Below are 72,089 nucleotides of genomic sequence, written 5' to 3' on the forward strand. Positions count from 1 at the left end.
TTAGCCTTGGCCATATTGACTACCATCAGTGGTCCACCTTGGCCTCCAATCGGGAGACTTGGAGGCACACCATACATAATGCCGCTGACTCCTTTGAGAGTTCACGAAGAACTAGTCTCGAGGAGAAAAGACAACGCAGGAAGAATCGTGTCCCACCTGTTCCACCCAAGGAGACCTTCTGCTGTGCTTTTTGTAGCCGGATTTGCCTATCCCACATTGGCCTTCTTAGTCATCAGCGCGCTTGTAGTAAGCGTGGGTAAATGCCCTTCCCAAATCTTCGTTCGCGAAGTCAAGCCATGATGATATTTTCACATAGATTATAAATGAAAACTGTGGCCTACAGTTAATCCCAGTGTGTCAAGTGAAGAGAATCATGTTTAGAAGGATTCATTTAGGTTTTTTTTTCCCTTGAGCTTCACAGACTATTTGTATCCATTAAATAGTAAAGGCAAATGCAACAAGGATTCATTTGGGTTCAGATATGAGCTGAAATGCCTACATTGGCTACCTGTTTGGAAAGCAGTCTGACTTGTCAAGAGAATGAGAGGTTTTTTCCTCAAGTGTCCCAAGTCTAACTCGCTATGGTTTTGCATTTTATAGTTTAAGGTATTTTGTTGTATGGTTTTAATCTCAGAACATTAACTTCAAATTGGACTGCAGAAGCTCACAATCACCCAAAAGACTGTTCAAGATGACTAACAGAAGGTACCCCGACATGTTTCATGTGAACTCTTCTTCAAGCTTACTGATGCTTTCCCTACCATAACTCCCACATGTGTGAGTAACTGCTGTGTCCTTTTTCTATTTGACCTTTGTTCTTTTTTGTTACCAGATCCACTCCGCCAAGGCTTGTCCTCCTTTTTCCTCTCCCTGTCTGTCTGAATGGCTCATCTGCTGTATCCGTTCTGGCATTTAACTTCTGGGTTGTGTGGGCAGGGACTCGGTTGCTGTGATTTAGAATTATAGCATCTGGTCCTAAGATGAGGACCAGAGATCAGAGACTCTGATCTCCAGTGATGGTCTTTCAGGATTCCTATTTTCCCAGTGTTCCTATCTCACCTAACAGCTCAGGAAGTACCTGAAATTAAGCACATAACACAATGATTCATCCCAAGAGAATCTGATTTAAGACTGAATCTCTGGGTTTACTGTATACTTTCTTGTTGAACAGTTCAAGTTAAGGCCAACATGTCAGTCTAAATTTACCATATTTGGTTATCTCCTGTCATAGTCTTCTTGTTATTTTTATGCAGTTTACTTAGACATGCAACAAATAAAAGTAATCTTCTACTTAGTAGAATTTGTGTTGCTTTACTTTTTAGGTAACCTTACTGTTAGTCAAGAGACATATACATGGGCAGCTTTGGAGCCTGGAATTTTATTCCAGCCTTTATCATGCATGGTGTGCCATTGATAGTGCACAAGCAAACACAGAGGAACAAGGCAACTGCTCCTGATGATTTCTTCTAAGAGCTATAGCTGAGCTGAGGGGTAGGAACACATGCACTTCTATCTAAATACATGCTTGGCCATTAAGAGCTGAGAGAAATGGTGAGAAACAGCTGGTAAGGAAGGATGAGGCAGGGAGCATTGTATTGGTGATGGAAGTGCAGATGGGGAAAGTATTGGGATAGTGAGAGGCTTGTATACAGGTATGGAGTTCTGTTCTAAGGAAAGGGAGTGAGAGTGTACTAATATTTGAGTGGAGAATATGGAAGGTTGACTCCTCTTACATGTGTAAATTGTCCAGAAGAGAGCTCAGAATGGATCTACAGCCACAGTGGTACCCAGACAAGTCAGATGTGAGAAGCTCTTGCTTATGTGAAGTCTTCTTCCAGGCCATGCCACATGCTGACTGGAGAGATTAACATGGTTTATCCCCCAACCTGAGTGTGCTGGCTTTATGTCGGAACTTGTCTCTGCCATGCACAAGAGATGGTAACTGTTACACAAGGAATTAAGAGGCGGCTGCTAATCTACCCCTGTACCATGAAGGTGACATTATACTGATTTCAGAAAGGATAAACAAGGACAGGGGTAGCTGACACAGGGGAGCGGGAAGGCAACTGCATGAAAGCTGCATCTCACTCCTTCAGTTGTTCTGGGGAAATGCAGGAGACTTGGAATAAGTGTGCCAGAACATCTGAATATTTAACAGGAGACAGATTTTAAAATTAAAAATAAAGGTATATTTAAAGAAATGCCATGAAAGCACACTGAAAGACTGCTATTTTTAGCTATTCTTAGTGCTAAGTGAAACACAGGGAATTTCATCTAATGGGATTTTTCAGTATCAAAACCAACATGGAATGAAATAACGATACAGTATCAGAATGCTAAGAAAAAAGAGGCCATGTCCAAGAATGATCTCTTCCAGCTTAGGTTTTATTTTTCTTGGAAAGCCTTTTTTAAATAGTAGTTTTGAGATCAGATTCCTTCTCCCTCTAAGGCAGAGTCAGATCTGTAAGTTTCTGCTGCTGTTGTTTGCTTCGACCTCAGTGTATCCTGTAATGACTGTGTGTCCTGAGTTCAGCAGTAGCAGTCATTTTTTCTCCTTCTTAGTAGCTTGTGCAGTGCTGTGGTTTTGACTTTTGGCCTGGGAACAGCACTGATAACAGCGATGTTTTTAGTTGTTGCTAAGTCATGTTTAGTCTGACCAAGGACTTTGTGAGTCTCATGCTCTGCCAGGGAGTAGGGGAAGCCGGGAGGAAGCAGAGACAGAACACCTGACCAAAACTAACCAAAGAGGTATTCCATACCACAGCATGTCATGCACAGGATGTAACTGAGAGTTACCCGGAAGGGCTAGTTCACTGCTCAGTTGGGCTGGGTATCGGTGCGTGGTATTTTATTCCCTTGCCTTGTTATTTCCCATATTGTTATTGTTAATGGTGGTAGCAGCAGTGGTTTGTGTTATACCTTAGTTACTGGACTGTTCTTATCTCAGCCCATGGGAGTTACATTCTTTCGATTGTCCTGCTTGTCCCTATGGAACCGGGGGGGGGGAGGGAAGCAAGGTGGGGGGAGTGAGGAGCGAGGCTGTGTGGCTGACACAGTTTAAATCACAACACTGTGACATTGTGTAATATTTGAAGCACCTCGAAAGTAATGTGGAAGCCATAGGTTTGTCAGAGAAATCTGCACCAAGATTTTTCCTGTCACACAGGTCACCATCTGTATGCTTGGTGACAGTGACGGTGATTGCACCAGAAATGCATCACTTGCTATTTGGTGCTTGTATCATTGTGAGGGGAATTTCCTCTTTAGGGAGTAGCCAGAACAGTGGAATTTCTAGATAAGGATGAATCTTCACAAAGCGAAGTAAGCAGTTGTTTCCCATGTTATACTTGTATGAGTGAAAAACAGAAGTATATACTTGAAAAAATACTTGCACAATATGACTATAGTAAATACTACAAGATGTGGATCCTTTATAAAAAAGATCCTATGAATCCTTTAATGAAAAACCCAAACCAAAACCCAAACCCCCAAACAGAACAGATTTACTATAGAAGTAAAGAAAGACCCAATCTGTTTCAAAAGTTATTCTGGAGTCAGGTGACACAACCTACTGAACTGAAGCCTGGAAAAGCCAGTTTAGGATGAGAAGTAACACAATCTACACAGAGAAGTGTCACAATCAAATTTCTCTGCTCTGTATATAGACACATTCAGATTTGTTCAACAAGGCACAGTACAGGAGGCCCTGCAAAGCAAAACTTCTTTGCAATTTCCATGGCATTGAACCCAGTAGATGGGTGATTTAAACAATCTCTCTGGATTTCCAAGTAGATACATAATCAGAATGGGAAATGCACTGGAAATTTTTTTCTTCATGCTACACTGGATTTATCTCGTCAGAAAGACAATTTGCAATGTCCTTTTCTCAGGATCAGTGTTGAAATTTCATTCTAGCTAATGCTTTGCATAAAGAAGGGTGTATTCTATGAAACATGACATTGGCTCTCCTGCCAGTTAAAGGAATCGGCCCTGATGGAGGAGAAAATGATAAAGAATACAAAACTGTGTATTCTCTTCTTGGAAATGTCAGGAGTGGCTTTGGCGCTGTGGGTGTGAAAAGGTGTGGGAGAAGCTATTTGAAATGACCTCATGAAACAAAAGGGAAATGGACATGCTGGCAGCTGAGGCAGGGATATTGTAACAGGGGAAGTTCAGGCTAGACATAAGGAAGAAGTTCTTTACTGTGAGGGTGGTGAGGCACTAGAACAGGTTGCCCAAGGACATGGTAAATGCTCCATCACTGGCAGTGTTCAAGGCTAGGTTGGACAGAGCCTTGGGTGAGATGGTTTAGTGTGAGATGTCCGTGCCCATGGCAGGGGATTGGAACTGTGTGATCTTAAGGTCCTTTCGAACCCAACCCATTCTACAATTCTATATGGGCCTCGCTCACTAACCTCAGTCCATGCCATTACCACATTGAGAACAGTTGCCTGATAATAGCAAGAAGATGGTAAGCTATAATTGCTGCTAGTGATTAGAGAAAGATTGCAGCCACATTGCTAAAATAATGACAGCAATAATGCTACTGTTTTTTTGCCTTATTTTACCTTACCTGCCCGTTGGCAGTACTTGTAGCTGTTGTTTAAGTGAAGACACAGTATTGATCAACATAATGAAACTACTGCAAATTCCTACATGGACACTCCTGCATCAATTTGAATCAAACTTTCTTCACATTAAGGAACAGTATCTTATGAGATGCTAACGCTGCTGGTTTGCAGTACTGTAGGGAAGTTGTTGCAGGTACACATTAATACAGCAGAGTCAGCTTAAAGGTGTTGCAAGATCTGTACGTGGGCTTACATTTGACTAGTGTATGACTAGTACCTTTTGGCTAAAGGTTTCTGCCCTTCTAGCTGAGAAGTGTAATTCGTCCTGTGAGCGGTTTTGGATGAAGGAGTCTTGGTGGGGAATTCTTTCATATACAATTTGATACTTTGAAATTTAATTTTATTGCTTCTCAGAGGAAAAATAACAGTTGAAAATTATCTGTGAAAAGGCATTGGGCCCTAACTGGCGCTGGAGAGCAGGAGCTGTGGAAACCTGTGAGACCCTGAGTGCACAGTGGTCTGCACTAGTTAGCAGACAGGGAGTTTTGGCTCTTGAGGATCCACAAAGTGGCTCTGTGCTCTCATCTTGCCCTGTTTGGAGCTGTCACAAAACTGGGAGTCATCAGAAACTCTGGTAAGCTGTTGGATGATCAATGGACTGAAAGGTTTTAAATAGGCAAACTGGTAGGCTTAAACCCAATCATCTTCTCAAAATTGGACCATTTTGGCTAATCAGCAAATTCTGATAAGAAAGAAAATTCAGCCTTCTTTTGGTTACACTCTTTTGATCTGTACATCTACAGAAAGAAAGGAGTTGTTCTTTTGGCCAGACATTGCCAAATAAGTAATATTGAACACCATTATCACTCAGACTAGAGTCCTTGACGTTAATGGGATAAAGCATCCATTGGCTTTAATGGAAGTATATTCAAACTCATCTGTAGTTTTCCAATTTCTATTCACTGCTTGTATCACCCACAGGAATTGCTAAAATGTTGCTAAGAGGTTAGATTAGCAGAAGGGAAATGGAGACACAGGAGATGAGATTCCATATGGGTGAGCTTGACCCACCAGAATACATAATCAAGTGTTTATCTGCTTTTACTGGCTACAGAGCTATTCCTGTGTCTTTGAAGATGTTCACCTAGGTCCTGATTTATCAAGGTAATCAACCAAGATAAATCAATTAATCTATCGGGGTTTCAGCAATGGTGTTATTAATAGAAATGGGGCATTTAGGGTACAAATCTGGGTGATATAATCCTAGTTTGACCATGGATTTGTTTCAGACAACATCCTGCCACTGAGAAGGTGGAAGAAATCCACCACTTATTATGTGCCAACTCTGAAGAGAAAGTTTTTGTCCTTCCCCCTAGAGACAATTATGGCTCTTTATTGACCATGAAGTTTTATGGCCTTTGTACTATTATTACTTGCTTCTGCATACAGATGACAACCACGTCTCAAAGGCATGTTGCCAAATCAAACGCAGGCAGGCAGAATTTATTTTCCTTTAATGATAATAAGATAATATTTGCATATTCCATAACATAATGCAGGAGATCCAATCGCTCAGTTCTGCATACCTGATCTTGAAGAAAAAAAGGGTTGTCTGTGTAACTTAGTGGTATCTGTTACAGGCTTATGGACACTGTCTGCAGAAGGCTCCACCTCTGCTGTTAGCTATGCTTAACCTGATGATTCTTCACATTCTCCATGTACAAGATTAATGAGTTAACCCACGGAAAGTTCCTGTTTTCTTGAATTTGGTGATAGATCCATCTGCCAATGCAGATTTTTCCCTGAAATCCTCTGCATCTGTGAACTGTCCATTTTCAAATAACCTTTTTAACTGTGGATCATCCATCACCTTACATTTTACCTCAAATGCAGATTAAGACCTGGAATCTTCCCTGGTTTTTCCCCCTCTTTTTTCTCCCAGAAGTGTGGTTCGGGATAACCTTAAGATATTTTCAGTCATAGGCATGTTCCAAAATTTCTCAGCATCCCTAGAAATCCAAGTTACTCAGCCATAATAAAAGAATATGCATGTGTAACACTTCTGTAATTACTTATCACTACTATGTCATTATAACGGTATTGTTGGTACTTATCAAACTGGTTTAAATTGTTCATGTTGCTTTGGTCTCCAATTTGGCACAAGCAGAGGTGATCTTTGTCTGGAGAAAAGCTCTCTGGTAGACCTTGCTGTGTTGTCTTACCTCCCCGTGCGCAGGGCAGAGGCTGTGGGAGATTAGGGGCTGCTGCTGAGTCTCTCTCAGTGGTACCCAGCTCCATCTGCTCCAAGTTGTTGCTAAGGAACGTCTGCTGCAAATACCAGCAGTGCCTGTTCCCATGCTGGCTCCAAGGGCTTTGCTCCCTCTCCTTGACTCCACACACAGGGAAGCACCAGCTGCTGCTGCTGCAAGTGTATGGAAGCTTTTCCTTTCAATTTTCTCCATCCCAAATCGCTCCTTGTATCTTTCAGAATTTAAGCACCTGCTGCCACCCCAGAGGCAGCTTTTTAACATACTCCTCCCCATCATGTTAATGTCAATCCTTAGAGAGCTTTTTCCTTGAGCTTACTTCCTCGCCTACTTCTCCTTGATGTGGTGTACTACATCACGATTCAGGCCTTAAGACCCTAATAGCTTGTGCATGGATTTACAGTGAAAGGGTGAGAATTCATGTAGCAAGTTCCCTCCCTTCTCCCTACACAAATGCATGAACTAGTCACTTGCAAGGGCTGTGATTTGGATCCCATAATTCGTGTATGCTTGGAGGGAAATAAAAAAGCATGCGTCAGACTAGCCTCATACTTTAATGATTACTCTGTTTGAATTAATTATACCCTTCTTTCTATTTGCTGAAAGGTCTCCAGCTGATGGTGTGAGATTTGATTTTACAAGAGCAGAAAAGCCGACCACTCATGTGATTATGAAATGATCTACAGTTGAGCAAAGACTGAGAGCTAAGGAAAAGTTCATATGCAGAGCACCCTACTATGAATAATCTTATTTCTAATGCCACCCAGCCATGCAGACTTAAAGATAAGTACAGATGAACTAAGAGAGGCTGAACTTATTAAATGTAATGGAAATGGACTTTAAATTTGGTGAATCAAAATTTTGCATTAGCTCTTTTTTTCTTTAATACACTTAAATTGCCACCATAGCAGTTCCATTTTCCTCATCAAATCAGTTAAGTGGGAGATGAAGTGATGTAAGTTCTGATCTATCAAGGAGTCACACCCTTCAAGATGGAAATATGGAAATAGGCTGTTGCAAAGCCAAGCCTGGTGCCAGGGGGAAGCGGAGGCTTTTATTCTTCAGAAATCCTTCTGAAAGGAACTGAATAAACAGTTAATACAGTGTTATCCACCGTATCCTGACATTTCTTTCTGTGTCAGGTCCTCCAGGTTATTTTATTCCCTACTTTGGGCAGCACAGAAAGGGATTTGGGGCAGCTGGGAGAAGAGGCGGCTGGGGGAAAAATACGTCAAACCTGTTGCAGGAAACTTCCTATGATGGAGTCTAATGGAGCTCACTGTATGACAGGTGCTCGTGGCCTGGAGGGAGCAGGGAGGCTGGGAGCTCCTCTCAGATTTTCTATGAAAGCTATTGCACAGCATGGACTTTGTCTGCAAAGACCGTGGAGAAGGTGAGTCTACCTGGTCTCCACTTGCCCCCTGGCCAGGGCAGAGAAGGTTGCAGCCCTCTCCTGGAGTTGGTGGTCTTGTAGCCATGACCATGTCCAGAGACTCACAGCTCATGAGCAGCATGGAGTGAGGGGAAATGTGAGAGATCCATGGTTAGGATGGATAATTCACTCCTGATGTCACGGCCAGGTGGGACATACACATCTAGGAAAATCCTAATTTTTTTAATAAAGATTGCAGCAACAAACCGATCCACTCAAAACACAGTGTGATTCCAACCAGCCTTCCACTATTGGAACGGGGGGCTACAAGGATGCTTGAGAGGGGCTTCAACAGTGACTGTAGTGGTAGGACAAAGAGTGATGGGTTTAAACTTAAACAGGGGAAGTTAGATATAAGGAAGAAGTTCTTTACTGTGAGGTTGCTGAGGCACTGGAACAGGTTGCCCAAGGAAGTGGTGAATGCTCCATCCCTGGCAGTGTTCAAGCCCAGGCTGGACAGAGCCTTGGGTGACACGGTCTAGTGTGAGGCGTCACTGCCCATGGCAGGATGTTGGAACTGGATGAATTTAAAGTCTTTTCCAACCCAAACCATTCTATGATTCTATGATAATGTGCATATTACAACATGTAAAAATCAAATCTTCATAAGGGAGACCACCCTGAGGAAACACAAAGGTTGTGGTGGTGGTTTTGTGTTTGTTTTTTTCTTTCATTCCTATTTAATTTCCATTTCACTTTGAAAGGAAATGTTAAAAGTCCCAAGCCCTTTACTCCTTTGAGTAATACCTCTGTCGTAAACCTCCCCAGTTAGCAAGGCAATGAAAATATTCAGTGTTTTTAAAATCCACAAACTTATCCAAAATTTTTAGCCTTCCATAAGAATCCTTTTATATTTAAAATCAATTTGGATTTGTCTTTCGTTTCCATTGTCATGATTCCGTGAATAAGAAAGTGTGTGAACAGCTTGCCTCTGGTCACTGTCCTCATGAGTCAGGTGTCCTTATGTATTAGTAGGTTTGGGGGCTATAAGCACTGTGAGTCTTCTTTTAATTGAATCAGTGGGAGTTCTGCTTGTAATTTTGGAGGAAACTGGATTTTTTAATGAGGTGTTTCATATTTTCGAGGTATCTTCCTGCAGGAGGACTCTTCCATCTTGGTTGAGCCCAGTTTTAGACCAGACAGGTCTAGACTAAACTGAGTTACCTCCTGAAGTACCTACCTAACTCAAGAAAGCTGATAGTATATGAAGTATCTCTGTTCAGCCACTACAAAAAAGAAGGAACTCAGATTGTGTGAGATGTCCCTGCCCATGGCACGGGGTTGGACCTGGATGATCATAAGGTCCTTTCCAACCTAAACCATTCCATTATTCCATTAAACTGACACCCCACCTAGCCTCAGAGGGTTAAGATGTTGATCCAAGTCTCTGGACTGTACTGTGTAGAGATCTCCAGGCTGTTTTGTATGGGCTATTTATGCATCCAGAGTAAGACAATGGCATTTGTGGTGTTGAGCCAAAGAAATTCACTTCATTGGTCTCTGCTCCATGCCATGAAGGTGTAGTATGATCAGAGCTGCTTGTAAATCCAGGTCCTTTACCCTGTTGCACTGGGGAGACATGTACTTTCTTCAGCATGCTGGGGAGATGGTTTTTCTTTTTTACTGTTTTTCTTATTGCAGCTTCTGTTATTTGATGTTATCAGAGAATGGGGATATGGGGCATTTGGCTTATTTTTCAGTGTTCTTCCATAGCATATAAATTGCTATGACTTTCATGTAACATACATCATAGACATAGAGGTATTGGTATGGCAAAAGGACAGAGACTTGTGTGACAGGGTTTAGTGTGAGACATCCCTACCAACAGCAGGGGAGTTAGAACCAGATGATCTTAAGGTCCTTTCCAACCCAAACCATGTATGATTCTATAACTCATATGTTCATTAATTAAACTTCCAGGCATTAAACCCAGAGATATTTGTGTCCAAGAAAAAAGGGAGTTCCAACCACTAACAAAGGGAAATGAGAAATCTACAATTGAAATACCAGTATAGGTGGACAGTGAGGATTAGACTGCTCCAGCTCACACCCAACAGCAAACCAGGGCTGTGGATTTTGCCTCTGGTTGCTCTGATCCCTCTCCCACTGTTGCAAAGATACATAGCAAAATAATTGTGTATTAAGGCTGCCAAGTCCTTATTCCCTATCCTTAACTAAATTCCCCTAATATCCATGCTAAGGAACTGATTATAGGGTGTGCTGTTGGTTGGTGTTTTTCCCCCTCTTCTTTTACCATCTGTCTGCTGTGAATACATCTGAAATCCCTGGCTTCACCAACTAAAATGTACTCATCAACTCCTTTTTTTTCTCCCCTCTTCTAATTATCCTTTTAATTTGCTTCTGCTCAGCTCCCACACCTCCTCCCTCTTACCAGATTGTTTATATTTTTCCAAAGAGCTTCTGAGAATTGCTTATCCTGCTCTTTGCACCCTTTCCCTGCTCCTCATGCCAGAAATCGCTGCCTCTTGTCCCCTCCCATGCTGTGATCTCGCAGGAGTGAATGTGGATCACAACCTTCCCAACTGTTTGTGACAAATTGCCCCAAGGAGCAATAATCTATTATATTGTTTTCCTGTTACTCATCCCTCCCTGTTCTGCAATAGCAAGTGGGATAAATTCCAGTGGTTACATAGAGGCTTGGGATGAAGCAATAGAACTTTATTTCTGGAGATAGATACTCCATCCAGTGACATCAGGCAACTGCTAGCTGAGCTTTGACTCACGACATGTCTATTCAGTACTAGAGTGGCTGGGAAATGCAGCCTGAAAAGAAACCATGGGACCAAACCTGGAAATAGTGTATCAGTGAAAGATTAAGGAATAAAGGTACCCATCAGCTCCCCAGGCTGGGGGGGCTTGATCTGAGCATGGATGCAGACAAGATGCAGACAAGTAGTGCAAAGTCTTAAGTGAGGCTGATGTGTCTAGCTCCAAAATCACACTCCCACAACTCTTTTTCAGGCACCATTGAAGGCTTCTGACATTTGAACTCTGACTTTTCAGATCTCCTCAGGCCCAGAGCAGCCACCTCTGAGCCCCTACCACTTTTCTAAATGCAGTCAGGAAGCACGAGACTGATGTCTCCCAAGGAGCTCTGTACAGTGTTCCAGATCTTCGCTAACATATTGTGACAGAACTGGGTTCCTCAAGAAGCTGTTGCTGGTGGGTTTATGTAATAACCAACTTCATAAACACATTTATGGATAACTATAAAAAACACTTTCTGTAGTGTCTGCATATAAATTGCTATGAATTTCATGTAACACACACCATAGACATAGAACACGGTATCTGAGGCACTCATAACAAATTGCATATAATATACTGTGTATATTGTACATATATTGTATAGAAATAACAATGGTTATATAATATTTGGTTTACATAATATCGAGCTTAAACACCAAAACAAACATCAGTGACTGGGAGATCGATCAATGAAACACATCTTAGGCTGGTGGTCAGGTATCCGGTCTCTGTAGATATGATCTGTCCCTGTCTGTGTTGGAAGAGCAGAGAAGGGAATATGGTAGTGACAAACTCCAGTCCCCTGTCGAACCTGAGGAGCTCTACCCAGTTCAGGAGTAATTTTACCAGACAGGTACCATTAAAGTAGAGAACATCTTTGCTGTCAAAGGGAGGGGGAAAATCACTGGTGGGAAATTGAGAGGGGGAGGGATGTGATGTGGTTTGCAAACTGTTCATTTTCATGGTACATTTTTTCTGTATAAAATATGAAAGCATTCTTTGCTCTAGGTTCTTGCTCCCAGGCGGTTGTTCTTGATAACTAACCTCCCACAGTACTTTGAACCTCCTTCACCCCTAAATCTAATGCATCAAGTGATTTCTGTTCTTTCCTGAATATTGCTTCACTGTATGTGCAGGAATAACCATGAAATCAGCATATATGGACTAATGAGAACATAACATTGGTATACGGATAGCAGTGGTGGAGAACAGCAAAACTTGATGATAAAACAGACTGACTTAAAAGCAAGTTGGCTGAAGGTATGCAGAGAGTTTCAAGACTGCAGAGAAGACAGAATAAGGAAAACACTAGGATAAGGCATAATGGTGTTATAGAGTGATGTCTCTAATAGTTTGGGTATACATCAAGAATAAACCTGGAAATAATGTCCTTGATGCTATAAAGATGAAAGTAAAAAGCAAAATGAAACAAATGCAGAGACAGTCCAAAATGCATTGGATTGCTTTGGTAAATAGATCAAAAGAAGTCTAAAGAAGTCCTGAAGCTGATATAAACTGAGAGCAGTGGAAGGACATCAAGTTTTAGATCTTGTTGCTCAAGACATACAGCTTAAAGTTGTCATTTTTAAGATGCTGTGATGTCAAGTCTGAGTTGGAGATCTGTTGCTAAACAGAAATTCCAGTCCTTCAAGGAGAGCTATTTATATAGTGAATAGGGTAGGATAGGAATGGGATACAGTAATTACATTCTGAATAGATAACCTAACCATCCAGATCCCTGAGGAAAGCCAGTAGTCACTGGTTGACACTTGGACTTCACAGCAGGGATCATCACTGTTTTGGGCTGTGTCAGTACAGGATGCACTGAAAATTTGCATCCCTTACCTAGCCCATAGCATATCCATTTGGCTATAAGAACACTATGGGGAGACCATGTTAAATGCCTTGCTTAATTCAATAGAAAAAGGATGGAGGACAGAAGAAAGACCCCCACAACTGGATCTCTTACATGAACAGTGAAAGGCAGAGGGAGGGGGATAGATAGGCAGGGTGCCAGCTGTATTATAATACAACTACTGACCCTGAATCCTCCTGCCAGCCTAGGATGCTGTAATATCTGCTGTGGTATGGCCATGTAATCAAGTTTTCAGCAGAGGAAGGACCCTGACTGCACAGCTGATCAAATGGGCCATCAATCAAGTGACTCACATTGTGTACTTAAGCTTAAAGTCAGGTTATAATTCATACAGCTACCTTCCTCCCTAAGCAGATGCCTTAAACTTAAGAACTGCAAAAAGTAGTAAAGTAGCTGAAAATTTCCAGTTGCTAATAATAAACTTGAGAGCTGCTTCTCCTGACCTCCTCCAAACAGGCACCTCATAAAATCATAGAAATGATTTTGGTTTTCAGGTTGCTGGGGATTACACTTTTATACCCATGGAAGGAGGACCATTAAAAGATTATTGTAGTACAAAATTGCTGACCATGCAAAGAGAGGGCAGTGAATATGGCTTTAAAAGAGAGGGCTAGCCAAATGTGGAAGATGGTCATTGTTTCCTTGTATGACTCTGCACCAGCTGAACTCGACGAGGCTGGCTGGATTCAAGATAGATAGAGCTTGATACAGTTGCTTATGAACAGGCTTCTAGCGCCACCTGAGATGGCTTCAGGTGTCTGAAGGACATCTGAAATGAGACAGTACTTTCATGGGCTGACAGCCTTCAAGACCATCTGCAAAAAGACAGAGGGGGTATCCAGGATATCTCAAATGGCACTGTCATGATCAGACATAGCAGATATCTATAGTACAGATTGCTCAAGGTAGCTCAAGTGATTCCTACCTGTCTGAGCCTGCCATTCCACTTTCTCTGTTAGTCTGTGACTAGCAAAGAGGGAAAGACTTTAATGCAACACTACTCTTGTGCATAGGGGATCTGCTGCTACACTGGCTTAAGCAAATGTAGTTTAATGGAAGACGGAAGGAAATTACAGTAGTGCTGTAGTTTAGATTCTGGAGTGTAATTCATTATCTGTGGCACAGACTTTGCACGTAAGTCATTGCAGTATTTCTGTGTTCAACTTCTACATATAAAATGGGCATAATTGCATTTTCCTTATTTTATGAAAGCAATCTGAGGTAGGATGCATTAAACAAGAGGAGGAGCTCTGGTACCCAAACAGAAGGTATTGCCGTAGAGATGTGTTGATGTGCAGTAATAGCATGGTTATTGTCAAGTCTGCTGTGTAAGAGTCTTAAATGGAATCTAGTTATTATTAGTAACTGTAGAGCTAATATTCAGACAGCTCCCTAATGTTGCATTCAGTAGGAACAAGGTAATAATGGCTTGCTGGAAACAGCTTTTTACTTTCTTAAAAGACAATGTTTTCTCCAGAGGCCACTGTTTTCCAAGTTGCAAATCTTGTTTGCTGGAGCTGATGTGCTAGAGCACCTTAAAAAATATGAACAAAGTATTTTAAGACCTATGAAAAGGTGGCAAGAGCTATTTGTTAGTAGTCTTTTAGTACACCCTGATGTATATTGGTCTTGTGGAAGAAAGTGAAAGAATTTGCCCTGTACATCACTGAGTGTAAGGGGAGAATTAGGTCTCAGGGTGCTGTTTTTAGACGTTAACATTTTGAATCATATGTATGAAAGTTGTTTATCTGCTAGTATGGACAATGCAGAACTGTAGTGTCAGAGTGTCAGACATACTGCATCAAATAATCCTAACTGTTACCACTAGGAATGTTCATCAGCCCATAGTCTGACTGCAGAAAATGTGTTCCGTAGTACAAGATAGACACCGCACCTCAAGTATTATCTGCAGTGTGGGTGCTTCATGATAAGGACATCACACTATTAGAGGGTGTCCAGAGGAGGGTCACCAAGACAGTGAAAGGCCTTGAGGGCAGGACATAGGTGGATCAGTTGAGGTCACTTGGGCTGTTGAGCTTGGAGAAGAGAAGGCTGAGGGGTGACCCCATTGCAGTCTACACCTTCCTCAAGGGGGGCATGAGAGTGAGGTGTTAATCTCCTCTCTCTGGTGAGCAGGGATGGGACATGAGGAAACAGAATGAAGCTGTGATGGGGAAGTTCAGATGCGACATGTGGAAAAGGTTCTTCACTGAGAGAGTGGTGGGTTCCTGGAACAGGCTCACCAGGGAAGTGATCACAGCACTATACTGTTAAAGGATTTGTAAGAGGGATGTCTCAGGACTGCCCTGTCCTTGGAGATCCCATGTCTTACCTTTGTCCCTAAAGGATGTCTTGAAGGTCTTCGTTTTGGTTCTCTGTTCCATCACAGACTTTCTTTTTGACTTTGGGCAGATGCATCTCAAATACCATGTTTTCATTTATCAAATGAGGCTATGTAGGGGAGTAAGCAAACTTCCCATGGGTGAGTGCCAGAATGTGGTTTTCTGTCTGAAAAGGAACATCAAATGAGGCAATGGAAATTTGGCCAGTACTGGGTAATCTGGCCTCTCAGATAGGGTCTGCAGTGTTTTGCCATTTAGAGTTCCCAGATCTTGTGTGCCAGGAGGACCAGGCCATGAGGGCCAGGAGCTATAAGACACTGCAGTTCACGGATGATAGCTTCTACCATGTCTGCCCTGAGGTCCAGCTACTGTGGAAATCTTTCTTTGTCACCTCAGTGTCATGCTGGAATACCTGACCATGGCTAGGAGTTGGAACTAGCTGATCTTTAAGCTCCTTTCCAACCCAAGCTGTTCTATGATCTGTATTACTACAGTATCACTGGGGAAATACATAAGTAAATACATAGGAAAGAATGAAAAGGACAATTGCTTTCTTGAGGAAAAGTCCAAAAACAAAACAAAGGTTTCAGTAACCTCATCATGTTCGGCTCCTATACACAGAATGTATAATACATCAGGACTGCATATCTGTTTAAAATGATAGCAGCTATCAGTTCCAAAAGAAAGTTTACTTTAAAGTATTGGTGGTCATATCAAATCCTATCACTGTGTCAATGCTGGCTTGACAACTGTCATGAAATATTGAAAGCTGGTAAAAAAGAGAACCTGTCAAAATTGCCTGTCAGTAAAGTCAGTGGAGAAAAGAAAGTGCATGTCAGTAAAGACTTTGAGATAGATTAAGAGAAAGAAGAAGAGATTTTTTCCCCTTAGTCTTGTTGAAGTTCCTGTGGTAAATGCATATTTTAAGATGTGATCTGGATTTGTGGGCTTTTTAATAGCTTGTACAATAGATTCAGCCCAAACCAGCCATTCAGTATATCATCATAAAGACAGGTGGGAATCCAAAATTGCTTGAAGAACATAATTTTCTGAGATGGAGGAATATTATTAATGTGGTTCTGTGTTTATTGTGCTTTTATTGTCTGATGTTTTATTAAGAAAAAAGCATGGAGAGAAAGTGAAAAACAAAAAGGAAGTTCCCTCTCTAGTAAATGGGTTTTGCTGTTGATGTTTGATTCCCTAGGCCAGGATCTTCCCTTTTGCCTCTGTAAGTAGAACAGTGAAACTTGGTGAACAAGATCGGATGCAAAGTCAGCCACAAATGTGATCCAAGGACTCGGCAGGTGTGTGAGGAAGGTCTGAGAGGGCTGGGTTTGTTCAACATTGAAAAAAGAAGGCTCAGAAGAGACCTTATCCCCATGTTCCACTATCTAAATGGTGGCTACAAAGATGAAGACTCCCTTTTACAAGGAGTCACATGGAAAAGATGAGAGGTAATGGGCCCAAGTTACTCCTGGTGAGATGCTGATTGGAAATGCGGGAAATTTTCCACAGTGAGAACCATGAGCCATTGGAATAATCTCCACAGGGAAGTGGTGGATTCTCAAACGTCGGGCACTTCTAAGACGCAGCTGAATGGGGTGCTGGGAGGTCATGCTTTGCCTAGAAAGGTTGGGTGGGATGATCCTTGAGGTCCCTTCCAACCTGGGATTCTGTTATTCATATCTTTCTTGTACTATGTTATGTGCCAATCCTCCCTCCCACCACCTTTTCTTATGAAAGGCCCAGGAATTAAAATGAAAATCCACATGCTTATAATTATAAGCAATACTTATATTTTTAGTTTGCATACTGCCTTCCTTTCAAGATCTTCTTTCTGTGACATTTTATGACAGAACAGGTCTCATAGAAAGATGAAAGGTTTTATTCAGACATCCTTAAAGGATGTGAGAGCAAAATGTCTATGGAAAGTGCACTGGTCATTCGTGTCTTGTGCAATATAGATTTACAAGTCATTCTTGAAGATGGCTTTGTCTCCCAGATAAAAGTGATAAGAAGCCCTGTTTTCCTTCATGGGGAAAGCTTTTATGGCTGTCAAAATCAGGCAGTAGCATTCCTAGAATGGGGCATATTGGCAGCTGCTTTAAGGATACATTTCAAGCCAGGTGAAATATGGAAGGCTATATCTCTATTAGCAAGGTGGCTGTGGGGAAAGGTTGCACACTGCAGATGATGTATCTATCTGTAGCTAAATTCTCTTTTCCAAAAAACAAATCCACACCCAAACTGCCTCCAGAGAATTGCATTCCCTGAATTAGCCTGACCATTGTCTACAGAAGTGCAGGACACTATGCAGAGAAGTGAACGTATATGCTACAGGCAGCACTGGAGCCCAAGTCCTGTGCTGTTCCGGTCCTCTTTATTTCATTACTTGGGATGTAACCAAAGAGGTAGTTGGGACTTAGGAGCACAAATGTGGGTCAGATGATTGGAATTTCATCTGCCCTGCTAAAATGTCAAGAAACCCACTGAATGCTGGCCAGTGTATAAATGGACAGTGAAAAACTAAGAACTATTTTCAGCTAGTGGAGAGGTTTTACCTTAACTTCCAGGGAAAGGCCCTGCTGGAAGATGAAGGTCTAATGGGCAAAGAAGGGAAGTTCAGTGCTTGTGTGTAGTTGAAACCTCTCCATCATGATAAACACTGAAGTATGGAAGTAAAACAGGCAGTACCCAACTCAGAGCAACTGTAGAACCTCTATGTTCATCTACGTTATAGTCATCTAGACAGATCCCAGCCAGACCTGCTTTGCTGCTTGGAGCCAATACATGTCTGTTGCAGACACAGTGTAACAGAAAACTAGAGAGCATGATCAGAGTAAAGTAACTTACTCAGTGTCTAAACCCAAGTCACTAGCACAGTTAGAACTCTGATCTCCTACTTCCAGATGACCATGGTGATGACCATGGTGTTTGCTGGCTTTATGCGTAGCAAGAGCATGCTGTTAGAGGGAGATATATCTCAGTGTGAAAGCAAAGCTTCTGAAAGCATCATTTTTCCTTCATTGTTCAGGCAGGGGCCAAGCTGCTAAAAATTGGAAAGCAAAAGGCTTTAAAAAATCCCCAAATCCCATTCTCAGAAATTCCCATACTTCCACCTGTGCCACACAGAGATTACAGTCTTCTGGAGAAACTGAAATCTGGCTTACAATTACCTACTCAAGTCTATTTGTGTCTGCATTGTTTTAGTACCTATATTATGTTGGCTTACAACTAAATTCACTTAGCACTTATAAAGTCATAGAATCATAGAACAGTTAGGGTTGAAAAGGACCTTAAGATCATCTAGTTCTAACTCATGGACAGTCTAAGAAAAATGTGTCTCTTTCTTTTAGCCTGATCCTACCTGTCCTGATAACTCTGGTCTTCTTGTGTATGTGCTGTCTTGATTTTCAAAAAGCATTGTCTCTTATGCACTGATGGTAAAGCCATCATTGGAAGGTGAACACACAGGCAGCCCCAGGGGCGTACTCTTGAGTCCTCATGTGTATAAATCTAAAAAACCTTTTCAAATTCAATCTACTTTCCTGTCAGTTGCAGCATCCTACCCCCCAATTCCCAGCCTCAGTGTCCTCATTTTCTCCCTGACTGATTGCATGACTTGTTTCTTTCCTTCTGCTGCTATTGTTACTGTCGTTGTTACCCTTGTTATTTGGGGAAGTGTTCTGCAACTCAGTTAAGCATCCTGAAGCCAAAGAAGAACGTGTTTGGAAGTCACAACAATTGGGAAGGATTCAGTGGGGACATCTCCTGACAATCCTATTAGGTCAACAGCCCACGGCACTGACAGCCTGATAGTTCTAAAACTGAGAAAACTACAATCCTGGAAAGCTGACAACTGCTGCTGCCATGCATCTGAGCATCACTTGTCATAGCAGATGCATGCACAAGTAAAAAGCTGAGCCTGGAAGGTACTGAATACCTTCACCTGCTGCTGTGTGAAATGCCAGTGGAATGTTATCAGTCTGTGGATGAGATGGGCCTGGGTTTTTCGAGAGAGACCATGTCTGCAGTGCTGTGTCCTGTCCTGGGCTCCCCATTGCACACTGCAGGGACTACCAAGATGACTGGGGCAGAAACACTTGTCTGGAGAGCAGAGGCTGAGGGAGCTACACTGTTCAGCCTGGGAAGAGAAGGCTAAGAAGACATTAGACTCTTTTAAATCACTGAGTGGGAGGGTATAGAGAATATGGAGCCAGGTGATTGTTGGGGAGGGACTGTGAAAGGCCTGTAGATGACACATGTTATGACTGGTTTCAAGGAAAAACACTTTCACCATGAAGGTGTTCTAATATTGGAACAGAGGCCCAGGGTAGCTGTGAAATCTTACCTTGGGAAATGCAGAAAATCAGGTGGGTGAGGTGTTGAGTTCAGCTTCTTTGAGCAAGGCATTGGACCAGGTAGCCTCCAGAAGTCATTTCTGGCCTTGAGCATCCTATAACTGTTCACCAGGAAGAACTGATATTCCAGGCATCTAATAGAAACTCTGGCCACTGGTGTATTTTATGCTTTTGTACAACATTAAGAATGAAAAAAATGGCTTGAAAAGAGTTAATGGTTGAAGCTGATGATGAGTTAGTGAAAGCCATTAGCAAGCAAATCTTGTATGGACAACAAAAGGAAACAAAAATTTACCAAGCTTAAGCAAGAATACAAAGTTTTTAATTCTTTTGAATGAATAAAAGACTTTCAGGGGACTCAAAAGAGCCAGTGTTGATGAAGAAATAAATTAATTGAAACCTTTTCTTTCTAAAATCATCAAAGCAAGATTATTTACTTCTTTTCCTTTCAAACTGTGACTTAGAATTCAGTTTTTCAAGTCTTCAGAGAGCAACTTAATTCTGTTCCATTTTTCCATCTAGTTCTAATTCATAATGGCAGAAATCATCTGTTATTATTATACATAATATACTTCTACCCTATAATATGATTACTATAGGGTAGAAGAAAATTATCACACATTGGTTGGCCAGAGGGCGTTTGCAGGAACCTATGAAGCAGGCAGCACCACAAATTTTTAGGGTTAGACTTTGGTGAACCAGTAGAGCAAGAGAAGTGTGCACTTACCCAGAGGATCCATGCCCTTCCCTACTGCTTCTTTGTAAAGTTGCTTCTTTGTTCCACTGTGGACTGCAGCCATTTGTTCCCTTCTGAATCTCCAGCCTTAGAGTGAAATTTGTCAGGTTTACCAGAAGGTCACATTCAAAGCAAGTTCAGCTATTTTTCAGACAACATGCATATTAGGTAAAATCACTGCATCCCTTTTAACCATCCTCTCTTCCTTCTACCACCGTTTACCTTTATCCAAATTTTTTGATTTTATCTGCATATGTGAACAATTGAATAACTCCTAGGTTGAAGCTGGGCATCTTTTCTGTACGTTTTATTGTCCTTCCTCCATTAAGCTAAGGACAATCTGATTCTATTTATGCTGCCTCTGAGCTTTTCCTTTTCAGTTCTTGCTGAAACACAGTTCTGATCCCTGCATGGCAGTTGGGGTAGTTTAGATTTCAGAATGGACTGCTCCCAGCAGAGTCCTAAAAAACCTCAGGGCCCAACTATTTGTAATATATATCACTTGTTCATGAGGTGGCATATGCAGGGCCTCGGCTAATCCATGGGACAGATTACATTGAAAGAAGACTGCAAATGGGTCTGCCTTTATTAACAGACGCAAAGGGGATCACTTTTACAGTTTGCAATAAAATGTATGCTACAGAACGCCTCAGCACCTTTCTTTTCATATGGTTGGCATGACCATGTCCCCTTCCTGTGCAGGGCTGTGAGGGTCTCTTTATGGCTGCCACTGGAAGTACAGTAAAACCCCATACCAGCTGTATGCTAAGTAGCATGTCAGGACTGTAGAGGGCATATCAGACTTGAGAAACAGTCATTAAACTGGGCATACTTCACAAGAATCTCCTGTCTTTGTAGTCTTCAGGGGCTTTGGAGTTGGTCCACATGCTCGCCTTCACAGCCAGGCAAGTCCCAACAGTGACTTGCTATCAGTACTTCAGAAAGACAGCAGAGGGAAAATGCCTTCCCACATGGAACCCAGCCAGGCACAGAGAGGAAGAAAGACCTCAGATGAAGATCTGACTAGAAGCTATATGAAGGCTTCTATGAACCTGTGAAGCGTGGACTAGGGTTGCAGGAGCTGTCTTGCTGTTTTGTGTTACTTTGGATGACCAAAACATGCCCAGTTGCAAGTCCAGCTCTGTAAGCATAGCTCACCTGTATGTTTGGGCATCTGGGAGGTGTGTGTGTATGTGTACACCTAATTCCAGAAAGGCAGAAGAAGAATTTCTGTTGGAATAGCTGAAATGCTGGTATAAATCAGAAAGGTGGTGTGTATAAGGGGCATTAGCTACACTGTCAGTTGGATCTAAAGCAGTCTCAGACCAAAAGGTCAGCACTGTTCCTGAAGATTCTTATTTCCTATCTTTGCTGAAAAGGAAAATGATGCAATAAAGAGCAATTCTTTATGAAGAAGAAGAACTCTGGTGCAGAAAATAGGGCCATGCTTCCATTCAGATTGCCTAATGACATAAGATAATGTTCAAATTCAGATCAATGATCCTTGGTCTGAATCAGGCAGGAAAAGGCATTTACCCTTGATGTCTCCCCCTGCTTAAGTGAGCTGCCAAGTCATTTACGTAGTGGTCAGTGGAGTAGAGCTAACAGAGGGTCTCTGAACTATTTTTAATCATCTCTCCTGTGAGCTGCCACCTCCCAGCAATCCACTGATCCAAAGCTCTGACCTCTATGTAGTACAATAGAAATGTCACCAACAGCTTTTTTTGTGTGAACTTTTACATGTAAAATGCTTATCCCTATATATATCTGGAGCACATAAAATTGCTGTGGCCACTCTCTTGACTATATAGTTTTCAGCTAAGCACAGTAGAAGAAAACCATTCCAGATAGGACTCCTGCTAAAGAGAGTTAGTGCCATCTCAGTACCTTTTCTTACCTACAGAACATCCTATAAGGCAATCTGATTCTTAACTTCACTTTTAAGGCTGTTTTGGAAGCATGGGCATTTTCTTTTAGTCCTGCTTGTATATTAATAACTAAAAAATCCATGTAGGAAATCAATGTGAATTAAGATTTTTAACTCCCGGTTATTACAAAGAGAATGAAGAGAATACAGCGAGCTGGGTAGCTTAATTGTATGTCTTTCAGATTGAAAAATACGAGCTTACTTGCTATACTTATTACCTTTATTATCCAGTACAGTTTGTAACCAGAAATATATGGGAGTCAATTAAGGTTTTGAAGAAAAGTTTTCTTTTCTTTTCCAAATGGAAGTGTCATACATCATGCAGTATCAACTCCAGTGTTAGACTAGCAAAAATTTACTGCATCATGTCCCCGCAGTGAGAATTTGCAGCTAGATTAATGTTCCTTTAGCTGGCATTAAATCAATTTCATACATATGCTCGTATTTTCACCAGTGACATTCTGCAATAGCTGATGTTTTGTAGGAGCAGTAAAGAAAAAAACTCAGCAGATTTTGTTCAAGCTTCATATATATAAATATATATGCATGCATTTATATACAGGTGAACAACACACTTCATGCTTCACTCACTATAAAAAAGTCTTGAAGTTTCAAAGTTAGCCAACTTCTTGTTTTTCATGGCATATGCACAACTTATTAGCAGTACACCTTCACACAGTTGAGAAAGATCTAAAGTTGCATATATTTAATCTGGGTAAAACTGACATTTTCTCTTCTTTTTTTCCTCAGTTTATTGAAATTGTTCTTGTTATGCAACTTACACTTTAGCAACTGATGTGTGGGGATGAAACTGTCATGTATTCCTGCCTAATGCTCACCACACTGTAGCTGGTTCTCAGTGAGATGACAACATTCTCCATGATTAGAACTGCCCAAGGGGGTTCTGCCTGCCTGTGGGAGTTTGTCCCCTGACCAGGGTAAAGCGGGACTCCAAAAAGGCCATTTTTCCTGGGTGCTCCTGAAGAAAGGACATTGAGGAGAGCAGGAATTCCCCTTACTCAGGCTGTCCCCATGGAGCATCCACTGCAGCCATGGGGGCAAAGACAGTGTCTCACCTTCCTCCCCCATGATTTACCTGACAGTCACCCAGGGAGTGAGGAGTGGTTTGGGCAGCAGTGACATCACCCTGGCATCACCAAGACATCAGTGGTCAACAAATCACAGGAATTCTCTCAGTCCAGTTACCTTGTGGTAGGTAAAACCTGATGCTTTGGTCATCAATAGCTGTAGCTGCCCCTCTTACATAGAGCTAGTGTCTCACCTGCTGCTATTTTGTATAAATCTCTTCTTAAAGTTTCCTGCTCTTCTCTGTGTCATATTTTGTTTAATTCAATATTTATAACCATGGTAAAATGAATAATCAGTGCTTTTTCTGTGCATGGTTTGAAGCAGTGCCTCCAGGCAGTATGAATCTTCAGGGAAAAAAAGCATTTCTGTAGGTATCTCACCTAGAGGATCTGTTCTAAAAGAGAAGGTGTGATTTTATCTCACAGTAGTAAAGGAGAAGTAAGACTAATGGGTGAAGAAATGACTGCAAGTGAAAGGAGAACCCAGACACAGATTTGCAAGTAGCTCTACTGAGAATTTGCAATTGAGGAATTTACTGGAATTTAAAGGATTTAGAAGCATTTAGATACAGGTATATTATGTGATGAGATTTTCATGGATCTAAAGATAATAGCAAAGACAGCCTATATATCTATGAATATCTCAATATGCCTAGGGAAAAAATTACTCCTTTTCCAGCATTACTGGGGTGTAATAAGGGACCTTCGAAGGACTGTGAGGGCTCTTGGAGTGACAGTCTATAGCAAGTGCTGATCTTTTGAAGGCCAGCCTCAGGGTGCAAGTGAGCTGATGTAGCTACTTTATTGTATGATCTCCATTCTGTACTGCATAAGCACCTCACAGGCATCGCCAGCTCTCAGTGAGATAAGAACCACTTGTATTTACAGAGGAGGGAACTGAAATACAGGAAAGACTACCAGGAAAATTCTTACTTTGCATTAATAACAAGGGGTCCGGGTGGTCATCCACAGCCCTGAGGTGTTTTGACGTTCCTTATTTAACTATATTTTATGGTAGAGGGTCTCTAGGTTGGGGAAGCATCTCTTCCTACACATGGAGAATTGGTGGATAATGTTTTCTTGGGATACTGCTTGATACTTATGTGACGTTTTTCTGCAGCTAAGGTCATGCATAAAGTCTGTCACCAACCTGGGTAACAAACTCAAGCTGCCTGAATGCCTGTTTTGCATGTCTATCTATATCTTTTTAGCTGTGTTGGTTAACATCAGGTCAAACTCGGTCATTCTGCTTCTAAGCAGCATTCACAAACAAAGTCATCCTCCTGTTTTCTTCAGAGGAGGGATTAAATTTAATACTATGCAAGGTTTCAGATGTCTTCTGTCATTTATTAGCCCTTTGTCCTGTTGTGATGAGTACCTTTTGTCAGCACTGTATACAGGTAACATCGCATTACGGAAAAGAAAGAGGTTTGGGGGGGGAGGTCCGACATGAGAGGCAGCAAAATTATAAATTAATACCTGGGTCAGAAGAAACAGACCCATTAAGCATTTATGGTTGCACATTGCTTAAATGACTCGCTTTTAGTTTTGGTCAGCAGTGTTGAGTGGAAAGAGAGGCCTCTTACATATGCATGTGTTATGGAAAATCAAAATGAGCACCAACAGAGGCATTATGAGCACGCTTCCTTTTTAATACAGACATCTTGCGGTTTGCTTTCTTTTTCCCTCTTATTATGATTTAATTTTCCATGTGAGGCAAACTATGTACTGGGAGAATCATAAATGAAAAGCTGACTGCAGAATTCCTCCGAGATTTGACAGCGTTGGAAGACAGTTGAGTTTTAAATGTCTGCCAGCAGCATGCATGGAACAGCCAGTGCATTGGCTCATGTACCTCCATCTGCTTTATTGTTCTTAGGAAGGATTTTTACTGTTCCCACATAGGTTCCCGAAACCTAAAGATAAGCTGCACAAGAACTTTGTTTCATAAATTCCTGGTTTGAAATATGTGCGATGTGTCATATCCATCGATTCCTTAGCTCTGTTGTGCTTTGAGCTTTTATGATGTAAGAGTATAGGAGAATAAATTCTGATCATTTTATTACTTTTAGGCTTTGTTCTTTGAGTGTTCAATTTTTTACTTTCTGTGCTACTTCTTAGAGCTTTTGTGTTTAAATATGTGCACACACATCTCCATGCACATGCTTCCTCTGTCTTCTCTATTGCCTATCCTGCCCTTCTTATAAATCACTTTAAAAAATCTCTGACTATTCTCAGTGTCATATTTAATTTAATCCAATATTTATAACCGTGGTAAAATGAACAATCATCTTCTCAGTGCTTTTCTGTGCATGGTTTGAAGCAATTTTCATAAATAAGGATTTAATAAAAAACAAGTTTCATTTTTTACACTCTAATTAAAAATTGAGAAAAAATAAAGAAGAGCAATAAAAATGGACCAAATCCTTCTCGCAGTCGCATGGCACTAACCTGATCAGATTCACTGGGTTTATTCTATTGTAGAATGTGTGTAAGGGGGAAAAGTAGAGCTTGGAATAGCTGTTTCTAAAGCGGTGAGCTAGGAGCAGTAACAGAGTGCCTGTAGCACATTCTTTCGAAGGAATGCATATGCCTTTACTTGCTCTCTCAATGTTACCTGAAAACTCATTAAACACAAAACCTAGAGTTTAGCAGCACAGCCAGTAGATAGCAGAGATCAGGGCGATGTTTGCCACCCTTGAATTACTGCACTTCAGCTCACTTACCGTAGTGGGTTGTGGTGCCTTGGCCACGGTGATCACCCATTCTCGTTACATATACATACTCGTTACATATATGTAACATATACATATACATTATATATATGTGTATATATATATATACACGTTACATATACATACTACTGCCTTTATACCATTGTTTGGACTATGTCAGGGGCTGGGAAAAATTAACCCATCATGGACTTCTAATCTGCAAGAAGCTCATTCTCACCCTCTGGGTCTGAAATTGGATTGTGCACACTGGGGACTTTGCACTGTCAAAGCTCGCATTCTAGTAGTGGTTCAGAGGCAGTTCTCATAAGCAAGGTGGAATATGCACAAGGAACTGGACTGATCATTTGGGGTGTGGAAATCCTTATCCTCACTATGGGAAAGGCTTTGAAAAGACCGCTGAGCCATCCCCACCTTTCCTTCTTCGTTGATTCTTGCCTTGAATGAGATAACAGGCTGGATAGGGCACAGACACCACTACATGCTTCCTGCAAGTAAATTTCGTGGCCAGTTGGGCCATTTCAGTATTTTGCTCTCTTTGACACTACACAAATCAGAATTAACTCATATCCTCTAGAACAAAATATGTTTTGTGGGATTTTCAGAGAATGCCTGTCCTTGTGGCATTCAGTTGCAAAGGAAATTCACTTTTCTGGAACCAGGTTTTCACTCCTGAGTTTCCAAACACTGGAATCAGGGGTGCATGGGGCTGAAAGTACAGCCCTCTGCATGGACTTCACCTCATTCTGTTGAGTGCTCTAGAGGACACAGCATACTACTGTCATATACACCATTGACAGCATGGTGAAAACTTACTGTCCTAAGGTTTATTTTTTTTTAAACTCTCATTGAATGAATGGGTTCGAAGATACCTTTAAAGGCCATCTAGTCCAGGCACCTTAGGTGGATCATCTAGCACAGCTTCCAGCCTGTTTGGTGCAGCAGGACACTTAATTCAAATGACAACATAGGAAAACGTGGAGGGGTTTTGGTTCATCAGAGCTATTTATCACTGCATTGAGGTATGGGTGCAGACAATGTGATCAAGGGGAAGCATGGATAATAACACCTGAGGGGTGTTCAAGATTGTTTATAAATACATAATCCTTCCCTTTTCTGGAGAAGAAAAAAAGCATAACAAAAAAAAACCCACTCCAGAACAAGCAGCAAACTTACTTGCACCTCAAAACTTGTCTGGTGTTGAGTGATTTGGGGTGTATCCAAGAAAACCAGAGTTCATTGCTTCTCTGGAAGGAATAGGTGAGTTTAAAACGATGCTTGAATCCAACCCCTGTGTCATAGGAAATACCTTACAAGTCAGTGTGGCTTGTTTGGATCTGAAAGGGTTATTTTGATGTCTGGAATTGCCATTTGACCATTTCTGAGGCAAATCTTTCCCCACTGAGAGTAAAAACCCACAATTATCACAGTGGAGGAAAATGTGCAACAGCGAGGGGACAGAACTATCTCATATTTTAAACCCCATGATATTCCTTATGGAGCAGCACATCACATATGGAAGTTAAACACTTTTGATCTGCTAAAAGCTTAAAAATGAAAGTGTTTGTTCTAAGGGAGAGAAGGAACTCCCTTATAAATTAAAACATCTTATTTGGCTTATAATTACTTTCTTTTTTTCAGTAGGAAGACAATAAAACTCTAAGTAATACTTTAGTGTGGGGGTTTATGAAAAGTCTTTCTTCTGGAACAATGCAAAAGGCTTGCCACGTTTTTTTACTAGAACTTGCAAAATCATTTATGGTCAGTTCTCAGAGGACTTTGCAAATCTTACCAAGGTGTTGAAATGCATGAGGGAGGCAGGCAATATTTGAACTGATGGAATGGAGTATCAGAGGGGGAGCCTGGGGCCCATGTAGCTCAGAGCAACTGGCAACTTGGAGTTATGTGCTACCTCTAGTACTATGAAGGCTGTGAGGCCAAACCACTTCTGAGAATGGGATTCAAATCACTTCTTCCTTTAATGCTTTTGCAAGCAGTGCTCATAATTTTCCAAGGCAGCTTTACCTGGATAACAACTGGAGACAGAGACTAGATGCAATATAAGTCTTTCTCCTCAGTTAATTGTTGTTAAAGTGGGGGATTATAATAAGGAAATCAGAATAAAGCCCTTCAAAGAGCATATTTGTTTATGCTTTATATACCCACATGTACTGACATTTATTGCTTTCTGTTGCAAGCAATAATACTCCGGTGTCTGGCTTCATAAAGTGTGTGAATTTGAAAGTATGTCTGTATCAATATATAGCAATGCACAGTCGGCTAGCATTTGTTTGCATCTAGCTGTATTTCTGCAGAGCTAATCTCATCTCCTAGCCAATATAAAACTGTCAGATTGTCTGTTACGCTAGGAGACCATTTATATTTCCACTTGTGCATAGTTAAATCATGGTTTGCAAGCGGCTCTTTACGTTTGATTCATTCATGTGTGTCTGTATGTCTGTCTTCAGTTCTTTGGATTAACCACTGCTGTATTGGGAACTGCCCAAGAAGATTTGGGTGCTCGGCATCAGAGCTCCTCCACCACTAAATAGTTTCCTTTCATTTGCAGACATTGAGAGGGTAAGATAAAGTTTCTTATTTGTTATAGCCTCAGTGCTCCTTACCTTATGCTGACTGAGAAAGTTTTTAATAAAGCCTTGTGGGATTAGGAAAAGAGACTAAAAAAACCCAGTCTGATTATATCGGAATTGATTAAATGTGCTGTAATCCTCATTCTCTGATGATAGACTTTTAACAGGCATTATCTTCTTAGCACTGCAGTTTAAAACAAAATTAGAGAGCTTTTAGTAAGTAAGACTACAGAATTACAGCCTTTCTCTGACTTCTGAGCAACATGAAAAAGTATGATATGATGGAAAAAAGTACATCTTATCAAAGTCATTTATTGGACACTTTTATTCCAGTATAAACAACTGCTCAGGATTCTGAATATGCACTGATCTGTATTTTTCTCTCCCTTTTTTCATTCTTCAATTTAGGTCAGCCTTTCAAAGCAAAGTTAGTCATTATTTGCAGAGGCAGAGCACTATGTAACTTGCCTCTTCGCAAGTAGCTCGAGGTGTTTCATTGCTGTCTGGAATGTAACAGTACAATCCTCTTCTAGCAAAAATAAATTCCTTCTAGGAAAAATAAAATTTGAAGATCTGATCAGAAAGAAAAAAAGTAAGTAATAAAAAAAGGAAAGATGCAGCACTCAACTAACAGAGACATGCAGCTTTGCGGTTGTTGTTACTTTATAGTTGTATCATGCAACTATAAAATAAGAGCCCATGAATGGGGTTTCAAACCTGTGCAAGATTTTCCTCCTACATGTAATAGTTATGTAAAAAGAAAGCCTCTTACACATATTAGTATTTCTATAGAATGTAGGCTTAGCGACCCTTTCTCATAGGTGAGGTGGCAGCAGGCATCTCAGACTGGAGATGCATCCGGTGTCATCCAGCAAATGGAAACAGGGCAGGCCTTTAAAAGTGGATTTCTCCCACCTGTAAAACATTGTCTCTTTTGCTTAGTAAATGCTTTTAATACTCACTAAATCCTAATCCTTCTGAAGCCTAAGGCATTTTTTCCATTAATCCCACTGGCAACAAATGGAGCCCTAGTGTTTCTTGAAGAGTATGTTGTAAGTAGCTTTTTTTCTTTCTTTTTTGAATGAAGTGGCTCAGATTTGCCCTTACAGTAGTGCTGAAGAGCCATGGAAGAGTAGGTCTCTTACAGATACAGTTCCTTCTTCATTTTAAAGATAAGCATAGCTGCAGTTTACTGATAGAAAAGGTGATAATATGCCATTTATTATCCTGTTTGGCCCAATAGATGTCCCTGAGCCTACTAGGCACAGCCCAACCACCCCTATGCCTACCCTCTGTCAAGAAAATGCTGGGACACAAAGAACTGGGTTGCTTTTTTCCCTATGGAGCTCTGTCTTATTACAGCTAAATTTGAAAAGCTCCAGCCCTGACAACAAAGCAGATGAAACCTGTTGGTCCTGGTGTGATGTATCTTCCCCATAGTCATATATGCATGTGTATTTCCCATTAGCCATAATAAGGGCTATGTATTGAGAGCAGATGCTATTTAACCAATAACTGTCTCATACTATTACGCCTGGATTTATTTAAAAGCTGTTGCATCCTCATATCATGTCAGCATTAGGGTGCAAATTTCCACAACAAACCATTGAGGAAATTCTCAGTGCTGCTGATCATTGCAGTACAAGGACACATTTCAGATCCATAAGGCTGACTTCTTTTCTGGAGCTGACTTCACTGGTGTCAGAGCCTTGAACTGCAAAAGATGAATGTTTCACTTATAACAAAACCCTGTACTGGGCTGGATGTTCAAAGGGGTGCTCTACACATCATGCAAGTGATACTACATGGAGTAAGTGGGTTTCACTGACGACACAACGAGCTTGAACAGGAAATCTCAATAATCCAGGAATCCTCAAAGTTATCATGGATTGGCCGGAGGGCAAAGATTTTGAAATGTCACCAGAGGAGGAGGTGATACATGCTGAGGACAATAAACTGTAAGAAACTGCAGAGGAGGATAAAGTTCCTGTGGTGCACATAAAGAATCTGCTGGGGAAGACAATCTGGGTTATTCCTGCTTCAGGTAAAGGCAAATCCATTCATCGAATTGCTTTTGCTGAGGGACATGAATGCACTTGGTGGGTAGTGTGGGAGGATATTCAAGTCCAGTGTGTGCCTCAGAGATATTTGATTTCCAGTGTGTGCGTCAGAGAGATTTGATTTCCAGTGTGTGCCTCAAAGAGATTTGATTTTGAGTTGAAATAGCCAGTGAATTGAACTGTATGATGCTGTATAGCATTGGATATTGTCGCTTTCCATGGCAGCTATACACCTATCACTGCACTGGATGCCTCATGGCATCCCATCTCCACCACTTTGGATTTGAGGATTTGAACCTGACTCCCATTTGTTCACCACATTAATGAAGAATGAACTGTGATAGAACTGGACAAGTTCTATCAGCAGTGATGGAATTGAATGAGCTTCAGCAGGCAACAATCCAACGTCACACAGCATCAGTCTTTTCTGCCTGGAGAGGTCGCAATGACAGATGGAGCCAGAAGTCATGGACTGAATGGACTCAGTGAACTTTTGTAGGGATGTTTCATAGACTAAAGGAACGATACCTGTTTCTGATAACATACACATACATATATATACCTCTAAAGGCAGAATGGTGTGAAGTGTGAGACCTGGCATGATACAAATGGTATGAAATGGTATGAATGGTAAGAGGTGGATACTGTCCTGGTTTTGGCTGCAGTGGAGTTCGTTTTCTTCCTTGTAGCTGTTGCAGTGCTGTGTTATGGCTTTAGTCTGAGAATTTAGGCCTATAACACATTGATGTTTTTAGTTGTTGCTCAGTAGCACTTGTCCTGATCAAGATCTTTTCAGTCTCAACCACTTTCCAGTGGTGTGAACCAGCTGGGTTTAAACCCCAACGCTACTCAATGCAAAGGAGTCAAATACGATCTTTCTGCTTCATACCCAGTTTCTTACTGTTCTCTAAGGTGACCACAAGTCAGTTTTGAGGGGGAGCCCAGTCTATATGAATCATAAGAAGGTACTTTAATACATGTGTTCAGCCTCTGACTTTATAGCAATTCAAGTTAATTCAGTGTCAGTTGTCTGTAAAAATTCATACTTACCCATGCACTTCCTTAATTTGGGTGCAAATATGTGTCTGAGATATATACATTGCTAAGCAGTTAGTTTTAATCATGTGGCTGGCTGACTTTTTGCATAAAACATTATTTTCCTGAATACATATATTGTGCTGTGGAGGGTGAGCACATGTCAGTGGTTAAATCTACTGAACGCTGCACAGCAGCAGAAGAAATGACCTTACTCGCTGGGTCTTTAGGTGAGCGAAGGAATGTTGCTGTGGTATTTCTGTCTGGTCTTTCAACCTTGCAGGGCTATGTTTTGTAGCACAGTTTTCTGACCAGCCTTCCAAAGGCCAAGGCAAGCAATTCCACAGGGGAAGCGAGTTGGGCTTTCAAGAGATGAAGAGCTGTTGAATTCACAATACTTCTGTCTGCTTTTCTAACCCAAATCCAGACTTAACAGATGGGTCTTAAGGTTTGTTTCATGACCTCCCATGCTGCCATTGAGATTGGAAATCCCCACTACAATTACTAGTAAGTTCCTTTTTCCTCATCTGTTACGAACATTGAGTCCCTGGAGAGAACATGGTAGCCAGGAAACTGAGTAAGGCTGACAATGTGGTGCTGAGCTAACAGGATGGCCCCAAAATGTTATCCTTTATTTTTTATGTGGATGATTTACGATTCCTTTTTTCCTTTAAATTGTCTTCCTGGTCCTTCCCACCTTTAAGCAATTAGCACAGAAATATGTTTAAAGAAAGGCCCACCATAAAAAAAGGCAGGTATAGGTCTGCTCTGCTGTGAACCCACCACTAAATTATGCAAAATAGAAAGATTCCAGTAGCATTCCCTGATCTAAAGCTCAGTGGTTCTATCTCCACTTCTGCACATGCAGCCTTTGCTTCGGTAACATTATTCCTCCTCAGCCTGACTATGCTTTTGTGTATTTACCCTGTCTATTTTCTGAAGAGGCAATTGTTGTGAATGGTGGGAAAGGTTGAGTGCCTAACTGGAATAAAGGAAAATTAGTTTTTAAGGAGAGTAAATTGGATAGAATAGGACTCGTAAGGATAACAAGCTGGAGATAATTCAGTGTAGTCTTCCTGTTCTGCTCCTGTTTATTAAATATTCTTATTGACTTGTGCTTCTCAGTACTCTGTGTTCTGAAGTGTACTAAATTACAGTAACTGAATATTCTGTCTACATATGCTGACTGGTCATTTGAGAGATGAGTGTACTTAAGACAGAAATGCTTTCCTTTAGTCCTTGCATCTTTGAAATGCCTGTTATAAAATGTACATCTGTGAGAAGGCACTTCTCCTTGCCAAATGAGATTTAGTGCTGAAAAAGCTAAAGAGCTAAATAAAATAATAAACCTTAAGGAGAAGCCTTCTTTCTGACTCACTGTTCTCTTTCCTAGCCACTGCTAGAGTTATGAGTAAGAAGTAATGTCTGTGCCTCCATACCTGTACCCTCCCTCCAATAAAACAAGTTCTACCACACAGATGTTGCAGAAAGCTTAGGATAACCCTTGTTATGACCTAAAAATGATGAACTTTCTCTGGCTGCCTACATGCTGGTATCTCAAGATGCTCTGAATAACAGCCTCCTTGGCAATAAAGGGTAAACTACACTTATCTGTAATGTTTAACTGTTCTTTCTCTGGAATAGCTTTGACGGGCACATCTAAAGTGTTTTGGATGTCATGGTTTAGTGTGAGATTTCCCTGCCTATGGCAGGGGGGGTTGGAACTGGATGATCTTAAGGTCCTTTCCAACCCTAACTATTCTATGATTCTGTGATTTTGTGATGCCTGGATGTGGCAGGGGGAGTAGCATAAGCCACTAATGGCTCCCAGTAGACAACACAGATGAAGCCATCCTGTTCTTGAGTGGAAAGTCTTGCTCTATGGTTTTAAACCCTGGTTTTGTAGCCAGACACAGGTCTTGATCAATTTTCTTTCCTGCTACAGAATAGACTAAATGTTCTAACTTTCTTCCATTTTCAGAAGAAGGGGAGAGGGGATAATGCCACTTCTCTCCATTCCGTAAGTAACAAGCCTCTTCCCATCAATGCTCTTTCCTTAGCTAAAATAGCTTTAAAGTTTATTTCAGTTCTGCTGTACAGTGGCAGAATTTCATTACCTTTCCACCCAGCACACTCTGTTTCTGGAAGACAGGGCATTTTCCAGGAAGGGTATACTTTGAGGCCTCTTTAACTAATGAAAGAATTGAAACCGAGTCTCCCATGGGCCGGGAAGCTATGTGACCATTAGGGGATTTTACTTTGCTTGTCCTGGTTCAGGCTCGGATAGAGTTATTTTTCTTCCCAGTAGCTGGTGCAGTGCTGTGTTTTGGCTTTAGTCTTGGAACAGTGGTGATAACACACCAATGTTTGTAGCTGTTGCTAAGTAATGTTTATTCCAACCAAGGACTTTTCAGTCTCATGTTCTGCTAGTGAGGACGGGCATGGGGAGCAGAGACAGCACACCTGACCCAAACTAGCCAAAGGGGTATTCCATACCACAGCACATCATGCCCAGCATAGAAACTGGGGGGAGTCACCTGAAAGGGACTGATCACTGCTCAGGTCGGGCTGGGTATCGGTTGGTGGGTGGTGAGCAACTGTATTGTGCATCACTTGTGTTTCCTGAGCTTTCATTTCTTTTTCTTTGTTGTTCCCCATTATTATTACCAGCATTGTTATTGCTGATATTGTTTCTATTATCCCTATATTATTATTAATTTCAATAACTGAACTGTTATTATCTCAACCATTGGGGTTTACATGCTTTTGATCCACCAGGGAGGGCGAATGATGGGCAAGTGGCTGTATGGTACTTAGTTATTGCCAGAGGAGAAAAATGAGGGGAGAAATGCCTCATTTTTGCAGTCCAGTGAAGCTTATTTCTTAATCAAATGTTAAACTGCTCACAAACAATGCAGTGAAGAAGGAAGCGTTCCTCCTTTTGCTCAGAGATAGAACTTGCAGGCTCATGAGATATTTGGGGCTGAAAATAGTCACATTTGTGAACTTTAAGTGTCTCCAAATATGGATGGAAGAAGCGCATTGCTTTAGGAACATACTTAAAATTACAATGTAATCAATACAAATTCTATCTATTGATGCCCTCATGCTATAGGAGTGCCTTTATTTACTCTGTTAGTGATTGAGATTTGTCCTTGCCTCTCTTGCAAGACCATTCCTTGTCTTCCATTTGCTGAGCTAAATATGTGCTGCTTCTTGCTTAGTAGTCTGTGTGGGAGAGGCTAAACCTACATCCAGAAGGGAATTGAACATCTACAAATTCAACATGCATTAAGTAATTTGGAGGCAGCTGTTCAGAAAACATTCAGATTGCTGTCATTGATCTCTCTTTTCCATTTGGAGTACCAGTCCTTTAAACCAAATACAGCACTCTCCCACTAAACAGGGCCCCAGGGCCCCACAGCTCGCACGAAAGTTGGGAGAATTTCTTTTGCCTTAGGAAATCATGAAGCTTATACAGTCTTTTATTGGGGAGGAAGATATTTGCTTTTGGGTGGGAAGCATAGTTTGTTATCTGTTTTCAGCCACTCAAGGCAAAATTGTATGCAAGTATGAGATCAGTGTATCTAACTGATAGATGCAGTGCCTAGTACAAACACCTGAGCTCTGGTACCTCAAATTAGTGAAGTGGTTGGGAGTAGAAAAAGTAATTCTGTTCCCTCTCTATGCATACAAATCTTTGGTTTTATACCCCTGGGATTCTTCAAAACAATTAAGGCTGTGTAAGTGTTTTGCTTTATTTTTCCCATGTGCAAACTCACTTAATTTGTTTGGTATATTTAAGGCAATAGACTTGGGATTTTTTCTCTGCGTTCCCAGTTTAAGGCATCTCTCAGCTCAACGGTGTAGTCTTCAGAAAATCATAGAATCATAGAATAGTTAGGGTTGGAAAGGAACTTAAGATCATCCAGTTCCAACCCCCCTGCCATGGGCAGGGATGCCTCACACTAGACCATCACTAGATGCTATTTGCCGTGTTTGCATGGAGAGGTCTTCTGAGTCATTCTCTCAAGTCTGCTATGGCAGAAAACCTCACTGTCTAATTTAACATACAGAGAGCTCAAAGCTGTGTACACACCTTGTAAAGTTTTGCTTTTCATTTCAAGACCCTGATATATTGAATTAAAAATAAAACTAAAGAATATGGTTTCTGAACCATAGTTGACTTTAAGTGTAAACTGGACTAGATTACCTCCATAGGTTCCCTTCCCTGAATTATCCTGTGTTCTTACCATCTCAGCACTCACTGAGGCCTGCTGACTACCCGGGAGTACACAAATGACAGTAAGGGAGCTCTGACATCTCATGAACCTTTTAGAGAGAAGTGAAAATGTGGTAAAAGCATTGCTTTTGCTAACCCCCCTAACTGCTGCTATTTTGTTACGCCATGTTCATTTCACTGAGGTGCTTCAGAATCCTGTTTTATACCCCAAAATGATTCAGTGCAGAACTTCTACAGAGATGCCAGCAGTTGGAACAGGGAGTAGTAAAAAATCTGTTCAGGAAGAGAAGGGGATGAAAAAGCAAACATGAATTTTTATTTCCTTTATTACCACAACTGTTTCTTCATCTTCTGTTAATTACTGAAATTGAAATCTCTAGAGCAAAGGGAGTAAGTGGAAAGACTTCCATTGACTTCAGTATATTACTGGCTTTAGCACAGGAGGAAGGAAGCATGCATGCTGCCCAGAGTATGTCCCTTCACCGAGTCTGCTAATGGTTTGTTAAATACAACACGGTGCGGGCCAGCTGACCTCCGTGCCTCTTTGTCCCCCTGCTGAGGCAGGAGTGATGCAGAGCAAGGCATAACAAAAGCACAGAAGGTTAAATACTTGTCTGTCGCATGTAGGCTCTGAGACCCCATGGCCAAAGGGTACAGTGTACTGAAGAATAATCTGCTTATTAGATCATGGTTTCAGTGTTAGCAGCATGTGTGACCAGAGCTCTAAGCTTCTGCTCCCTTTCCTATGTCTCTTCACCTTTGTCCCAGTGAGGAAAGCAGATAGATCAATACTACTGCCATGGTCTTAGCCTTACTTTTGAACCTTTTTGTGTGTTGGCAGCAGAAAGAAGGGCAAAGTTCTAAGATCAGTTTTGCTATGGGAGCCAGTCAGCTTTTCTATTTGTGCTAGAGAAATACAGAATAATGATGGTGGGACTCCTCAGCAGGGTTTATTGGCTTAGACTTGACCACTCTGAGCAAGTACATCTGCCCGTCATATGTTTTACAGATACCATGGGAAACCCACCTCTGGATCTGCTCCTCTTTCTATGTAACAATGCATTGCTGTCAGGGTGAGGACTGGGGTAAATCTGTAGATTTTCCTATTCTTGTTATGTATTACTCATGTAAGGAGTGTGGATTGCAGGGAGCTTTAAAATCCCCTCACTGGCCATGCCTTTGGTTAATTAACAAACTGAATACAACAATAGCTGAAGAGAGGATTGCTGTATATTGCAAAGCCTAAGCACAAATCAGCAGGAGTACAGGTACCTGCACAGCAGAAGCCCTACAAAAGCTGAGAACATTTGGACTTGGATTTCTAGGAAATAAAGGAAATAAAGCTTTAGCTCATAACTGTCTCTGTGTTTCCCAACTTCAGGCTGTGCAGTTGCTTCCTAATCAAGATGCAGTCACTTAAGTTGCTATCCTGGAGAGATGTACGTAGAAAAGATCCTCTGTTGAATCTCTGCTGCTTTTACATTTCTTCTATGAAAGAAAGAAACACCAAGTATTACATTTCAATATCATTATTAATGTAGCAATACCAATGTAATCACTGATGTGATTACAGTTCACTGTGCACCAAAGACTCTGCTTAGTGAGACTATAGCCTGTAGAGAAGGAATATGTTTCTGACAGCTGGTGAAGGAAAGAAGACAAGAAAAGGCAAAGGTGACATTTCTCCTGATAGACTTTCCTAAATCCCAGGAACCAGCACTTCAGGTGTTTCTCTGTCTGAGCACTGGGTCTGTATATTTATGTTTAAGAGGTGTAGATGGGCTTTGTTTCCAGGAATCTGTCAAATCACTTTTTGGCATTTCTGAAATTGTGTTTCAATGAGTTCTTCTATATCCTCGGGCACTATATGAAAGTATAAATCTGTTTGATGTTTGCCACATACCTGCCTCATAATTTCACTTGTGTCCCTACTCCCCCTTAGTCTTAGATTGTGAAAAATAATGCATGATTGCCTATTTCCTTTCTGCAGGATTTTCAAAACTTATATATTCTGCTATCGTATCTCCCATCTTCCTTTTCCAGAAAAACACATTTTCTGTTTAATACCTTTCCATATAGAAGATAGTCCATCTCTTCAGTAATTGTTTCCCTTTTCCTATTGTTTCTCCTAGTTCTAGGAGCATTAGGATTTTGTATATTAGAATGGAGATGCTTTCTGTTTTATTCTCTGTGCCTTTTTCCTGTAACTCCTCCTTGTTTCTTCTCCTAAGTAACAGGTTATTAGACAAGAGGAAATGGCCTCAAGTTGCTCCAGGGTAGGTTTAGATTGGATATTAGGAGAAAATTATTCAAGAAAGGGCTATTAAGCACTGGAACAGGCTGCCCAAGGAAGTGGTTGAGTCACTATCCCTGAAGGTATTTAAAAGACTTGTGGATGTGGCATTTAGGACATGGTTTAGTGGGGGATTCAGCAGTGTTAGGTTAACAGTTGGATTCAGTGATCTCAAAAGTCTTTTCCAACCTAAATGGTTCTGGAATTCTGTTTAACTTCCCCTTTCTATCTGCTTTTGAGCACTAAGAAGGCATTTTCAATAAATGAGTCTATGTTATGAAGAATTGTGTTCAACTCCATTCTATTAAAACCCCACTATTTTTGTAATCTACATGCAGAAATAGAAGGGCCTTTCTTATCAGGTTTTTCTATAAGGGCATTAGTAAGGGTAGACAGTGGTAACAGAATACAGATCAAAGGGTGGGTTGTGAGGTATTATTCGATAAGACTCCTTCCTGGATTTAGAGTTATAAAATGGTTTGGGTTGGAAGGGACATTAAAGCTCATCCAGTTCCAACCCCCTGCTGCTGGCAGGGACACCTTCCTAGAGCAGGTTGCTCCAATCCCCATCCAACCCAGCCTTGAACATTGTTGGGAGTGGGGCAGCCACAGCTTCTCTAAGATTGAGACTGAGGTTTCTGTTTCACAAGGCTGGGGGCCCTCACTGAGTGGGGTTACATGGTGCATCTTATATTCCTCAGATGTGGACATCTATTAGGAAACCCCCGTTTTGAAAGACATGTAGTATGGCTAAGACAGAACCTCCTACTAGGTGGCTGCAGCAAGGTACTGCACTCTTACCTGAGTTGTAGATGGGAAGACAAAAATAGTTTAAAGAATAAATAAAACAAAAAAAATAAAGGGGAGAAAAGAAAACCCAGGACTTCTCTTTCAAAGTGGTTGTGTTTCTGAAAGTTGTTTGCTTGCAGGTCGTGGCTAATCTTGGAGTGAAGCTCAGGATGCCAGGACAGAGGGTGTTTTTCAGAGAGGGATGAAGCTGTCCTTCATCAATAACTCCAGCGCATTCAGTATAAACAAGCTTATTCCATCTGTGCTGCATCCTGTCATTGCCTGAACAATGCTGAAAGGAAAATCCTACACCCCACTTACTTCCTGCTCTTGACATATGAAGCTCCAAGAGATGGAAGGCAGCACATGGTTGAAAAGAAAGGAATGAGGTAATGGCTCAGCACAGCACAACTCTCTCATCTTGCTGACAGAATAGATAAGACTTATTAAGGCTGACTCCTCTGAAAGCCATGATGCTGCGAATTTTAGGTATTATGTTTTGCTCTGGTTATATTCCAAGTGGGAAATAATGGCAGCTGGGGGTCTTTTGTTTCCCAGAATTCCACATCAATAAAGAAAATCTACCCATTTTACAGGGAGTGAATCTGAGATGCCAAGGTGAGGAAAGCCAGCCTTGTGGTTCTTGTGGACATGCATGCTGAGCATTCCAGGTTGGAGTGAGATGGGGAAAGACAGACAACTGATACTTGCGGACCTGAATGAACTAGTCATAAATTAGTAACAAGAACTGCAATGGAAGAAAACTCTGTATTACAACAATTTTGATGAGTAGCTCAGTCTTATTCTTGCTACCACTTCTGAAAGTCATCTTGCTGACTCTGTTGACCCCTGCTCTTGCTGCAGATGAGCTATTATAAAGATACAGTTATTGCTTTTCCCCTTGCACTCTGAAGCACTTGTTCTTTGATGCTCTGGCAAGACTGTGATAAAGCCTGATTTCCCCAACCTGTCATATTGGCACCATTAGACATCGTGATGAAACACTGGTATGCTTTTCACAGAAGAAGAAAGAAAAGTGCTCCATAGTCCAGCATTTGTATCCATGGCCATGTAGGTAGGCCTTCTGCCACACTATCTGAAGCAGGGACAGGCATCTCAGACCAATACATTGCAGGCTATTACTCAGTGAATTCCCTATTATTTCTTTTGGAATCAAATCCCTTTCAGGAGATCTGTGAGAGACTTTTCTTCATTCAAGAGGTGGTAAAAGCATCACGTTCCCATGAAAAGTCAAACTCTCACCTCCAAATAACCTTAAACTCCCACATCCTCACTGGTGAACAGAGGTTGTTCAGCCCCGTGCATGACCAAGGGCAATGTACCTAATGGATGCAGCAAGGCTTGGCACAGAAGACCAGTCTCTCTGGGTGAATGGCAATTAAGTCACCAGCCTTTTGTACTCCTGTGCTTGCTGACAAGATGAGCAGTTCATTGCACTGCTAACCAGGAGCATTAGCAACAGTGAATTGTTTTGGCCAGTTCTTCATTCCCCAGATCCATAGCTAATGATGTACCTCACACCCAGAGGAAAGCAGTGGTTTAGAGTTGTGTAGAGTGTCCGGTTAGTGCCAGCTAATGGAGAAAGACATACGCTGAAGCCCCTGTATAGTAATTACTCCCACATTAAAAGAGCACGCACACTAAGAGTGGTATCCAAATGGAGGTCTAGAACTCTTCTGGAAGTTGTGAATTTTAAAAATAGCACCTTTTCTCTTTCCTGAGAAACACCTGGCATGTGCACTTATCCAGCTGCAGCCTCAAGGTTGTGGCTCCACAGCTAGCCCACCTCCAGTTGTGTCCCTAGTGGGAGGTAATTGCCTGATGAAGCCTAAGAATGATTGAAGACTAAAAAGCCCTTAAGGTACAGGGAAGTGATTCAACAGACTTCTCAAGAAATCCTTACTCCTACCTCCATGTGAGGGTAATTATGGAACCAGTTTTTAATGTCTCCCCGTCATTGTACAGGAAACTTAGGTGCTTAATTCTGGGTGGCCAATTTGGCCGAGAACCTACTAAGACATGGGTGTTGAGAAGTTGCCCCTCTTGCAGCCTTCTGAGAGGTTTTTACAGCTTCTCCCTGTTTTAAACCACAACATAAGGTCACAACATAAGGTCACAGCAACCGATGATCCTTTATTATCTGTGTTTGCAATGTCACCTGAAATCAAGTACTCTTATTTTATCGATAAAGAAATAACAACTGGTGCCCCTAAAGACTGAGGAGCTTAGTGATCAGGTAAAAACATCCAGTGAAAGGAAACATCCAGCCAAATGTTCCCCTCTTTTCCCTGCTCCCTGTGATATCCCATCTTAATGCCCTAGGGCATTGACCTCTTCTATGAAACACGAGGAAATCTTTTGCATGGCAGGAAGTTAAATTCTGATTTGTCTCCTCAACCATCATATTATTCTTATGCAGCTGATTATCCACTTGCTTGCATCAGTGTAAGTGGACGTCTTGATGGCAGTGGAGCTAAATGTGAGTGACGTGGTCACAGTCAGACCCACAGTTTTTTATACCTTCTAAATGTATAAATGAAAACAGCAACAACACAGAACCCCACTTTTTATGTTGGCTGATAGTAAAAGTAATACCCGCTGGAAGTGTCAGTTCTGAGTAATTCAGTTTGGCATCTTACATGGAATCTGATAACCCAGTACTGTTGCAAATAAAATGTAGAATGCAGGGAGAATATGGTTAATAGTAATATTAACAATAATAGTAACAACAACAACAGTATTAATAGCATCCTCAGTTTTAGTAAGGGACAAATAAACCTCGAGTTGACACAGAATTTAGGGCTACCCTGCATTTTGTTGATGGTGGTATATCACTGTAGGAGGTGCTAAGTCTGGCTTTAAAGTGTCTGAAAATATAGAAAAGAACATGCATCAGAATCTGCCCTCATTAAAAACCATGTTACTTCTCTGACTTCAGCAAAAGCAGAGTATTGGTTTCTAAAAGCAGATTTTAGCCTCACAGATGACTCTGATCGTGTATAGTGCTATAAATTGCTAATGGGCTTGTGGATTCTGTGAAGCAGGAAGGAATTGGTTGGAAAAGTGCTGTTTTTAAAAGAGCTCTTGAAAGAGGAGAGATGTAGACATAATCAGGATTCTTGCTGAATTCCAAGGTCACTATCTGGGAGCAGAACTTTGAAGAGGGAAATCAGAAGAGAAGGAAAAGTTAGAAGGGTGAAAAGTGATGATGGGCAGAGGAGGGGTTAAAATGATGGTGGAAATGAAAAGGGTGTCACAAAACATTAATCATGTGTAAGGGACACTTCAGATACCCCTTGCTCTGTGTCTAGGCTACTTTGTGATCCCCTTCACAATGTTTAGCTGGGACCATCTCTCTGTATTTGTACAGACTTCAGCACAATAGGGACCTGCTCTCTCATTATCACACAACTCATTAACAGCAATAATAAATGATGCTGTATTGCTTCTTAACCCTCTGCATTTGTTTTTCTGTGGATTGCATTAAAAAGAACAAAATTCTTTTTAAAGCAGCTTAATAATCCTCAGTCAGAGTGAAACTCTGGAGAGATGACACCATCTGGATGATTAGTACTTGTTTCATTTGCACGTTGAACTCAATACCCTTCCGGCACTAATTATTGCATACCCTTTCCTTATACCATGGCTTCTGGGGCTCTGTGTGTGATATAAATAGCAGACTAATGACATGCTACATGTTGCTCAGGAGACCTCATGTTAGTTTACAGCATTTCTCTGATTATTACTTTTTTAATAGAGAGAAGATAAAATACTGATCTCACAGTGAGACATGAGAGCCTTAATTTGTTCACAATTTTCTAAGAGCCAGTGCATGATGAAATATTTATATGTTCCTCTCTGACTGCAGCATTTGGAATGTGCTGGGTTACTTTATTGTTGTAGTTAAGAACTGATGGGGAAAGAAGTGCTGGAGCATTCAGTAGCAGGATACCCATGTCAAGTGTGAAAGGAGTATAACCAAAGCAAGTTGATGCCAAGAGCCTGACTTGTCTTGTATAGGTAGAAAATGCAATGATTTGTCAATTGGTGGAGCATTTCTAAAGCAAGTTGCAAAGTCAAACATTGTTCCTAATGTCAGAAAGGCAAGGCAAGCATGTAATGCCAACTAAAATAATTAGGTTTGTCATCTTATGGGGGTGTAATACAAACTGTCTAGGATGGCCAAGAGAGGAAGCAAAGCCACAGACTGGCACAGACCTTTTGGAAAGAGGGATGTTATCCAAAATATGGACACTGCTGATGAGATGCCCATCCTTGGTTAATTTAAATGTGGGCTGGTGACATGCTGTTCTCTTAAGGTTTCACCCTGGTGTATTCCTTTCTGCGTGTAAATTTACAGTGTACAAGAATCAGTTCCTGATTATAAGAGCAGTGAGACTTGGTGTAGCATTTCCACTGTTGTGATGACATTTTGGTGTCAGGATGAGTTAGTAAGTGTTGATTGTCATTCACTCCTTGCTTGGGCTGGGACTAGTAAAGACTTCTTTCTCCCTGTACAAAGTGCAGGTTTAGTGAAGTTCTTCTAGCTTAAGGACCAGACTGATTATCAGAGTGTCAAAGACCATTTCTGCTGATGATCTTCTCTGTGATTTGCTTAGCTGTTACCTGCAGAACTCAACCCTCACTTTCTGCTTAGATACCAGCTCAGTGCCACTCTGCTGTCTGCAGCTCTCCACAAATACACATTTGAAACATGGAGAGCTCTTCAGCAACAATCTTGAAAATCTCCATTCCTGACTTACAGCCAGCAACTTCCAGTCCATCCTTGCTTTGCTATTGCTCACAAGTAGTGGGACAACTTTGGAGAGACTGTAGTCTACAGGATGACTTGACAGCAGATATAATCTGAAATACACCTCAGCATCGTGCTCGGGAGACATAGAGCTGGAAAGGTGCTAGGAAATAGAAAAAGGCAGCTTACAGGCTTTGAACTGCTAAATATTAGGGCAGGATTTTAGCCATCTATCTTTACTGATTCATCAAGTCTTCAAGTTATCCAAACTCTATCCTAAAAATTTAAGCCTGCTGAAAGCAGCTTTACTGTTCTTAGCTGTCTTTTGTAGTTCACAGACCACGTAAGTCTGCAGCCCAGTTTGAAATCTAGTATTGAACACATGCTACTGGAGATATTCTAGGTTTGGATTAAGGTGGGATCCATGGGAACTTAAAATACCATATTAGAACATATAGAGGTGATAATGCTCCTCTTTCCCATCCAGTGTGTTGTCTCCTCACTGACCTTGCTCTGTCCGCTACCCCAGAAAACGAAAGGACTGTGTGAGTCTGTTCCACACTTCGTGGGGTTTCCAGTCCTTTTTCTCTACTCAAGCCTTCACATACACAAAATCCAAGGACCAAGAGTGTGGCAAGGAGAGGGAAGGCTGCTTAAACTTTCTTACCTTCTTGTGCATCCATGCAGTGCTGGCTGCAATCCTGACCCTCTGTGATTCATAAACTATCTAATCCTCTTTTTAAAACTCTCTCTTAAATCAAAGAATTCTGTTTCATTGCCTCCTGCTGCATGAAGGTCAAAGCCTGGTGGTGCATACTTCACTGATTCCTCATAACAGTGCCCTCTTCAAGATCAGTTTCATTTGCCATGTGTCGATGGTTTCCACTCCCATCTTAATATAATTATAGGAAGGTGACATGAACAACACCTCTTCACCTGTGTGAATGGCTGAAACAATCTTTGGATGTCTACAGGTAATTAAGATTTGAGCTTGCTGCTCATAGAAAAGGCTTTCTTATGTTTTGTTTTGCTTTTTTCTAAAGAAACCTGAAGTCTCATGGCTTAGATTTTAGAGCTGGACATGGAATAAAGCAGTTCATTAGAAATGTTGAATAGATCAGATGCAGTTAATTTGAGAATGCTTCCATTTCTTTTTCACAAATTAGTTTATCCTTTAACAAAAGACAAACAGGGAGTCAAAAGAACAAAGAATAGCTAATATTAGAAAGGAACTGAAGTAAGTCTTTTAAAATAAGGAAAATTGTATGGGCTAATACCGGTATGGTGCACTCAGGAAAAAATTCAAATAATTATTATCTTTCTGTTCAGAATACAGGTTTTTATGGATTTCACAATGAACATAAAAAGCCACATAGAATCACAGAGTGGTTTGGGTTGGAAGGGTCCTTAAAGCTCATCTGGTTCCAACCCCTGCCACAAGGGCACCTTCCACTAGACCAGATTGCTCCAAGCCCCATACAACCTGGCCTTGAACACTGCTAGGGCTGGGCAGCCACAGCTTCTCTGGACAACCTGTGCCAGTGTCAACCATCCTCGTAGTGAAGAACATCTTCCTAATGTCTCATCTAAATCTATCCTCTTTCAGGGAGATGACATCAGTCACTCTTCTCTTATTCACCAGTGCTGTTATGCCATTGTAGAAGGCTGGCATATTGGTCAGGCATGATTTGCCCTAAGTGAAGCCATGTTGGCTGTTATCAATCACCTTCTTATTTTAAGTATCTTAGCACAATTTACATGTTCTATTTGCACATCTACCCACAGTGCTCCACTTCTATTGCATACAGTAAAAAAATACTATGCAAAATGAATTGGAAAATTCTCTAGCCCAGTTTTATTTGACTTGGTGTGTTTTGCTATTGTAAGTAGCCAAAAATTTCATAGGAGATAATTCCAAAATGAAATGTGAGGGCATTCCACCAATGTGCTGGTAAAGTTGCTGTAATTTTCACATATACTTTTCTAACATCTACAGTTCCTGCTATCTCATTAAGTAACCTGATGGTCAGTATAGTAATGTGACTCTCAAAATACAGATGGAGAGCATGTTCTATACATGGTCAGGTACACACAGATGCTGCCCAAGGTCAACAGCAAAAGCCTGTATAAAAAGCTGGTAGTCCAGTGCTGTGTCCAAGTGGTTCTTTCCTTCCTTCAACAGCTTAAAGAAAAATACTATAAGAACTTGCATATGGGGTGTTGAGACACATACAGATAGCTTGTGTCTGACCATCATGAAGCACAGACTTCCATACCAATGTTTGTGCTCTGAGCAAAAATGCCATTTGGTGCTTTCCTGTAGGTGTTACAGCTCAAGAACCTTATTCTTCGCACAACTTGTTGATACTCTTACTGTATATGTTAACATCCTATTTTAAACCAGCTTTCTGTGAATTTATCTACAGGCTGTGAAAACCCTGAGGAAGAAAGAGTTTGTACATGGAAAAAGACCTTCAATGAAGTTAAAGTGGAGCAACACTACTTGGGGAAGCTGTGGGATTTCCTAGAACTAGGAAATGGTGTTTTCCCTGTCATGACAATAATGTGGTCTTGCTGGAGGATATGGCAAATATTCCATTGGTTTAAATGAATCAGAATGAAGGTCTTTGGGGAAAAATAAAAGATCCTGCTGTTATTTGTAGTTTTTTTTTTTGCCTGTGCTTATATTTTAGCTGATGTACAAATTCAGAATCTGTGTCATGACATAACACATAATGTATTCTTTCATAAATGTAATACATCACAATGCATGGTCTGTATTACAACTACAGAAAACGATACTAATGTAATACATATAATGCAACAAAAATGCAACACACATTACAATATATATTGGAACACATGTAATAAATTCCAATGGCAGGCTTCTTAATTTTAAAGTACCTCTTTTCTGATTGCCATCAAGTGAATGTATAATCAGGAGTTGATGGGAGTGAAGGGTGAGAGATCAGGATGTTTTTACTAAAATGAATTAAATTTTACCAGCAGAAAAATCATGGCCAAATACCAAGAAAGCATCCCAGTGCTTCTTTGGAGGAACACAAACCAGGAAATGTCCTTTTTTTTTTTTTTCCTGGCTTGCAAATACCATCTGTCTGAATGTCTTTGGCAGGAGTACAGCCTCTGAAGGAAAGTGCTGGGACAATAAAGACTAGACTGGACAAAATCCAAGGAAAAATTCTGCATCGGAAAAGTGGTGGACTAGGATATTTAAAAGGCCTTTTCATTCTCTGTCTCTGTGCTGTTTAGTGACTTTGGATCTGATCTGTAGAGCTTAGTATTTAGTACTGAAATATTTTGAAAAGTGTCATAGAAGCAGCATTGCCTTCATATCTTGCTGCTCAAAACAGGATGGCAAATAGCTAGGTCAGCATACTGATGCTAGTTCAGCATACTGTTACCTTGGTCTCTCTGTAGACTAAGATCCCTGCCACTAAATGGGAGGAGGAGCAGTCCTGCTAGTTGTGCTTATGCCTGGATTACAAGCCTGGACATTTGTTGACCCCATGATGCTCCTCAATGACCAACGATGTTTCCTAATGATGACAGAAACTTGCAGGGGAGTGGAAACGTACAGCAGAAGGGTTACAGATTTGGTAGGAGAAAGAGTGAGGAACTGAAGGATTTGATGGCAGGGAATTTATGTAAATAAGACAATAAAAATTCACATTATATGCTAAGTGGGGCATTGCCTCATACGTAGAGTGTCTTTGTTTTTTTCAGCTTACCGCATTGACAGCTGTGAGAGAAGAAGGAGCTTGGCCAGTCAAGTGTACTAGATGATGTGCACATCCAGTCTTTGGCAGGATCTGCTTGCACACAAGACTTGGCTCCAGATAATGCCGACACTTTTCAATTATGTGTCATGTTTCTGTTCATTTTGCAACGGCCGTATCAAGATACTCAGCTTACTTACCCTCTAATATTTTATACATAGTCTTCTTAAGCACACTGTAAACTCAGGAATGAAGAGCAGAGATTTTGTTACAATCACTGCAGCAAGTATATTTTCTTTCTGAAGGAGCAGGCAAATAATTCCCTCAATTTTGTGTGAATTAACTACATCTGGTCACAGGTCTTGATGCTGATGTAACATGTTAAATACACAGCAAGAATCTGAGCTGGAGGGCAGCCTTGTTCAGTTCTGTCTGCAGGAAATGGGTCCCCCTTCCACTTTCAGCATGCCATGGTTGTGTCATCCAGTCCAAGGGAGAGGAGCAGAGAACAAGGTTGTGAGCAGCAGGGATTTGTCTTAAACAATTTGGTCCACAGTTGGTTGTTGCCAGTGATCAGCACCTCACTCACTCGCAGCAATCTACACACTTGGATAAGCTTGACAAACCTTGGATACAACACACAATCTTTTCTAAAGGTATTAATTGATTTGGAAGAGTTTTCTTTGGAGTTTTTGTGGTTTGTTGTTTTTATTTTCCTCTATATTATTTAAATCCCTTTACTATTCAAAGAAAATGCAGTCTCTGAAAATTATGATCGATTCCTTCTTTATTTACTGAAGATAGAGTTTACCCCAGTGACAAGCTGTCTTGAACAGTGAGCACATGTTGAAGAGGTGAGTAAAATATAGTGGCTTTTGGATACCTCACATCTGTCTTAGCTTTACTTCTCAGGCTGTTAACAAAGATAAGAACTAGACAAGCCAGACACAGAGTTTCTCTGACCTGGGTAAAAATTTTGCAGAGAGCATCAGTGTTGACCAGATTTCTGCAGTCAGTTGAGCAGATTTGCTGCTGACTTCAGTGGGAGCTGAGCTGAGTAAAGGCAAAGCACCACAGTAACTCCCACTCGCAGGGCAATCAAGCTGTTACTGAATCTGACATGAAAGACTCTGTTGGGAGTAGCCAGACAGAGCCCACATGTACCACATCCTGCAGCTCATCCCACATAGCTCAGTAAACAACCTTCCGCTGGTAACAGATGCTCTTTGAGTCTCTTGAGGTGGCATCTTAAAGACACTCCAGCCTGATGCTTTTCAAGATGTTTTCTCTTAATCAATAGTACCTGCCTCTTCCAACAATTGGGGGTTTTTGGAATAAGAGTCTGTTCAGTTTCCACAGTAAAAACAAATGTACAATAGCATGATGAGCTGCTTGTATCCCAGGTGAATGCTGAGAAGAACGCAGTGAGACCTACAGATCCAGTACAAAGCAGAGAAGGATTAATGGAAAATGAGTCTGGAGGATGTCCTGACCTGAGCAACATAAAGAGAAAACTGGCATTAAAAGGTACGAGGAGGATAAGTGTCCATGGTGATCATCACTGGTGAATACAGCTACCCTAATTTCATTGACTTCTGAATTACTCTCAGTGTTGCATTCCTCTCTGCAGTTCTCTCCTTTGTCCTCTCTTCCTGCTGCTTTCATCTTTTTGATGTGTGTGCAATTGGCAAAAAGGGAGGAAGGTTGAGAATAGCTAATGCTGAGCACTAGAAAATACCTGGGAGGGAAAAAGACTTTTCAGCTATGTAGCTGTCCAGATGCTTGCAGTGCAGTGTTTACCACAGCTGCCTTTTCCCTTGAGAACATTAGCAAACTATACCAGTGCAGGAGCTGTGGTCCTTTGAAACACTTGGGAGTATCTCTTTGCTTCAGTTTTCACTCTGATAGTTTAAGATATATAGTAGTCCACAGCTCAAAACTCCTAAGAAGAAAGTATTTTTTCCAGATAAATACTAACCAGACATTGGTGATACTTATAGTTTTTTATTAGAGAAAGAAGAGATGGGTAGAATTCTCCACGTCAGTGATTTTGACATTTCATTCTGCCAACGCTTTTGTGTTGGTGGTGTTTGCTGACCTCTGAGTTCTGCTGCCTGATCTAATTTCTTCCTAGGAGTAACTGGTAATAGCAGAGACCTAATAGGAGACAAAAAAGCCCCAAACCCAAACCAACAAAAATCCCCCTGACATCCAACCACTGAACAATAGATTGAGCTAATAATTTAAAGAGATTAATTTTAAAGAAGCTACATATTAAAGAGAAATAAAAAGGTTCATTATGTGTCAGTAAGGAATATTAAGCTTCCTTGACCCAGGAGAAGAAAAAGATTGAATTTGACATCTGAATGAAAAACCTTGGAATAAAAACAATTAGGACGTTAATGTAAAAGGATCCAGCATTTCTTAATGTAATTGACCTTTGATGCCTTACAAATCTCTTATTTTTAAGATCGCAAAGCATCTCTAAGAGCCCATTTGGAAACATGACAATTTAGAAAATGGAAAATTCATTCCTTATCCTGAATTCAGTGTGGTTGCAGCCTCCCAGCATTGCCCATGAGATAACACTTCACTGCTCCTGATTTTCTCCCAAACTCAGACAGTTACACCCCTAGAGACGTCTAGGAACCTTTGGTGCTTGTGCATCATTATGCTGTCTGCTTTACTCCTTCCCACCCCCAAATTGGATTAGATCCATCACCCTTAAAGGGATAGAATGTGAATCATCCATTGTACTGACTTTGAAAAAGCAGTTACGTGCTGTAAAGTTTCAGAAACAGCTTTTAATACATGCAGCAGGTCATCCTCAGATGCAGCCTGATGTGAGGGTTTCCATGGACAGTGAATGTGCCAATGCAACTGTAGATAATGAATAACAAGATCCTAGTAGGATATTACAGTAATAGAGAGTTTGGACAGGGGATGTCAATCCTGGTGTCATAATGCTTCATTGATGTAAATGTAGCAAAACATAAGGTGGGGCACAAACCCTTGGTGCCTTCTCTGAAGGTTTCTTTGTGCACTTTAACATTATAGTACAACTTGGTGCCATTTGGTCATCAAAAGGACTGGGTACAACTTCTGAGAGACTTAATGGAACAAATAGAACACTTTCAGCTCCAGTCATTATTCCAAGATGTGGCAGTATTTCTCCTCTTGAAAGTAGTCAATCTATGGCTTGAAAATCAACAGGATTCCACCATAGTGGAAAGGGACTGCAAAGTCAGAAAGGCACATTATGACTTAAGAAATGCCATGAGAGATTGCTATTTCCAGGGAATCCCAGCAGCAGTCGAGCACTCATTTCTTCTGGTTATGAAGGGGCAGAGCAGCCTCCATTTTTCCCCCTGGAGCATTCCTATTCAAAGTCTTGTAATTATGCAAATTTCATTCAAACTAATTACAAATAGAAGTCCCTAATGTCTTTATCAACATTTTTATTTCACCATTTGTTCTATTTTTTCTTCCCCATCTTTCACCTTGACCCTTTTGTCAAGGTCCTACCTCCTCTTGACGCAGACCCAGGTGTCCATCTCACCTTTTAATATTCCATGTATTCATACTCTGTATTGTACAGAGAATACTGCATGGGAGAGACAGCACAGCTACCTTTATATGAGCTCATTTAAATGTTTGGGACAGCAAAGTATAATGCACTGCATAAAGCATATGACCCCCCATCCTTTTTTTGCAAATCCTACTTGCTATATAGTTGTTTTCGTCATTTAAATCTCCAATTTAGTTTGGTTTGAAACACCTTTCTGTGTCTTTCTTTCCATGCATAAGACACCAACTTTCTTAGGTCATTTGGACAAATTCTGTCTTTGACACAATTTACATTTTGTATAACAAGATTGAAGTCCATATGGCTTAATAATAGTTAGCCTTAGCAACAGTGCCTGGTGGGTCAGGGTCTAGCAGTAGTGACATTAGAGTGCTGTGAAGAATTAAGGCTTAGTGGGCATCCAGATGTCTGTGAGTGGTTTTGGATAGCCTGTGAGGACATCTAGGGGAACAGTCAAAGAACTGATGTGTGGCTTGGATTAGAAAGCTTGTCTGGAAGATGCTGTTCCCCAGCTAATCCAAGCTATGAACTGTTGATAAGGTTGTTGATTGAGATTAGGGAGGTTTGCCTCTGAGGAGTGAAGGTATTAAAGCTCTTTACCCTAAAGGAGAAGGAAAAAAAAAATGCCATTTATTTAAGAATTTCACTGACCAAGAGGATAATGAACTGCCAAGAAGAGCAGGAAGAAAATGTGCCATCATATCTGATTTTAAGTGTAATATAAGTTACATACATGATGGCAGCATGTCAATATTTAGGACATGTTGCTATAAATAAGTGCAATGCATTAGGCTGCAGCAGGGTCTCCTGGAGGAATTATTGAAAACATTGCATCTTGAGACCACAACTTGCAAACCACAGTAGCCATAACCCCCCTTAACATTAAAAAGACAGATGTAGCAATAAGGGAGAAGAAAATACAGTTCATTGAAGTCTCCACCTTGATTTCTAAGCAATAAGAAGCTTGTGCTAATGTTAGATGTGAAAGAACAGCAGCTGGGTCAGACTGTGAGGCACTGTTTCCCCTTTGCAAAATAAATAAATACTAATTTCCTTCCAGGAAAATGGCAAATTGTTTCAGAACACTCAATATGAATAATTCACACATCACCTTCTTCACAGGAATGAGAGGATTCATATTGTGCAGTTCCATTCATATAAGCAATGGAGACAGTTTAGCTGAAAGCAATTAGCTGAGGATGCTTTGGAAGTCTAAATCAGTGCCAAAGAATAAAACTGAAGAACTTGAATCCTAATGTAGTTCCTTAAGATCAGGAAATTTATCTCCTCTTTGTTTCTGTTACATTGCAGTGGTCAAAGGTAATGACTGTTTTTCCAAGAAAGAAAAAATACTTAACAATGTTAGAAATTCTCGTATCTGTTTTCTATCTGATGAATACAAGTGGGGTTTTTTTAGAAGAATGAAAACTCTTGATGATTGACTGTATTTTAAAATAAGGTTTTTCAGTTTCTCTAGGAGAGCTTTTGTGTGCTCACATCCACATAACAGAATAACGTAGGAACTCAAAGACAATGCGTAAATGTTTTGGTATCTTAAAACCCTGTAGAACCACTGTTCCAAAGGGAACTCATGTTATTTGCGAGTCTTGCTGTTCCTTTTTTTTCCACATCTTTGGGATCATACATAATATATTTTCAGGAAAAGAAAGGATCAAAAAGCAACCAAAGAAATAAATACCCAGAGATTTAGGAATGAACTAAATGAGCCCTCAAAGACTGTAAAAGTAAAAATACTAGTGATGTGCTGATTCACAAGATTCACAACAGGCTTACGGGGCAAGTAATACAGAATTTTATGTTTGTGTTAAATTATACAATATCTAATGTGGTTTTAAAATTATACAATATCTAATGTGGTTTTAACAAGAATTATCCAGAGAATTATGCTGTCAGTTAATAATTCAAATTAACTCTGTGCATAAAACAGAAAAAGTGTAATAGCAATGAAAAGGGTTGTATTTTTTACCCTTAAATATGAGAACGGCTCATTTCAGATGAGCATATGAATTTCGTGTTGGTGGAACTGGTTTTGTTTGCTATATACACTATGCTTAAAAGAAAAAAACCTGAATTTCACAGTGTAAGTAGGTGCAGCTCCACACGTCTTCTGGCCATTTGCTGCTGTGTGATTTGAGCATCCCCATGACCCAGACAACTTACGTAACTTTCTTAAAACCACAGCAATGAAATTATTCATAATGACAAAGAAGGGAACTGACCCAGTTTACTTGAAATTAAGTTCCCTTCCTTCCCCCCAAGAAATAGCTGACACCAGCAAGTTTCACTTCAAACTGGGGTTAAAGCAGCTTGCTAAAACACAAGAACAAACTTACAGAAACAAGCATTGCAAATAGGAAACAGGCATTTGTAAGCAAATGACAAGCTTGATCTTTTAAAGCTGATGTTCTGAGGCTGATTGCACTCCTCACTTATTTATATCTAAATGCCTCCACTCTTTAAAAAGTGGCCATTCATATTTCAAGTGGCCTACATGCACAACGCTGGTGTTGCATGGCTGCTCCATGTGCGTCGTAACTGGATTCCTGGAACAAAAGGCAAGCAGGAGTGGTGAATTCTGATGTTACATAGTTAATGCAGCCTAGTAAGGTCACTGGAAATTAATTGTGAAATCAGGGACTGTTCCATCTGAGGAATGTATCCCAGATGACAAGAATAAAGCACCACTGCATATCAGTCTTCAAAGACATGGTTGTTTTATCCTCGTGCCCTCCTTATTTAATGCGAGTAAAACTGAAGCAAAGATGTGTGGTCTAGCATGGCACTGGATGGTGATGAATTGGGAGTACAGGGGTCAGGAAGTGGCAATTTCCCAACCTTTCTTGATGACCTGCAGATTGTAAGAACTTTCTGGGAGTAAGTTCCAATTGTGAGTTCAATGTTTTGAGGAGAAGCTTTTTGCTCTTGTGCCTTGGGTTGGGAAAAGCATCTTTGGAAATCTGTTGTTTGTGAATCTGGGGAACAAGGAACTAAGAGTCTATGTTGTGGTTAGCACATGGTTAAAATAGTCACTGGTAACAGGGAAAATGTTAGGCTGGGACAGAGAATGAAGGTTTCAGATCACAGAGGGCCTAATCATCAGCATATTGAATACTATAGCATAGGTTTTTTTCTCGATAGAAATTTTACCCTGAACAGAAAAGTCTTTTCTGATTAAAATTCAGTTGATACATTTCATCATGAAGTGGCTTGTTTAAGATAGAGTAGCATATTCTAACAATTTCATTAAAAAATCTTAGCCAGATCTCTTCACCTCTGACAGCAATCAGAGCAGTACTCTTCCAACCTTTACAAAATTAGCTCCACAACAGGCAGATGTGGGATCATCTGTTCCCTCCATCCCCTGCTGTGTCCTCTTTCTAAAAAGTTATGGCTTAGGATACAATACAGCAGTCCTACATTCAGGCTATTACTCCATTTGAATGACTTAGAGCACCTGAATTTGCATCCATGTTCTAAAAAATACAAGAAGTGCTTTCTACTCTCTGGAAAATCTCTTCCTATGGTAGCTCCAAGAATACCTCGTGTATCCAGTTTCTCCAGGCAGTTGTCTTTCTTTGCCTAGTCTGGTGTCCCAATTTACAGTATTCTCTTTCACTCCCACAGGTTTTTACTTGATCAGTTTGTTTTGCTGTTATTTCAACACAGAAATATATATATTTTCTTAAGTAACATAAATTGCCTTAATGATCATCTTGTTTGAGAACAAATATCAGCCTGTGGCTTACTCAGAGGTAATTGAGTTGTGGAGTTACTTTATATATTTATTTATTTTAATTAGGGTGGTAGGAGGTTGTTTCACTGGCAGATGCAATCTGTAGCTTTCCTCTCTATGCTGATTATGTTCACGGCCAGATGAGTGGCTCTAATGTGTGCATGGTATATATATATATCCATTCTGATAAATGAACAGGCATCACAGCTTGAAATAGGGCATCTTGCAATTTGAATGGCATTCTAGTGGCAAGCAGGGCAAAGCAAAACTAACCTGATGGGATATTTCTTATCTTCAGAATGTATTTTATTTGGCTGATGTCACATTTTTTAACTGCAGTGAAATTCCTACCAGCTACTGAGGGAGACATGCAAGAAGATAATGATACATGTTAGTGCTCTCACCTCTAGGAAACTTTGTCAAAGCTTATCAGAGGGGGAATCACATGGCAACTTGTTGGGTATAAAAGGCTGCACAGAAATTGAGTTTATAAAAGGCTAAGAGGTAAGGCCATGTTTCTGTAGCTTGTAAGTGCAGCTGACACACCTCTCTGGCAGCCCCTGAGCTCTATAATGAATAATGTGTGACATGAATTGCCACTAAGATACAGTGAGAAAGTGCTGAGCCCTCATGATGGAGTCTCTTTCTGGTGCAGCTAACCCTCAAGCTAACCTTGGGGAAATGCTTTGAAATGGGAGCTGAAGCCAGTTCTTTGTATGTCACTGGTGTGGCAGACACTGACTTAGCAGCATTTAGAGTTGTTTTCTTTGCTCAAACTTTTATTTTCCACTGAGAACTACTGAGGAAAACAGCAGCTACCAATGGTCATTGTCCTTTTTCAGCTTTATTGTTCCAAGGAGACAGCAATTCCTATTTCTTCCTAAACCCCAAGCTCTAAAAACATCACTCTGTAGTAATTGACTTGTTCATATGAATTGCTGGATCATTGTTGCCAAAGGCTCAAAAGTCAGTTCTCAGTGTCCTGCAATGCATGCAAAGATACTGACAAGGGTGAAAACAAGGCATGATAGGAAGACAAGATTAGCTACAAGGTATTTCAGAATATTTTACATTTGCTATTACATTTACATCATAATTTTCATAAGAAGCAACTTGGGACAGTAGTGGGCAACACAAAATATTTATGCAGATGGTTTAGGATAATAATTAGATGTAATACTATAAATTCTGACAATTCATATTGAAGAAGAGAAGACTAAATCCCATGAATTTAACCTGCTTTAGTAATGTCACGGGAAAAACTTGTTCCCTATTCTTTATATGCAAGGAATGCATATAAGGAAACCTTTCCTTTCAGGGAAGCAAAATACCAGGTTCCTATGTTTATCAAGGGGTTGTTGAAGTTGAGTCAAAGAATATACGAGGAGCTGAATACAACTGTTGACATTTTATCTTGCTATATTGCTATCCAAATAAGTATGGTTCCTTAAGCATTTACTGTATCCCATTTCAGTTAAGCTCGGAAACCTAACAAAGGACTAGAATACGCATTAAAGGGCTGATAGACATAAATTCTCTTGCAAAAATTGATGTAGGCAGATAGTGATTCTACATCTCAACTTTTCCTTGTCTCTTGCATTGAAGAAGGCTGTTCTAATTTAAATGATTTGGGTAGAGAAAAAGGTGTAGAAAATAGGTGCAAAAGCATATTTTAAGACATTCATAAACCCAAGAAAATATAACTTCCAAATTGAAGCTGTTCTGTGGACTGTGAACTTTTCTGAAGTCAAATCAGGTTCTGACTCATATGTTTTACTCTGTGTATATTGCAACAAGATCTGTTTGGACTGTGACTCTCTCTTTCCCAGTAAAAAACAATGCATGTTCATATGCACACTTTGTCCCATTCTACTCAAGCAGTGTACTGCTGACAGGATAATCCTTTGACAATCAGGTAGCCCACCAGCCTTTCTCCATTCTCCATGTAAATAAATTGGGATGCTTTACACAGCCCATATTTAGGGACACCATTGCAACTCCAGGTAAGAAATAAGAAGGAGGTCAGGCAATCACAATGACTCCCTTCATCTTCTCCAATCCTTTGTCCACATTTTTGTTCTTCTTCCCCATCTTCCTTGCCCTTTTGACATATCTCTGTCTTGTTGCTTGGTAACCTCCCAGCACTGTTGTGCATGTGGGCATCTACTGCTCCCTGCTCCCCCCTTTCTACTTGCTCAGAACACTGACAGTCAGTCTAAAATGGGATGAGATTTTCTAATATCTGCTTCTGTCAGACAAATAATTCAGCATAAACGTAGGAAGCTCTGTTAGAGGGTAAATTCTCAGTTAAGAAAAAGGAACAGAGGACGATACACATGTAGAAACAGTTGATTAACAACATGGTGCTTCTGTAGGTCAATTATTTCAGGTAGTCGATGAAAGCCCAGCTACTGTGAAAAAAATAAAGGCAAAAAGAAAGGATGGAGAGATGCAGAAAGGATTTATTACTTACATAACACCAGTGGCTAAAGATCCAGCTGGAGATGAAGCCCTAATAAGTTAGCTATTACACAACAAAAATAAAGCAAATCTTCTCCTGGAGAGGCAGCAGTCTGAAAAGATTGGCTGAATGTTTTAAACATCAGGATGTTGTCTCACCACAGGGCACTATATCTCCTCTTCCTTTTCTGAAAACAAATTGTCAGCTTCTGATACATTTTCTGCTTGCTGTTAGGATTCATATTATTATAAACAATTCTAGATGAGTGTATTCCTTTCAGGGACAACTTTAAATCACATGTTCAAAAGGAAAGTGGCAGGATTGAGACACCTGCAGGTGGAAGTGGGATTTTAAGTCTCTGAAGAACTTGAGTGCTGAAATTAGGCAGTTTAACTGTAGCACTTAGAGATATCAATCAGACACAAGTTGGAGGGAAAGCATAGCTTTGGAATGAGCTGTGTTCTGTGGTGGGGATGTTGGAGCTGGCTGGAACCAGCTAATTGGGTCTATTGAATGAATTTTGGCACTGGTGTATATAATTCTGTATATTCTATCTAGGGCTGCATAGTCTCACTGCAGTCAATAGAGACCTAGTAATGCAGCCCATCTTTCAGCTGACCAGGCAGTAGGCACTTCCTGTAGCTAAGTTGAATTGCAGTCTGGGCTCTATTGGCTATGTGATGAACTACAGGCTTGATTAAGTAGACCAGGTGTGTGCCCAGGAGCATCTCACAAGCTTTAAGCTATCCTTCCTCACCTCCACTGTGTCTCAAAGAGGTCTGGGTCTCTTGCACACAGCTGCAATGGAGATGCCTTGAATAATTTCAGGTAGTACCATATAGGTATGTTTGAACCTAGATTGCCAAGATTGTGGCATCTAGCACAAATGTAGGCATTGCATATAAAAATCTAAATTCAGGTGAATCAATCTGGAAAAGAATTGCAGTCTCACTTTTCATCTGTTTTCTAAGGATTTTTTCCTCAGAGCCTGCATTCCATAAATTGCTTTTATACAGCAAAATGGTAGGGACACTTTGGAGGCATAAATTTAGTAGAATTCAGTAGTAATTTAGTAGTAAAGGAAAGGGAGAATGACTGATGTCCTAGTAATGGTAACAAAATCTCTAGGGAGATGGATATGTGTGTATGTATATCTCATATACCTTCTTTCAAGTGCAAACCCAAACCAAAACTAACATTCCTTTTCTGTTCTTAGAGTTTGCTCCCAGCAAACCCATGCTTACTCATTAGCTTACCTCAAAACTAAGGTATGAAGAAGATGACAAAAGCTCTGGGGGACTGTCAGCTGCTGAAAGACCAAGTCACATTTCCTTCCTTGGTCAGTAAGGAGTTGTACTTTCATTGTCCTTGTAATTCTCTTACACTTCATAGACCTTTTACTTTCTACCTGCCCTCTTCCTTCCTTTAGTTGGTGAAAAACACACAATGCAAAAGTTGGTCATGACTTCTATTTTTCATAACATAATAATAAAACACAGTGAAGAGGGGGAAGAAAATGGACAGACAATATTCTTTTTATAGTTTTTGATTAAAAGCACTGACAGCAACTTCACCTGAGGAAAGTTGTATTTTACGGAGCACCTGTCTAAACACCATATGTTTATAGGCTTTCTCCTTCTAAGTTTCTGTAGTTTTCTAAAATAGAAGCTTTGATTGCTTCAAAATGTTCCTGTATGACACTAATTCAAGGTGACACGGTGTGAATGTCATTAAAGGACCAAAAGATGCAAGAGTATAAAAACAATCCCCTTCCTTTCAGAGAAATGAAATGATTCATATCTCATAATTTACTCCTTTGTGGGATTTTTGGTCTAAGTAGAAAAGACCTCCTTTTTGGAACATATGGGTGACTCAAACTGCAGTAGAAAGCACATGTCTCAGTAATTTAGTTTCAATTGCTCATTTATATCAATAGAAAAATACTGTAAACAATGGATATGTTTTTCTTTAGTAATGCACCAGAATAGCTGTAGTTGTCTGCATGAATATACAGTGGGATCTGTCTGATACATCTCATTTATGCTTTTATGAGTTTGCAAGGAACAATGCAAGTCTTATTAGATTCTTCTGCATTAACTTAATGGGCTAAAACAAAATCCCAGCATCTTCCTTCTCCAACAAAATCTGATGTGTAAGGATAAAGTCACTCTGACTGCAGACTGCAATGGGGTAAGAATAAATTGAAGCTTATATCACCCTCCCAAATTTCCTGCCATATTTAACAAGTTCCACTTGGACAAAAACAAGTGATGACATGGGCAAACAAGCTGATGGGGAAGAAACTGTATAGCTACAAATGACATCATAAGTGTCACTGTTCCCTGCAACTAAAATGTTTCATATGAAATCTTTTCCTATTATCTAACAATATTTATTCTACTTAACCACACTAATTCTATGATAAAAGTCTAAACAATAAAACAAAGTATTTCTCTTCTTCTAAAGACAGTTTACTTGGCTTAAAAATGGAAGGAAAAAGTATACTGGTGATATATCTGGAAGATACTTGAAAACCAAGGAGTTAATTATTTTATTCTGTGCATACTGAGAATGGCATAAATAAATCAATGAATCAATTATGGTTTAAAAGACTAGAATTGCTGCTTCTAAACTCAGCGCCAAAAGTCCCCAAAGACATAAAAAATGGCTGTAGTGGTCCATTTATCTTCCATTTTGTTTTCAGCCACAGCTGAAAATGGATATATTGGGAGTAAATAAGAGCAGAGCAAGCAATTGTGGTGTTTCCCTCCTATGCCTCTATTTAGCCTACTCAGTAATCCCTAATGGATCCTTCCTCTATTTATTTGTCCAGTTTCCCTTCAAACCAATGAAATTAACTTGCATCCATTGAGCTCCCTTCTCAAGGAGTTTTACAGATCTACAACCTGTTGTGTGAAGAGCTAAGTACTCCCTTGTTCCTTTTGAACTGGGCTCTCACTCACTTGATTTAATTGGTTCTGGTTCTTATACTGAAGACACAGTCAAAAGCTGCTCCTTATCCTTTTGGTTAATGCCACTTATGATTTCATAGCCCTCTGTTGTATATCCCCTTTAAATAACCTCTTCCCACTGGAAGAATTCCAGGCTACTGGGGGAATATTCGTGCTGTTGTTTCTCATGAGACAGCTCTTCTATGTCTTTGATCACACTTGTTGCTTTCCTCAGTTCTTTTCCTCTTCTAATACACATTTTGAATGAGGGGAGCAGAAACTTCACACTGCATCTGAGTTGTGGATTAACCATGTATTTGCCAATGGAGCACTCCGAGTGCTATCATGGACTCATTCATAGCATCATAGAATAGTTAGGGTTGAAAAGGACCTTAAGACCATCAAGTTCCAACCCCCCTGCCATGGGCAGGGACATCTCGCTCTAAACCATGTCACCCAAGGCGTCGTCCAACCTGGCCTTGAACACTGCCAGGGATGGAGCATTCACAACCTCCCTTGGCAACCTATTCCATTGCCTCACCACTCTTAACAGGAAAGAATTTCTTCCTTATATCCAATCTAAACTTTCCCTGTTTACGTTTTAACCCATTACCCCTTGTCTTATCACTATAGTCCCTAATGAAGAGTCCCTCCCCAGCATCCCTATAGGCCCTCTTCAGATACTGGAAGGTTGCTCTGAGGTCTCCACGCAGCCTTCTCTTCTCCAGGCTGAACAGCCCCAACTTTCTCAGCCAATCTTCATATGGGAGGTGCTCCAGTCCCCTGATCATCCTCGTGGCTTCCTCTGGAGTTGTTCCAACAGTTCCATGTCCTTTTTATGTTGAGGACACCAGAACTGCACACAATACTCCAAGTGAGGTCTCCCAAGAGCAGAGTAGAGGGGCAGGATCTGCTGGTCACGCTCCTTTTGATGCAGCCCAGGATACGGTTGGCTTTCTGGTCTGCGAGCGCACACTGAAGTCAGCTCATGTTCATTTTCTCATCGATCAGCACCCCCAAGTCTTTCTCCACAGGGCTGCTCTGAATCTCTTCTCTGTCCAGCCTGTAGCTGTGTCTGGGATTGCTCCAACCCAGGTGTAGGACTTTGCACTTGGCATGGTTAAAATGTTTAAATTTAAGAGGTCTCAGTTCTCTTCCAAGCCCTCTTTGCCCAAGCTCTGATATAACTGACATATATTTAAATTCACTAGATGTGTGGTTGAAGGTCTTCACTAGTTCATAGGTCTCAGAATAATCTGTTGCATAGAAAAGCTGCACCTGATTCCCCAAGCACTGTGCTTCATGTGGCACCAAGAACTTGGAGTCCATTTCTGCTGTCATTAGAACTATCCCTTTTTCCTTCTGTAGATCAGGAAAATGGTACAGGACCAACTGGTTAGCAGCAGTTTCACCTTGGGTCTGCATGTTTATTAGGGAAGTGAAGTGCAATTCCGTTCCTGACCACTGCCCCACAAAGAACTTGTAGCCTTCTTTTCTTGGCAAAGCATATAGAAATGATGGACATTCCTGGGCTCTCTTCCATATTAAATCAAACTTCTCTTTAGGAATAACAGCATAAACCATGTCTTTTGCAGAAAAATACTGATTCCAAATCTGTTTTATCTCCTCTGCTGACTTTCCTTTCACCATCTCAACATTCAGAATTGAATCAAGTGCCTTGTCTTTTGTGAATCCACCCTTAGATGTCTTTGAGCCCAAGCCTTTTCCTCCATGCATCTGATAATTTCTCCTTGATTGGAGTACCCCACAGGCTGCTTTTCCACTTAAGTTCTTTTTTCCATATGGGAGTCAAACACATCTCGACTGTATCTCTGTAGCTCCTGGATCTTATGTCAGTACTTCATAGAGGCATGAAGATATATTATAGAGCACAATAGAATTATGGGACTACCCTCTGGTTTGAATTCACAGTGGTGGAGTGCTAGTTTTCTAATACAATTCTTGAGAAAAAAATAAGCAAATAAGCACTTTTACCTATTTCTTAGAAGAAAGACTATAATAACATTCATATTAGGCCTGCTCCTAGAAAATAAAAGTTAATATCCTTGAATGTTATTTTCAGTGTTTCTTAGATATAAAAATTAGTTCCAATTCCAGAGTCTCTTATGACCATCACCATGGCATTGTGTTAAATGCTATTCATCACAAAATCATTCGCCCTTCATCCAAAGCCGATTCTGAGCTTTTCTAGGTGATGCAGGTGTTAGAGTGTACTCTGTAATCAGCCTTAGGGAAAGCAGCATCTACAAACAGTTATTGTGAGGCTAGCTAAAATGCTAAAGTCTTTCTCTGTATTTGGAAGAGGAAATTGGTTATTTCCAGTCAAGTAAGGGTAATGTGGGCTGTTTAGTGCAACTGCTGCATTAATGAGTCTAAAAATGGGCTTTATATCCAGTGTTGTTTAATATCTTCTTCAAGGATATAGTGGGATCAAGTGTACCATCATCATGTTTGCAGATGACACCAAGCTGAGTGGTATTTGACACACCTAAGGGACGGGATGCCATTCTATATGGAGCAAACTCGAGAAGTGGGACCACATAAACTTTACAAAGTTCAGCAAGGCCAAGTACAAGGTCCTGCAACCGCCAGTATCAATGCAGGTGGGTGGGATGACATTTTAGAGGCCTTTCAATACTCAAAGGGGTCTTATAAGACAGATGGGGACAAACTTTTTAGCAGGGCCTGTTGTGATAGGACAAGGGGAAATGGTTAAACCAAAACAGGGGACATTCAGACTAGATATAAGGAAGACATTTTTTTATGATGAAGTTGGTGAGACACTGGCACAGGTTGCCCAGAGTGGTGGTAGATGCCCCGTCCCTGGAAACAGTCAAGATCGGGTTGGATGGAGCTCTGAGCAACATGATCCAGTTGAAGATGTCCCTGATCATTGCAGGGGGAATCAGACTAGATGACTTTTAAAGGTCCCTTCTCACAAACCGTTCTATGATTCTGTGATTCTATCTGCACAAGTAAATCCTCACTTGGCATGAGTCAGCAGAACTTCATTGCCTCTGGAATAATACCATATACTGGATAAGAATTTGATTCCTGTATTATTTTTTCTCTCCCCCTTTTCCTTCCACCTTTCATCTTCTTCCTTACCACCTACATATGCTTCCCCATATGGAAAAAAAAAACAAAAAACCACCCCTGAATATTATGGCCACATTTCCAATATTCATCTCGTTTTAAAGTTAAGCAGCACTTGTTCAGTCAGCCATATTTCCAGACACTCCTACCCTTCTCCCCACCAAAGTAATGACTTTCTGTTTGAGCAACTCATTCCTGACTACAGAACCAGACAGATTGCTTTCTCCTGGATAAGTGAATGTATTCTTGATCAGAAAGTAGCAATCAATGAATACATCATGTACAGTGATGCCAGGGAGGGAATCGTTCTTCATTCTGCCCAGTGAAGCATGTTGGAACACCTGTTTTCTATCTAGAAAATGTTTATGATAACTGCCAAAGAACTTAGTGCTGGAACAGCACCATTAAACCAAATTATTTTGCTTGGCCACCTATTGAGAAAGCAAGCCGCTGAGGCACTTCCAAACCTCAGCTGGTCCCAGTGATGTTACGCCTTTCCCTGACTATGGGGAAGTCATCTTATCATTGAAAAAAGTCTGCTATTTGAGGAAAAGGAAAGCAGAAAGGGGAACATTCTGGTCTATCAAAGCTATCTGTTAGGGCAAACGAGTCTCCTTTGCTGGGTAAGGTTCACAGAAAATGCCACAAGTGAATCTGAGAACTGCTGTATTTGAAGAGAATAATGTGAGCTCAATTCCTTGCAGGTGGAAATCACAGAATCATAGAATCACAGTATCATATATTTGGAGCCTGAGCTACAGTCAGAAATGGGATTCAGAAAGCTTTCTTAATACAGGTTTGTGCATCTTGGATGCTATTGCCTGTGTTAACTTACTGTCCATTATCTTGCTCAAATGAGAATGTGTGTACTTAATCAGATGAGTCCTACTCCCCATACTGACTGAATGAGAAACACCCTGTATGTGTTTATAAGATAAATTCACAATGAACACTTGCTGTTAGGGTGAGATGAGGTCATTACTTCTGCCATTTAATATGTTTTCCTCTTGAATGGATGAAAGTTTGGTGATTCTTGGCCTTGGGGAATTCCACTAGCTCCAGTGCTGACAGTACAGCTGTGCTAATAGAATCATAGAATAGAATCAAAGAATAGTTAGGGTTGGAAAGGACCTTAACATCATCTAGTTCCAACCCTCCTGCCCTGAGCAGGGACACCTCACACTAAACCATCTCACCCAAGGCTCTGTCCAACCTGGCCTTGAACACCGCCAGGGATGGAGCATTCACAACTTCCCTGGGCAACCCATTCCAGTGCCTCACCATCCTTACAGTAAAGAATTTCTTCCTTATATCCAATCTAAACTTTCCCTGTTTAATTTTTAACCCATTTCCCCTTGTCCTATCACTACAGTCCCTAATGAAGAGTCCCTCCCCAGCATCCCTATAGCCCCCCTTCAGATACTGGAAGGCTGCTATGAGGTCTCCATGCAGCCTTCTCTTCTCCAGGCTGAACAACCCCAACTTTCTCAGACTATCTTCATATGGGAGGTGCTCCAGTACCCTGATCATCCTCATGGCCCTTCTCTGGACTTGTTCCAACAGTTCCATGTCCTTTTTATGTTGAGGACACCAGAACTGCACACAATACTCCAAGTGAAGTCTCCCAAGAGCAGTGTAGAGGGGCAGGATCACCTCCTTCAACCTGCTGGTCATGCTCCTTTTGATGCAGCCCAGGATATGTTTGGCTTTCTGGGCTGCGAGTGCATGCTGAAGGTGGCTCATATTAATTTTCTCATCGACCAGCACCCCCAAGTCCTTCTCTGCAGGGCTGCTCTGAATCTCTTCTCTGCCGAGCCTGTATCTGTGCTTGGGATGCATGACTGCATTTTTTCTCCATTAAATGAGTTTGATTGTGAAATAAAAAAAAATTCAACTGATTTAAAATTACATTATTCAACATGTGAAAAATTAAACTTCTTTGCACTGGATTGAAACATCAAAACACAAATCAATTTGTTGTTTGTCCTTTGTTTTTATGAAATTTAACTTACATGTAGTCAAATATATTGAATATTTTTCATTATTTCTAATCTCAGGTGCCACTGAATTTGTGACTTTCAATTGGCTCAATTAAATTGTTCTTATGAAAAAGAATTTCAAACCTAGTTAACATCAGAACTCCACTGCCTATTTTTTTCATGAAATCATAATATACAAATGGAGTAAATTAACTACTTTCTCTGGCTTGGGAGCATACTCTCTCATATAGTGATCTCCAGGCTTTCATACATAACTTGTTTATTTTTATACTGAAAATAGCAACTAATGTTCCAAATTTTGTGGAATATTATTATTTGGGATGCCAGGCTTCAATTACTACTGGCAGGTGCTAATGTTGCATGGGGACCAATGTATAAAGGCAGAAATCAGTTGCTTAGGCAGATCAGGTGCACAACTGGGTATACTTGGAACTTTTCTGATGAATTCTCAAAGTGTTTTGATAGCTGCAAGGCAATAAAACTGAAGTGTCATGAACAACTGTGAGAAACCAAAGACAGAACATTAAGAGATACTTTTTGTATTGCCTCAATTCAGTTAACTGCTAATTATTCTTCTAGGAGTAATGTGCATTTCTCTTTAAAGAGAGTAATAAATGAGCCCAATTGTGATTATTTTCAACTGTTGATTATTTCTCATCATGTGACTGTTTCTTGACTATTTCTTAATTCTTTCCTGGAGAGCTCACAGCATAAGTAGGCCAAAATAGAAGTATTTTCCTCTCATTTTGCATTGCATCCATTTTACAGGTGAGCAAGTGAATTTCACGTCGCTCAATTTGAGGCAACAGATCAGAGTAGTGTGAGGGTGAAAGAATTATAAACCCATGCCTTAATTACAAGTCAAAATTGCATGAATCTTGAACGAGCCAAATGAATTCAGTGTGGCATGTAGCTCTGATTTAGCTATGATGATCGCAGTGATAGGCAATAGAAGGAAAAAACCAGCAAAACCCTAACTAATAAACTAACCATAAATAAGAAGCAAAGTAGTAATACACGGAATTTGAGCACACTCGACTAGGAACTCAATTTTTAGAAGTATCTTACCACTTCATATGAAGAGTTCATAAGTAAAGTTTTTATGAATCATTTGGAGTAAATTTAGTTTGCATATTAGGACCTAGTTCCCAGCCATGAGATGTGTTGTGAAATGATCTTAGAAGACACATGATAGAAAAGTTATTGCTTAAAATAACTTTAGATGAGATTGGACAGATCTTGAGGAAAATACATTGTGGAGAACACTACTTCCTTTAAAGGGAAGTAGACTAGCTGATCAACAGTGTCTCTGTCTTCTCTGGTTATACTTACAGCTTTTCTTCCCCTTTTCTCCCTCTTTCTCCCCTTCTCCAGTAGACATTTAGTTATATAGTAAATAGATACGTACATAACAAATGATGGAAAAAACTCCACTGTCAGCTAGAGGAAGAACACTTCTAAATTACTGCCATTCTGTGTACCCAGCTGAAACACAGACAAAAATCTATGCATTTGCAAAGGTGGAAGGGGACATAAGCATAAGGAAATGTTAATCATAGAACAGAGCTGGAAGGACCTTAAGATCATCTAGTTCCAAGCCCCTGCCATGGGCAGGCACATGGTTTAGTGTGAGGTGTCCCTCCCCATGGCGGGGGGGGGGTTGGTTGGAACTAGATGATCTTAAGGTTCTTTCCAACCCTAACTATTCTATGATTCTATGACACCTCACACTAAACCATGCCACGCAAGGCTCTGTCCAGCCTGGCCTTGAACACCATTTCCATTTGTAAAGAAAACTTTTCAAAATGGTTTCAAAATTGAGCATGGAAAGGAGAAAAAGACACAACACTGCAAATATAACAGTGTTCAGTGGCCAAACTCCTCTCTTTTGACCACTCCTTAAACAATCAGCTCCAGTAGAAAGTCATCTATCAGCAAGAAGTGTGGTGGAGAAATTTGCTATAAGCAATAAGAAGAGATATGGGACGGCTGCAATTTGCGACTGCCAATAATATGGAAATTTCTGATTTGTTCTTTTGCCATCCATGAGGCAGACTTGTGAAGACCAAGCTCAGCGTGTCTATTGAGCAGGTCCTTGTTGTCAGCTGTTGGCAGTCAGTGGTCACTGATATATGAGTTTTCAGCAGTGCTGGCCATGGTATTGACTGACCCCTTCTGCTGATAAAGTGGCACTTTAGCCTTCAGTGTCAGCCAGTTCATTAGCCAAAATGGCTCTAGTTCCACCAAATCTCATATTAAAATAGAACAGTTGTCCGGTTGTTTGTTTCAAACTGTGAATGGCAGTGCATAGGAAGCTGCGGACTTTGTTACATGATGAGGGAGGAATGAGTTCAAGTCACTGACAGGTTTTACAGATACTGGGCCCTCTGCCCTTCACATTTCAGTAAAGAGATTGGTGAGAAGGTGTTCATAGGAAAAAAAAACATGAGGCTGAAATTCTAAATGTCTCAAGAGGAATAAAGTTAGTGCTGGATTGATGGAAATTCCAAATACTGAATGACATTGTGCAGTTAAAGTCAGAAAATAGTGACACTGGACTCAATTTACATCATCTTTAATTGGCTACTGAGAATCTGTGGTGCAAGGTCGGTTTCATTGTCCTGAAAAGAATTGAAATGCAAATATTACCTGGAATTAATGATTGCTGTTTGATCTCTCTCATTACACAGATCTTAACACATACTCCTTAATTATTTACTTTAAGCATTTTTTCCCATCAATAAAGACTAAAACTTCTAATGAGAAATACTTCTTTTTGATATCACCATGCATATATAGACTGTGGTTCATAGCTTAAAGATTTGCAAAGCATCAGGGTGTCATAATATAGTGCTAGAGCTGCTACAGACAGATAGGAACATTATTCTGTCATAGCTGTTGGCTCTCACCAAATACGTGAAAAACTAATATAGACCATTATTCCCAGCAACTAGGGAAGGACAGCAATGCTGTATCATCTTAAAAAGGTCATCATGCAAATAAATCTTTGGTGAATATTGCTTAGACCTCAATAGTTTATCATTACAAGATTACACAACTTAATATGCATTTATCATAACCACAAGAGAGCTAAAATGAGATCTGAAGTTATGTTTGCAATATAGTTCTTGTTATGGATGTATTGAATCTGTGCCACTCCACTGGAGCTTCTCATACCACTGGAGGCCCATAATCATTTAGAAAAAGTCTTGAAAGCAGGTGAGAACTATCACTATTATTTGCAACACACATGCATATACATGCCTGCAGTTGGCAAAAGTGTCACTGCCGGCTGGTGGATGGAACTGGGAGACGACCCCTGACAGCTATTAGGGTTTAATTAGAACACTTGTAATTATAACAGTAAAATGAACGTTTCTGTAAAGCAGTAACATTTTGATTATGAACGTGCTAAGTATTTTATTTATGTATCATTATCCCTGATCTGCAGCTATCAAGCTGAAGGAGGATTTCACATATTTTTTATTTGAGGCTCAGTGCTGTACAATTGATTCATATTTTTTGAATCCTGAATGTTTTGCTGGGGAAGAGTGTGGTGCTGTGGCTTCTATAGAAAGTGTGCATCTGCAAATATTTGGAATCTGTGAAGAACTTTCTGAGGTTTTCATCTAGTAAAACTTCAGTTAAGCTAGTAACAATTTGGTTATTTTAGCTACAATTGATTGAACTTTAGCCCCTATATTCTAGAGTAGGAGGATCATAGAATTATAGAATCATTGAATAGTTTGGGTTGGAAAGGACTTTAAGATCATCCAGTTCCAACCCCCCTGCCACGGGCAGGGACACCTCACACTAAAACATGGTACCCAAGGCTCTGTCCAACCTGCCCTTGAACACCACCAGGGATGGAGCATTCACAGCCTCTCTGGGCAACCCATTCCAGTGCCTCACCAACCTTACAGTAAAGAATTTCTTCTTTATATTAAGGAAGAATTACAGAATCATAGAATATCTCATGGTGGGAGGGACCCATAAGGATCATTGGGTCCAAATTCCTGCTCCTCTCAGGACTACCTAAAACTAAACCATATGAGAATTGTTCAGACACTCCTTGAACTCTGACTGTCTTGGTGTATGACTGCTTTCGTAGGGATCCTGTTCCAATGACTGATCACCTTCTCAGTGAAGAACCTTTTCCTAATACCTCGCCAGAACTTCCCCAGACACTGCTTAATTCTATTTCCTCATGTCCTGTAGTAGGTCATCAGAGAGAGGAGATCAACATCTCCCCTCTACTGTTCCCCTTGAGGATGATGTAGACTGTGGTGGGGGCACCCCTTAGCTTTCCCTTCCCAGAGCTGAACAAGCCAAATGATCTCATCTGATTCTCCTAAGTCTTGCCCTTGAGGCCTGTCACCATGTTGGTCATGCTCCATAGGACGTCCTCTAATGGCTTCATGTCCTTCTTACATTGAGGCGCCCAAAACTTCACACAGTCTTCAAGGTGGGGCTGCATTAGTGTGAGATGACTTGGGTCACCCTGTAATAGCTTTGCAGGGTTTAACTCTCCTGCCCAAGAAGTATTGGTGTCATTTGGGAACCGTAATGTACTCTGGCAGATATGATAATAAAACCTGCAGGAGATCTGTGCCTTTCTGGAGAAACAGGCAGGATGTCAGAGTGCAGTGACATGGTTGCAGCATTGGTCTCCTCCAAGAAGCACCCAGCCATAAGGCAATACAAGAATATACATCCTATACAACAACATACATAGTTGTCTATTACATGTGTAATAGACAACTGATATCAGCAGTTCGTGGTGAAAGGCAATTATTCAGCTCTCCTGAATATGGTGAATAGAATGTGCTTGATTTTCTGTGAGAAAAGGCTAACTATTCAATCTCTTCCAGCTGTCCTGGTATATGAGGCACTCATCTGATCACCCAGTACCTTCTTGAGCTTCTCTTAGGCGGCATAAGCTGTGCTGATATGCAGACATGTTGATTATCAAAACCAGGATGCTATGCTAGTCATGGTTCAAATCCAAGGCAAACTCCGGGTTTGTTTGCAAAGGATGGCTTAAAATTGCCAAAGTAAGATTGCAGAAAACTGCACTTGTGAAATGCTTTTGAGGTTTATTCACAGTGACTGTTCTCAAGTGGATCCAGAGTGTGTTCCACTCGCTTAAACTGACACGATTTTATTCCCCAAAAAGAATACACTTGAAATAAGAAATCAGAATTCTGCATTGTAAACAACAAAGACTCACAAATAAGTAACATTCAATTTGCCAGCTCACAAACCCATTGTGATTGTGGTGCATCTATGTAAGCTCTGTAATGATGAAGGCCTAGCTTATTAAGAACATTTGGAAATTGGCTGAATTGTTTGATTTGGTAAAAAATTACATGCTACATTTAATCAGCTCTCCTTTAAGGAACAAATGTCATTAAACACCACTTAATTAGCTGTTCCTACAACCCCACTGTGTGAAAAATTGTATCCTTGATGACTACAAAACATTTTTAAGGTCAAATGTGGTGAATAAAAATATCATTGAATGCCCTCTGGTAATAGTCTACATAAAAGTGCAGTTCATTTACATTAATTGAAAAGATTAGTTCTGTATTGCAGTTAATCAGAATCTGATGTCTCTGCTGTACAGATGGAGAAGACTTAGAGTTAAGCTTATTTTACTTTTTCAGTTGATTGTAAGTCTGTTAATTTGTCATGGTGGATAGATACGAAAATACCTTCTTGCTCTATTAACTTAAGATTCCTGCTTTCTACTACACCAGTGTGCCACATTTGGTGAGAGAAATGGACAGTAAAAAAATAGATAGGAATTGACCATTTTGAAAGAATAATGATTTTTTTTTTTTTCTGTGTAACTAACATGATTTCTCCTCTGGTTTTGGCATGACATCTGATATCCATCTTATTCTTTATCATTCACTCACTAAAACCTTTCTTGTCTATTTACCCCCTCCTTCTCTCTGCCACACATGTGCAATCTGTGCCTGAGACTCCAGCACAGTTACTTCATTGAGACCTCTGAATGTTACTCCTTTTTACAGTAAAAATCTGGTGAAGAGCCAGATTTTTGGCAAGCTCCAGTGAAGCAGTTGAATGATCTGACTCACTGGTGTTATCCCTTGATGTATAAAATAAAAGAGAGAAGAAAAAGGTGAGAGAGGAGGATCAGGTTTTATTTTTAGATAGGAAGCTATGGCAGGTGTTGTGGCTTGTGGCAAAGATTTCATCTGCTCTCTAAGCTAACTGTGGGAGGGATGTCAGCATGACCCCTGGCAAAAACTGCAGCAGAGACCCTAGCAGACAGCCAGATTTCCTTACCTAGTAAGAATGAGCTCAGCATTACCTGAGAAATGGACCGATCCAGTGTTTCACTGTGACATTTGGCTTCACAGGATGCACATGCACACAAGACCATTTTTCTTCTCGATATATTCCTAGCAACATAACCACCAGGAAAGTGAGTTTGCCAGGGGTTTTTAATGGAAGAGTTCTCCCTAATAGGAGATACTCAGTGGCTTTATTTCTCCCTTGAGCTAGGAGTGGATAAAAATGTGGGAAGAATGATTTTAATCCACCTTAATGCCTCATGTATTTTGGGAT

The 72,089-nt window shown here is 40.6% G+C and overlaps 1 protein-coding gene and 1 long non-coding RNA gene across 2 annotated transcripts; one reads left to right on the top strand and one right to left on the bottom strand.

The window, feature by feature from the left end:
* Nucleotides 1-8,108: 8,108 nt before the first annotated feature.
* Nucleotides 8,109-16,764, top strand: LOC133223462 (uncharacterized). Its single transcript, XR_009728582.1, has 4 exons — nt 8,109-8,231; nt 11,253-11,453; nt 13,410-13,820; nt 16,462-16,764. It is a non-coding gene; the product is annotated as an uncharacterized LOC133223462 (long non-coding RNA).
* Nucleotides 16,765-53,701: 36,937 nt separating this feature from the next.
* On the bottom strand, nt 53,702-62,232 carry LOC133223499 (ATP synthase mitochondrial F1 complex assembly factor 1-like). The gene is made up of 2 exons (XM_061374249.1): nt 61,492-62,232; nt 53,702-53,773 (listed from the first exon to the last, which is right to left on the bottom strand). Exons 1-2 carry the CDS (start codon nt 62,110-62,112, stop codon nt 53,702-53,704), a joined length of 693 nt encoding a protein of 230 aa, XP_061230233.1. The 5' UTR covers nt 62,113-62,232.
* Nucleotides 62,233-72,089: the final 9,857 nt, after the last annotated feature.

Source organism: Neopsephotus bourkii, unplaced genomic scaffold (genome assembly GCF_033783945.1).
Source record: "Neopsephotus bourkii isolate Nb327-2 ecotype Australia unplaced genomic scaffold, CSIRO-AGI_Nbou_v1 NB_1637, whole genome shotgun sequence".
NCBI lineage: Eukaryota > Metazoa > Chordata > Aves > Psittaciformes > Psittacidae > Neopsephotus > Neopsephotus bourkii.

What these genes read in the sequence shown, in the direction of transcription:
- LOC133223499 (XM_061374249.1), bottom strand. Translation starts at nt 62,112, where the DNA reads ATGCATGGAGGAAAAGGCTTGGGCTCAAAGACATCTAAGGGTGGATTC. An exon ending in AATTTAAACATTTTAACCAT is followed by an intron (nt 53,774 to 61,491) that starts GCCAAGTGCAAA and finishes CTTTTGTTCCAG; the next exon opens with GAATCCAGTTACGACGCACA.